At 42.5% G+C, this 72,089-nt stretch overlaps 2 protein-coding genes across 4 annotated transcripts; one reads left to right on the top strand and one right to left on the bottom strand.

Annotated features, from left to right (window-relative positions):
- Positions 1–30,891: 30,891 nt before the first annotated feature.
- On the bottom strand, positions 30,892–51,958 carry si:dkey-288a3.2 (protein phosphatase 1 regulatory subunit 37). Of its 2 annotated transcripts, none has more exons than XM_046309545.1 (9): positions 51,149–51,958; positions 49,957–50,054; positions 43,446–43,491; positions 42,092–42,192; positions 41,794–41,913; positions 40,170–40,317; positions 35,585–35,740; positions 35,023–35,135; positions 30,892–31,288 (listed from the first exon to the last, which is right to left on the bottom strand). In XM_046309545.1, the coding sequence occupies exons 1-9, from the start codon at positions 51,300–51,302 to the stop codon at positions 31,187–31,189; spliced, it is 1,038 nt and encodes a 345-aa protein (XP_046165501.1). In that variant the 5' UTR covers positions 51,303–51,958; the 3' UTR covers positions 30,892–31,186. The 2 variants fall into 2 exon arrangements, with proteins under 2 accessions (XP_046165501.1, XP_046165502.1); XM_046309546.1 differs by having other exon boundaries at positions 43,446–43,488.
- A 45-nt stretch (positions 51,959–52,003) lies between these two features.
- LOC124002200 (serine/threonine-protein kinase VRK1-like) lies at positions 52,004–66,243 on the top strand. Of its 2 annotated transcripts, none has more exons than XM_046309544.1 (13): positions 52,004–52,144; positions 53,915–54,074; positions 54,257–54,312; positions 54,634–54,703; positions 55,322–55,409; positions 56,671–56,779; positions 57,055–57,147; positions 59,398–59,530; positions 59,999–60,119; positions 60,212–60,270; positions 63,742–63,917; positions 65,569–65,662; positions 65,749–66,243. In XM_046309544.1, the coding sequence occupies exons 2-13, from the start codon at positions 53,915–53,917 to the stop codon at positions 65,937–65,939; spliced, it is 1,350 nt and encodes a 449-aa protein (XP_046165500.1). In that variant the 5' UTR covers positions 52,004–52,144; the 3' UTR covers positions 65,940–66,243. The 2 variants fall into 2 exon arrangements, with proteins under 2 accessions (XP_046165500.1, XP_046165497.1); XM_046309541.1 differs by having other exon boundaries at positions 65,566–65,662.
- Positions 66,244–72,089: the final 5,846 nt, after the last annotated feature.

Raw genomic sequence — 72,089 nt, 5'->3', positions numbered from 1 at the left:
CCTGATTAAAGAAGCAATAAATCTGATCATCTTTAGACTAGTTGAGTATCTGGAGCACCGGCATTTGTGGGTTCAATTACAGGCGCAAAATGGCCAGAAACAAAGTAATTTCTTCTGAAACTCGTCAGTCTATTCTTGTTCTGAGAAATGATGGCTATTCCATGCGAGAAATTGCCAAGAAACTGAAGATCTCATATAACGCTGTGTACTACTCCCTTCACAGAACAGCGCAAACTGCCTCTAACCAGAATAGAAAGAGGAGTGGGAGGCCCCGGTGCACAAATGAGCAAGAGGACAAGTACATTAGAGTGTCTAGTTTGAGAAACAGACGCCTCACAAGTCACCTAATGGCAGCTTCATTAAATAGTACCCGCAAAACACCAGTCTTAAACGTCAACACTGAAGAGGCGACTTCGGGATGCTGGCCTTCTTGGAAGAGTTTCCAGCTACAAGTCATTTACAACATTAACAATGTCTACACTGTATTTCTAATTAATTTGATGATATTTTAATGGACCAAAAATGTGCATTTCTTTCAAAAACAAGGGCATTTATAAGTGACACCAAACCTTTGAATGGTAGTGTATATACACACACTAAATCCCCCTCTAACGAAGAGCGGTATGATATAAATTGCAGAGCTTTCTGTGTTTTTGGTCATTCTAAAAACACTGTTTGAATAAATGAACAACGTGTGTTTGAATGCACTTGGGTTAGGACAGTTAAGGCAACTCTATGACTTGTGAGAGTCAAAGCTATATGACACTTTGACAGTTCAGTTTGAAACACAGTACCAGATAAAAGTTTGGACACAGCAACTCACTCAAGGGTTTTTCTTTATTTTTACTATTTTCTACATTGTAGAATAATAGTGAGGACATCAAAATTATGAAATAACACGTATGGAATCATGTAGAACCAAAAAAGTCTTAAACAAATTAAAATATATGTTATATTCTTCAAATTAGCCACCCTTTGCCTTGATACAGCTTTGCACACTCTTGGCATTCTCTCAACCAGCTTCACCTGGAAACCTGCGTCTCACAAAGACATGGTGGTTGGAGCCAAAAATCGCCAATTTGGACTCATCTGACCGAAGTAAAGATTTCCACCGGTCTAATGTCCATTGCTCGTGTTTCTTGGCCCAAGCAAGTCTCTTCTTCATATTGCTGTCTTTTAGTTGTTGTTTTATGCAGCAATTTGACCATGAAGGTCTGATTCAGTTGATGTTGAGATGTGTCTGTTACTTGAACTCTGTGAAACATTTATTTGGGCTGCAATTTCTGAGGCTGGTAACTCTGATGAACCCTCATTAGAGCCAGTTTCATCATAGCGCTTGATGGGTTTTGCGCCTGCACTTGAAGAAACGTTCAAAGTTCTTGAAATTTTCCGGATTGACTGACCTTCATGTCTTAAAGTAATGATGGACTGTCATTTCTCTTTGCTTATTTGAGCTGTTCTTGCCATAATATGAACTTTTACCAAATAGGGCTATCATCTGTATAACACCCCTACCTTGTCACACAACACAACCGATTGGCTCAAACACATTAATTCCACAAATTAACTCTTAACAAGGCATACCTGTTAAATTAAATGAACTCTTAAATTAAATGAACTCTTAAATTAAATGAACTCTTAACTGGGTATACCTGTTAAATGAAATGAACTCTTACATTAAATGAACTCTTAAATTAAATGAACTCTTAACTGGGTATACCTGTTAAATGAAATGCATTCCATCTGACTACCTCATGACGCTGATTGAGAGAATGCCAAGAGTGTGCAAAGCCGTCATCAAGGCAAAGGGTGGCAACTTTAAAGAATATAAAATATATTTGGATTTTTTTGTTACTACATGATTCCATATGTGTTATTTCATAGTTTTGATCTACAAAGTAGAAAATAGTCAAAATAAAGAAAAACCCTTGAATGAGTAGGTGTGTCCAAACTTTTCACTGGTACTGTATGTATTGCATAGCAGCCCCTATGTAAACTCAGAAAACATCCTCTCACTGTCAACTGCGTTTATTTTCAGCAAACTTAATGTGTAAATATTTGTATGAGAGATAAACTGAAAAAGTTACACAGAAATGTGACTAACAGAAATTGAATAATGTGTCCCTGAACAAAGGGGGCTGGTCAAAATCAAAAGTAACAGTCAGTATTTAGTGTGGCCACCAGTACTGCAGTGCATCTCCTCCTCATGGACTGCACCAGATTTTCCAATTCTTGCTGTGAGATGTTACCCCACTCTTCCACCAAGGAACCTGCAAGTTCCTGGACATTTCTGGGGGGAATAGCCCTAGCCCTCACCCTCCGATCCAACAGGTCCCAGACTTGCTCAATGGGATTGAGATCCGGGATCTTCGCTGGCCATGGCACAACACTGACATTCCTGTCTTGCAGGAAATCATGCACAGAAGGAACAGTATGGCTGGTGGCGTTGTCATGCTGGAGGGTCATGTCAGGATGAGCCTGCAGGAAGGGTACCACATGAGAGAGGAGGATATCTTCCCTGTAACGCACAGCGTTGAGATTGTCTGCAATGACAACAAGCGCAGTCCAATGATGCTGTGACACAGCGCCCCAGACCATGAAGGACCTTCCACCTCCAAATCGATCCCGCTCCAGAGTACAGGCCTCAATGTAACGCTTATTCCTTTGACGATAAACAACGAATCCGACCATCACCCCTGATGAGACAAAACCGCAACTCATCAGTGAAGAGCACTTATTGCCAGTCCTGTCTGGTCCAGCGACAGTGGGTTTGTGCCCATAGGTGACGTTGTTGCCGGTGATGTCTGGTGAGGACCTGCCTTTACAACAGGCCTACAAGCCCACAGTCCAGCCTCTCTCAGCCTATTGCGGACAGTATGAACACTGATGGAGGGATTGTGCGTTCCTGGTGTAACTTCGGCAGTTGTTGTTGTCATCCTGTACCTGTCCCGCAGGTGTGATGTTCGGATGTACCGATCCTGTGCAGGTGTTGTTACACGCAGTCTGGCCACTGTGAGGACGATCAGCTGTCCGTCCTGTCTCCCTGTAGCGCTTTCTTCGGCGTCTCACAGTACGGACATTGCAATTTATTGCCCTGGCGACATCTGCAGTCCTCATGCCTCCTTGCAGCATGCCTAAAGCACATTCACGCAGATGAGCAAGGCATGGGCATCTTTCTTTTGGTGTTTTTCAGAGTCAGTAGAAAGGCCTCTTTAGTGTCCTAAGTTTTCATAACTGTGATCTTAATTGCCTACTGTCTGTAAGCTGTGAGTGTCTTAACGACCGTTCCACAGGTGCATGTTCATTAAGTGTTTATGGTTCATTGAACAAGCATGGTAAACAGTGTTTAAACCCTTAACAATGAAGATCTGTGAAGTTATTTGGATTTTTACGAATTATCTTTGAAAGACAGGGTCCTGAAAAAGGGACATTTCTTTTAATGCTGAGTTTATGTAGTTCATGACCTCATAATAACCATACACATATGGTATCATCTGGGGAGGAGGGAGCGGGAAAACATATAAGAGCTAATCAATTAACTAGAACACCCTCATGCCAGCCTTGAAAAGACCAAATGTGCACTTGAGTTTGTTTTCTCATGCATATTGCCACCCTCTTTCCCAACACCTCCTTTCTCCTCTCCATCTCCCTGTCTTCCAAACCAAAAAATAATCTCTCTGTACTTCCTGTGAACGTGTGGGTCACACCTCTGACTGCTGAGAAGTGTTGGAGAGGAGAGGAGGAGCCATTAAAATTATAGCAAGATAGACCAAGTGTGACACATCAAAGGGCCCGGAAAGAGCTCCGAAAACGGCGCAACGCAACCCCTGCTTCATACATACAGCACCCTCCTCCTCCTTCCTCCCGCCCCTAGAGCAGCAGGGGGAACAAAGGGATACGGCACGCAGTACATGGTCAACAGAGACCCCCAGAAGACTACGACTGTGCAGTCTGCCTCTGTTCTGGCCCGTTCCCGGATCCCTCCCACACGGGCCCACTCCCCCCCTTCTCCACCTCCCCCCGGACACAAACATATCGTCCTCCCCCGTGACTACACGTCCGATGATTACACTACCCCCCCCCCCCCCCCCCCCACCCCAAAACACACACACACACGCTCAGAGGGGCTAATTAAGGCTTTAATATGCAAATGAGAGCAGCAGTAAATTACACAGCTGGCAAATATGCCTATTTTTCCCTGAAAATACATCAGGAGTGTGGCGAGCTACGAGTTTGTTGTTGTGTTTGTGTTTGAGAGACACTGGTTCATTTTCTGTTTGAGAGGCTCTATCCTCTGATGCACTACTAGCAGCTCTAATGGTGATGGTTACAGTTGGAGTTCAACAGTAGACGCCTTTGTGATTATAGCAATGTCCGAAAATGTGGTCAGAGTAGTCTTTTGATAGTTCTTGAGTTAGGGTAATATGCAGAAGTCAGAAGTCCTTGTTAAAGCCTCCATGCCTCTCTTATTGCAGCAATGCGGTGAAAAGCAGGGAGGGTCTGAATGGCAGTTCGCTCTCTGTGTGAGGGCTCCATCTCTGAGGCATCATCTCTGTGGTTCTGGGTGGGTCGGGTGGCGTAAGTCTGTGTCCCAAATGGCACCCTTTTCCTTATTTAGTGCACTACTTTTAACCAGGGCCCGTAGGGAATATGCCATGTGGGACGCGACCTCTGCTGTGGTCTCTGGAGCGCTGGGCTGGCTCTGCCTATGATGATGCAGCCCATCACCCCTCTGAGCCTGAACCTGAGTGCTGACTACATGCATGGACAGGTTGTCCCATCCCAGCCGTCAAACAACCAGCCACCGAGACTGACCAAGCCAAAGGAGAGGGGCCCCCAAAAAACATCTTCCCCAATGACTGCCTCCTCCTCCCTTTCTTACTGCACCCCTGTGTGACAAAGAGCCCCCCTAAAACAGCTCCCCAGAGACCCCCTCCACATCCTCCTCCCTTCACACCTGTACCCCTCTACCAACGCCCCAATGCCATCACACAAAGCAACAAAATAACTTTCCAACACACAGCATTCTAAAACAGCTTCCAAAAGGCTGTGTCCTCCACTCTGTATCATTTCCCCACAGAGGCCCAACTCAAGCAACCCTAGACTACAAGTAACCCCTGCTCTCCTAATTATCACTCTTTGTAGGGAACTACACCATCACAATGACAACCTAGTCTAGGTATTCAACTTCCTCACTGTACCCCTCATCTATAGGGCAGAGCCATTCTACATTTACATCATATGCTCTCATCCAGAGCAACTTATTGTAGTGAATGCATACATTTTCGCAGACAGGTCCCCCGTGGGAATCGAACCCAAAACCCTGGTGTTGCAAGCGCCATGCTCTACCAACTGAGCCACACGGGTTATGGACCAACAAACAAAATATCCACACATCAAACTAGCGATTAAGAGGCAGCTGCTAAATGTTGTCGGTGAAGAGGTGTCTGTGTCCAAAATGGCACCCTATTTCTTATATAGCGCACAACATAGGGCAAAGGGTGACAATTTGGTACGCAGCCCATGTAGTTTGTTTATTAGGCAGGTTGATAAGCAGGATAAACAGTCTCTCTTCACCTTGCAGCCTTTCAGGCAGGGAAGCAGCAGCTCCAGATAACTACACGCTCTGAATGTTGCTTTTCATAAGGCTGCTGGCTCAATGAATATTTTAGATGGGTAAATAATTAATAATTAACAGCAAACAGGCCAATGATCAAATGGAGCAGTGTGGCAACAGACATGAAAAATCTGACGCTTGTAAACAAAGATGCAAAGGACCCAGATTTCCTCCCATCCCTCCGAGTCCCAGGCCCCGCCACCTTTTTGTCTTTTAAATATGCGCATCCACAATTGAACCACACACACACATAGCCACACACGCACCACATACGGGCAGACCAACGGCATCACACGACCACTCTTTTACAGACACACATACACTCCCACACACATACCCAGTCATTTTCCTTTAGAAAAATGACATTTTCACATTTCTTTGCGACCCAGGGAATACAGCGGGACTGAGTGAGGAACACTTGATCTGGCCCCCCGCTGCTTTCTGATGGAAAGATTTGCTTTTTAATACAATCGTCACTCTTCCCACCTGGATCAGCACAACCGCCAAGACAAATCCCAGCTGTGTGACTCCAAACCTTACGACGGCACAGCGCAAAAAATATTCCTTATTACCATGCCTTAAACATCCCGGACTGAAACCACAGTAACTCCTGTCTCCACAACAGAAATGTTAATCATAAGGCTGTGTGTCTGATGCTAGGCATGAAATGCTTTTCTCCAACAAGGAATTTATTTCTGTCCCCATTAAAATTGATACAGTACCTGGTCTGGTATAGGTACACATTCACAGTATGCACAGTACGTTAACCTATCATCATTTCAAATAATAGCTTCCCATTTCCCCCCCACATAACCAGGCATATACTGTATATCCAGTTGACTTCTGTAATCGGGGAAGAAATGTAATAGAATTTGAATTAAAGGAGTAAACACCAAAATAAAACTGCAAACACTAAAATAAAACAGGTTTTAGAGCCCCATCCACACGAAGCAATTGGAGTTAATTTTAAAGTAAGAATTCAGTTCCTTGGAGATTTTAATTAATGCTTTAATATGCAAATAAGTTAGCTGAGATAAAATCATGACAAACAGATGGCAAGTGCGGGTAATTATTTTGTGAATCCAGCAGGGGCCTGTATTAAGGTAGTGGCAGAATAGTTCTCCTCAGGCCTTCACAGACACACACAGAGGAGAAAAAGGCAACACTGACATAACACCATGGATTACTTTTTCGTTGTCTTTATCTGACTTCCAATTGTGAACTTTAACATGATCAACCAACGACTGGATTAAAGAACTCATATTTAAGTTGTGGCAGCATCGTTCTCCTCAGCTCTGCGTCTCCTCAAGAGAGGACAAAAAGTCAACAACGCTGAAGACGTATCGCAACACTTAATCGCCATGGATGACTTTTTAGTGTCTGACTCTGGTCCTGGTCAAAAGTAGCGCACTATATAGGGAAAGGTTGCTATGATCAAAAGTACTGCTCTACATAGGGAATTGGGTACAATTTGAGATGCTTGAGACTGATGTACCTGTTCCTGTTTGGGTGTGTGGTCCAGGTCTAGTGAGGTGAGGCTGTGGTTGATTCGTAAGGCCAGAGAGAGGGCCATGAGACCTCCAGCCCTGACCTCGTTCTCACGCACGTCCAGGCGCTGGATCTGACGGCTCTCAGCTAGGAACTCAGCCAAAGCCACAGCACCTACACACACACACACACACGCACACGCACACACACGCACACGCACACACGCACACACACACACACACTTATAGTAACACAGTAGTATGAAGATCTAGCAAACACACAAAATAACATGAGTGACGACTGTGTGAAAGGTGAGTACCTTCACAAGTGAAGTGTGTGTGTTCCAGGCCTAGCTGCAAAAGTGAGTGGTTCATCATCAGAGATTCCCTCAGTGTGTGGATACCTCTGTTCTGCAGGTTATTCTCCCCCAGGTTCAATGTCTCCAGAGTCTTTAGGACAGGCTGGAACACAGCACAAACACAAGGCCACAGACCATACTCTGTGTGCGTCCCGAAGTCTCTATATAGTGCACCGTTTGGCACATAGCCTATATCCTCTACCTGAATATAACATCCAATAAAATAGAACAATTCTGACATTCTTATAGAACAACAACTAGTGAAGCAGGGACAATAAATCTGCACATTCAACTACATTTTTAGATATTTTGCAGCAAGTTGTTTATGGTGTTTATGAATCTGTTACAGGATGTTTAATCTCTTCTTCTCTTCTTCTCTTCTCTTCTTACAGTTCACTATAGTACTTACTATAGAATTATATAGCAAACTATAGTACAGTGTAGAATCCTATACTCCATGTTGTAGTATCCCTCGATTGTGTAGTGCTTACTGTAGAATTTTGCAGTATACTGGAGAATACCATACTACACGTTGTAGTTTCCTTGATCGTATAGTGCTTACTTTAGAATGTTGTAGTATACTGTGTAGAATACTATACATTATACAACGGGTGGGTCTAATCCTGAATGCTGATTGGTTAAAACCGCATTCCAGCCAGTGTCTTTTCCACAAGTTACCACCAGCTAAATCTATGACGTTAAAAATGCCTATTTACTCTGTTCCATCTGGCTGCTCAATCCTCTGTCTCATCAACCCAGCCAGGAAATGTATGAATCTTGATCTTCACTATAAAAATAATCTATACATCATCTCACATTTCTTTTAGACTAACATTTAGTTTTCAACAAAAGAGATTTGTGTAAACCTTGCTGTCTCTCTGACATTTGCAACATTGTTTCAATATTCAAATTCGATCTCCAGCTGTACCATAGTAATGAATGTCTCGGGAGTCTCGATGAGACAGACAGGCAGGAAATGTTTCTCACCCAATCGAAATCATGAATCAGCTGGCATCATTTTTATGGATATACACAAAGAAATGTAAATTGAAGAAAGGTCAAATGAAACAAAGTACAGCTAATCTCTCCAGCTTCAGTTTGAAGTGATTGTGTTAGCTTTGTTGTTGGCTAACTCCGCTGAACAACAGTGTCCTGACGAGTGAGCACATGTTCTATGCCAGGGGAAATCGCGCCTCCTTAGCTCACTGTTATGGATGTATCCAAATAAATGTCATTAGAAAACAGCGTAACCCTTGCTTGGCTAACAACCATGGCTAACAACCACGGCTAGCCAGAATAACAGCAAAGTAGCTTCATTTGCAATTGTTTAAGAACGTTGCCCGCCAGTATGGCAATGTAACATTTAGAACAAACGACTGGGTCATGTCCATAGATACAGAACAAAAAGACTGAATGAGTGGGTCACGTCTTTCGCAACCGAACCGAAAGAAACAACAACCAGCCGGCTTGGGTATCAACCCAAGATTTGTTTTGGGACTATATCTTGTGGAAGGAGGAAATAGTATGAATAAATAAATAAAAATAACATTCATGAAAATACGTCATTATCATTATTTGAAGATGTTGGTAACCCGTTGTATAAAAGTTATAATGCCCTCAGGGCCAGTATTTGTAGGATATATTGCCCTAACACCTGTGTCAATATTTCTTCCAAACACCGGCTTGTCGGGCATTATCAGTTATCTGTAGTACTTAATTGAGAATTTTCAGATTGGACTGCTAGCTAGCTTTAACAATGCCATTTTGATTTGAACAGTATGTCCTTAGGGAGCTCATACCGGGGATTTCCTGAGGTTCCCCCTAGATCGTGGTGTGCCAACTATAGAATTTTGTAGAATACTATACTCCACACTGTAGTATCACTTTATTGATCGTCAAAATATATTTAAAAACACAATACAACCACAAACGTGGATACAATGCATTTAGAGATTTGTCGAGAACAAAGTCAATTAATTCCATTGTGGTCCTAGTTCAAATATTTTAGACATTTACAGCCCCCCCCCCCCCAAAAAAAAATACTAAAGTATACTATGGTCTAAATGTTAATACACTATAGTATTCACTGTAGTGTTTTTGAAGACATGACTGTAGTAACACCTGCTGACTAGGGTGAGCTAAAATTGCAGGACCACCAGACAACGACAGTTACTGTATAATGAGTGGATCACCTTAACCAGAACATAAGACAGGTTGGTGACAAGCCACCTATTGAGTTGGGTCAACATTCTGAGCAATGCAACAAACCAGGCAACAACCTTAGCAAAAATATAAAACATTTATTCCAATTGTAACATCTAAAACATTAGACAGATTCTAGGCCCATTAAAAGGAAAACAGTACAGAACTAGAGATATAGAACAAGCAAAGCTGATTAAAACAGAGGATAGGTTTGTTTTTAAAAAACACATTAACAAGAGAACACCAAAATGATTTATATCTGTTACTTATACTACATAGCTTTCTGAAATACAACAATACTTTCACAGCGATTCAGCTGACCAAGTTTCTTTGGAAATATGTATTACTGGTGGTCTGATAATTGTTGATTTAGATGACCAGTGATAGTGACAAACAATACTGTACTTCAGATTGTAGAAAAGACAGAACAGTTAACCACTGCATTTACATTAGTAATAGATATTTTAGAAATTACCTAATTAGAGGGTGCTGCCAATAAACTGCATCAACCTCAAACCAGAAAAGCCTCTCCAAACAAACCAATTGAAAACAAAAAAGGACATTTCAGTGGCTTTATATAATGAACATTTTGAATGTTGTCACATGAATAAACTCACTGATGGTCAAACTCAACACATACCATTCATAATAGACCACACCAAACATTTTCTTCAAGACCGCAAGGTCACAAAACAGTTGCTCACAGAAATAAAAAGCAATGACGCCACACCGTATCCCCCACCCCACATGTCCTCCCCTAACAAGGGTGCACAGGGAAACACTGACTACAACTTTGGTTCCTGGCCTGTCACACAATATTCTTCTGTTACAATATTGTAACCGATTGAGGTTTAGGTGAGGGTTATGGGGATGCCCACCTACTGTGGGACTCCTGGTAAAGAGCAGGCGGAGGCAGAGATGCAGTTCAGTTTAAGAGTCTTTATAGATTCAGGTACTGGAGATGATACATGGCAGGGAATGATTGACATGAGACTCGTTTTGAATTGAGACTTGGCTGGATTTGTCTGGAGTATGGTTTATATAAAAGGAGATAGAGAAAGGTGTAAATAATAACAGGCAAAACCAGCAATGAACATACATAATTAATCAGCTGTTAATTGCAGCATTTAATGGGTTAAACTATTTAAATATAGCAGCAGTTAACAATGAATGGCCAGAAAGGGTTACAATAGCATGCAGCATGGTAGGCCGAAGCTATAGCAGGCTCATTTATCAATGGCTGTATAGCACGGCAAGCAAATAAACAATATAAGGCTAGCAGAAGGAGAAAGTATAGCCATAAAGCAGGCATAGTTAGCATAACAAAGACCATGCACAAAAAGTGCAACAATTATTAACATGTGGCCATTAACACAAGTATCAAAGAGAAAAGATCAATACACTCAAAATGGCTGTTTGAATGAGCTGTTAGCATTTCGCGGCCAATATCAACTCTACAAAACAAACAATGGCATGGGCGTCCTTGTCTTATCCTTTTTTGTAAGATAAAAGGCTTGTACTCCCATTTCAATTACACATACTGGTGGTTGTTGTTTGTTGTGCTCAACGACTCTGTCTGGGTGAAGGACCCGGATTGAAAGAAGGTGCCCTCGAACCTGCCCATACAGTAAACACCTTGCCATAAAGTTATGTAGAGGTCACACCTGCCACGAGTGCTCGCTGTCCTCACATGACCATACAGATGGGTACACTATCAATAGATGTCTTACCTGTGGATCTAACAATGTAGTGTATCTACAGTACTGCCATGTGGCTTGCAATACACTGGCATTACGCGCAGACAACTACGGTTACGCATAAACGAGCACCGCAGTGCCATCTGAAGAAATTACCTGAAATTACCAGTGGCTAGACATTTTCAGGAGGCTAATCATGCTGCCATTGACCATGTTTCTCAAGCTGCCACAATATGGATGAGCACCAGCAGTCCCCCCAAGCACTCTGAGATGTTTAGCCTACTTGAGTATTTTATATCTATTGCTTCTGATATTGTTTTGTAGCCTCGCCTTTTTCAAATTATATGTGACATTTGAATTGCCCATTTCCTATATTCTTCTACATATTCCTTGTTAATATTTATTGACTCCCTATTCTCCAGTATCTAATCAACTATCCGCTTGCACCTGTTGCGCTTGTTACGCACAGCCGGTGTGTCTCCTTAAGTACTTGTCTTCCTAATTTGTTTGTGCAGCACTGATGAAGACATAAGGCTGAAACATATGCTTCGTTTTTTGTTTTTTCCGCACCTTGAACTTTCACCTTTTGTTTTCTTTTGAGCACGGATAAAATTAAGTGCATTATTTTTTGAATCTCAGCCTCCTAGGGTTATGCCTTTTTCATGGTTTTCAGTGCAAGTAACTTTTGAACTCACAGATATTTTCTTCTCCCACACACCGGTCACCTTCCATTCTAGCCTGAGTGCAAACACTCATACTGGTTTTCTAGAGGGCACACCTGACACGCATGCCCTCCCCCGCATCCACGTCACAGAGCACAGTAACCAGCTTTACCAGTATAAATCATCAACAATCATCAGACAACCAATAATACATACCCAGATAGGGGCTTGCTCTACTCAATCATAAATACTTAGGACTTTAAGTCACATATCATCAAAGAGGATGATTTGAAATACCTACCATATTTATGATTGCCTGAGTGGAGCAAGCCACTATCTGGGTATGTATTACTGGTTGTCTGATAATTGTTGATTTATACTGGTAAACCAAAAAGGAACTGCCAGTTGGTTTTGAATCTTTGTACAGAATTCCTATCCCTTGATCATGACTCTCAGTTCCATTAAATTACACATAAGTCATTGGAGGAAGGCACCTTCTGTACGGGGGAGTTTTGTTAAGAGTCCTTATTCTCAATCTAAACATTAACACGCGTTGCTTGTAGTACGGTTTTGGAAGCATAAGGACCTTATCTTAAATATCATCGAGAAATCTTTTTTTTGTTTATATAACAAAAGGTTAAAATGATACACATCTTATCAGGTTAGTATACCCACACAGCCATATCTCCATGTTACAGTGCTTGTTTTTACAGAAAACAGACAGAAGACGAGGCGACCGCATGTGCTAATTAGCTCAAGCGTGTGACTGGGGAAGTGTAACGGAAGTGTAGTTTCGTTGGAATTGAGGCGCCAATGGCTGTATGGATCTGTGCAAAAATTCTACAGTAAGTTTTCTTTTATATTTGAAGGATTCTTTCTCTCTGATGGAATATCGTGGGTGAAACTAATGGCTTAAAACTCTAGGGAAACAGCAGAATGCCGCTTAGAGTTTGAGAGCTACAATATTGATCTGTTGTCTTCGGTACTTGTAGTGCTAATGGACACGCTAATAATTGTTGCACTTTTTCTGAATTGCCTTTGTTATGCTCATTACACTCACCCCCCAAATATGCTGGGTTAAAAACAACCGAATTTGGGTAAATATTGGACAGAACACACTTTTGATTATTTTGAACCAGCTAGTTGGAGGCATGGCTTTCAGATAGTTATTTTTGGCCACCCATGATGTTATTCCAGTTCATCTGTTTTGTTGTAATTGTCAACACATGTTAAGGTTGAGCACTGACACTTTTGTAGCTTTAATAAGGCTTACACAAGAGTATCAGTTCCTTAAAACCTCTCTGGGCTAGGGGGCAGTATTTTAACGTCCGGATGAAAAGCATGCCCAAAGTAAACGGCTTGCTAAGGCCTAGAAGCAAGGATATGCATATTATTAGTAGATTTGGATAGAAAACACTCTGAAGTTTGAATAATGTCTGTGCGTATAACAGAACTGATTTGGCAGGCGAAACACCGAGCACAATCCATCGAGGGAAAAAAATGTTTGAGCTCAATGTGTTTTCTATTAGGTTTCTATGGGAAGCTCTTTTTAATAGAAATATGCTTTCAGTTGCTATGGCTTCCACTAGATGTCAACAGTCTTTAGACATTGGTTGATGTTTTTCCTTTGAGAAATGAAGAAGTAGCCCTGTTCTTTCCATGTGTCACACAAAGGGACTCTAGTCTTTTGGAGCGCATGACCTGGAACGCGCTTCACTTTGTTTTGTCCGGTATTGAGCACAGTATTTCCCGTCTTAAATTTGATTGATTATTTAAGTTTTTGGATACATACATTTGGATTAGGAACGTTGTTTGAAATGTTTGGACCAAGTTTACAGGTTAATTACCTGTAAACTTGGTCCAAACATTTCAAACAGATACTAGATACTAGATATTAGATATTAGATACTTTGTAGACGAGTTGGAACCGGTGTATTTCTGAATCAAATGCGCCAATTAAATGGACATTTTGGGGATATAATGAAGGAATTTATCGAACAAAAGGACCGTTTGTGATGTTTATGGACATTTTGGAGTGCCAACGGAAGAAGATCTTCAAAGGTAAGGCATGAATTATATCATTATTTCTGATTTTTGTGTAGCACCTGCCTGGTTGAAATCTGATTTTCATGTGTTTGTATTGGGGGTGCTGTCCTCAGATAATCGCATTGTCTGCTTTCGCCGTAAAGCCTTTTTGAAATCTGACACTGTGGCTGGATTAACAAGAGGTTAAGCTGTATTTTGATGTACAACACTTGTATGTTTAATGAAGTCTTATTATGAGTATTTCTGTTTTTGAATTTGGCGCACTGTAATTTCACTGGATGTTGTCAAATCAATCCCGTTAACGGGATCCGAGCGGAAAGGGGGGTGAAGGGATCCCTAAGAGTTAAGTGTCTTTGCACATCCAATGTTGGGATAGTTACAACTTTGTTATAATATTTAAATAATGTTAATTAAAAATGCGTGCGAAAATACTCTCATTGGTTGTGAAAGCCACGCCCCCCTTAAGCCACACCTCCAGTCTTTTCTGACCCGGTGGATCATAGCTCAGCGACCCAATTACGCTTGTTACTTTTGTTTATTTTATATTTTGTTTGCTTGCCATGCTATGCTATGTAGCCATTGATAAATTAGCCCGCTATAGCTTCGGCCTACCATGCGGCATGCTATTGTACCCCCTTTCTAGCAATTCATTTTTAACTGCTGCAATACATTTATGCATAGCTTTACCCATTTATATGCCCATTTCATTTGAACATTGTCATTGATTATTGCCATTAACAGCCGATTAATTATGTATGTTCATTACTGTTTATGCCAGTTATTATCGATGTCTCCTTTTAGATAAACCATATTCAATACAAAGCCAACCAAGTCTCAATTCAAGATGAGTCTCATGTCAACTGTCAATCATTCCCTGTCATGTATAATCTCCTGAATCTATAAAGACTCTTAAACTGAACTGCATCTCTGCCTCCGCCTGCTCTTTAACAGGAGTCCCACAGTAGATGGGCATCACCATAACCCTCACCTAAACCTCAGTTACAATCTTGTAACTGAAGAATATTGTGTGACAGGCCAGGAAGCAAAGTTTTGGTCCAGTGTTTCCCTGTGCACCCTTATTAGGGAAGGACATGTAGGAAATGTATAAAATAACACCTTGGTCGCATTCAGATGAGAGGCCTCCTGAGTGGTGCAGTGGTCAAGACGGAACTGGTTTGATCCCGGGCTGTAGCACAACTGGCCATGATCGGGAGTCCCTTAGGGCGCAGCATAATTGTCCCAGTGTCGCCCGGGTTGGCTGTAATTGTAAATAAGAATTTGTTCTTATCTGACTTGCCTAGTTAAATAAAGGTTTACAAAAAACAAAAACATTACAATATATTGAAGAGGCCGGGAAAAAATTGGGGAGGGCAGAGAGGATGGAAGATGGTGGGGAGGATGAAAACTGAGGTTTTGTTTGAAACTGCCAGTGAATCGAGTGAAGCTAATAGTACAGAAAGTGAAAATGAGTGGGTTACAGTGGCGGAAAGGAGAAGTTAAGCTATGTTGGAAAATAGGAAACCACTAGACTCGTTTTTGGTCAGAGTCAGGGTTTTGGATGAATGCTACTTGGTAAATCCATTTAACATCTCCAGGAAAATCTGGAATGTGTTGGAACAAAGTGTGGAGTTGGTGAGAGTTACAAGAAGTGGTCTTGTTTTACTTTTTGGTCTGCGGAGCAGAAGAAGAGTGTGTTAAAACCCAAAAATATATCGGAGTGGAATGTTTCCTGCATGGATTTTTGTAGCAGGGTGCCAATCAAGGGGGTTATTTCTGGGGTGGCGCAAGAAAGAAAGGCAGAGGACATAACTGAAGACATCGATGGAGTGGATGGTGCACATCGATTGACCTGTATGGTGGACGGAGAAAAGAAGTTCACTTCACTCATGCTACTATTCCTTGATGAAGAGTCTCTCTCTCTTCTCATATAAAGTTAGGATTCATGTGATACCATGTATGAGATTTTGTGTGATAAATGTAAAAGATTTGGTCATGTGTCAAAAGTGTGTGCAGAAGGGAAGAATATCATATAGCAGATGAAGGGAAATGCTGCAACTGTGGAGGTGAACATGCCTCTGAATTCTTGGCGGGCCCTGGAGAAGGAGGTGGCGAGGGTAAGTAGTGTCCATCGTGTTCCCAGAATGATTTTTAAAATTTCTTATTCAATAACTCGTCCAGCTGGTGGCGGTACAGCACCATTGACATTGAATGCCAACTGCCGTTAAACCCCATCGAAGAAGAATAATTCAGGTGAGAGCTGTATACCTGGAAGGTCATTTGTGGTTGTGTAGGTTGTACGGTGGCGGTGCAGTTTGTTTATTTTGTGACCATGCGGTCTTGAAGAAACGTTTGGGGTGTGTTCTAATGTTCTGAACGGTATGTGTTGAGTTTGACCATCAGTGAGTTTATTCATGTGTGACAATATTCAGTTCATTATGAAAATGCCACCATTTTCAGTTGTTTTGTTTGGAGAGGCTTTGCTGGTTTGAGGTCCAGGCAGTTTATTGGCAGCGCCCTCCAATAAGTTGACTTTGTAATGTCAAATCAAATCAAATCCAATTGTATTTGTCACATACACATGGTTAGCAGATGTTAATGCGAGTGTAGCGAAATGCTTGTGCTTCTAGTTCCGACAATGCAGTAATAACCAACAAGTAATCAAACTAACAATTCCAAAACTACTGTCTTATACACAGTGTAAGGGGATAAAGAATATGTACATAAGGATATATGAATGAGTGATGGTACAGAGCAGCATAGGCAAGATACAGTAGGTGGTATCGAGTACAGTATATACATATGAGATGAGTATGTAAACAAAGTGGCATAGTTAAAGTGGCTAGTGATACATGTATTACATAAGGATGCAGTCGATGATAGAGAGTACAGTATATACGTATGCATATGAGATGAATAATGTAGGGTAAGTAACATTATATAAGGTAGCATTGTTTAAAGTGGCTAGTGATATATTTACATCAATTCCCATTATTAAAGTGGCTGAAGTTGAGTCAGTGTCAGTGTCAGTGTGTTGGCAGCAGCCACTCAATGTCCGTGGTGGCTGTTTAACAGTCTGATGGCCTTGAGATAGAAGCTGTTTTCCAGTCTCTCGGTCCCAGCTTTGATGCACCTGTACTGACCTCGCCTTCTGGATGATAGCGGGGTGAACAGGCAGTGGCTCGGGTGGTTGATGTCCTTGATGATCTTTATGGCCTTCCTGTAACATCAGGTGGTGTAGGTGTCCTGGAGGGCAGGTAGTTTGCCCCCAGTGATGCGTTGTGCAGACCTCACTACCCTCTGGAGAGCCTTACGGTTGAGGGCGGAGCAGTTGCCGTACCAGGCGGTGATACAGCCCGCCAGGATGCTCTCGATTGTGCATCTGTAGAAGTTTGTGAGTGCTTTTGGTGACAAGCCAAATTTCTTCAGCCTCCTGAGGTTGAAGAGGCGCTGCTGCGCCTTCTTCACGATGCTGTCTGTGTGAGTAGACCAATTCAGTTTGTCTGTGATGTGTATGCCGAGGAACTTAAAACTTGCTACCCTCTCCACTACTGTTCCATCGATGTGGATAGGGGGGTGTTCCCTCTGCTGTTTCCTGTAGTCCACAATCATCTCCTTAGTTTTGTTGACGTTGAGTGTGAGGTTATTTTCCTGACACCACACTCCGAGGGCCCTCACCTCCTCCCTGTAGGCCGTCTCGTCGTTGTTAGTAATCAAGCCTACCACTGTTGTGTCGTCCGCAAACTTGATGATTGAGTTGGAGGCGTGCGTGGCCACGCAGTCGTGGGTGAACAGGGAGTACAGGAGAGGGCTCAGAACGCACCCTTGTGGGGCCCCAGTGTTGAGGATCAGCGGGGAGGAGATGTTGTTGCCTACCCTCACCACCTGGGGGCGGCCCGTCAGGAAGTCCAGTACCCAGTTGCACAGGGCGGGGTCGAGACCCAGGGTCTCAAGCTTGATGACGAGCTTGGAGGGTACTATGGTGTTGAATGCCGAGCTGTAGTCGATGAACAGCATTCTCACATAGGTATTCCTCTTGTCCAGATGGGTTATTTGTATTTCAAAAATATCTATTGTTTATGTATATGCAGTGGTTAACTGTTCTCTACCTTCAGAAGTACAGTATTGTTTGACACTGCTTTTGGTCATCTTGTTAAGTTGGTCATCTGAATCTCTGAAAGCCAAGCACTGCATTTCAGAAACCTATCCAGTGGAAGTAACAGATCTAAATCATTTTGGTGAACTCTTGTTAATGTGTGTTATCTGTCAAACATGCAAATCTAATTGTCTAAGTCAGTGGTTCCCAAACTTTTTATAGTCCCGTAGCCCTTCAGACATTCAAACCTCCAGCTGCATACCCTCTCTAGCACCTGGGTCAGCGCACTCCCAGATGTTGTTTTTTGCCATCAAGCCTGCCACACACACACTATACGATACAACTATTAAACAAGAATGAGTGTGAGTTTTTGACACAACCCAGCTCGTGGGAAGTTTGTGTTTTAACAGCACAATTTGCCAAGGCAGGATACTCTGAGCGCAGCCCAAACCAGAAATATGGCAGTGACTTAAATTACATTTTCACAGAACCGCATCTTGTAATATTGATGAGGTTCTCTTGTTCAGATATCGGTAAGTGGACTGGAGGCAGGGCATGTAAGGGATAAAGAATCAAGTTGTTTGTGTCATGCGTTTTGGGAAAGTACCTGCGTAATTGCGCACTCAATCCACTCAGGTGCTTCACTATATCAGATTTGACATTGTCCATAAGCTTCGGTTAATTTGCACACGGAAAATCATACAATGGTGGAAAGACCTGTGTGTTGTCCTTGTTAATGCAGACAGAGAAGAGCTCCAACGTATTAATCATAGCCTCAATTTTGTCCCACACATTTAATATAGTTGTGGAGAGTCCCTGTATTCCTAGATTCAGATCATTCAGTCGAGAAAAAACATGACCCAGATAGGCCAGTCCTGTGAGAAACTTGTCATCATTCAAGCGGTCAGACAAGTGCAAATTATGGTCAGTGAAGACAAATGTAAGCCCGTCTCTCAATTAAAAACAACGTGTCAATACTTTGCCCCTTGTAAAAGTGTTACATGGTCGCTGCCCATATCATTGCATAGTGCAGAAAATACATGAGAGTTCAGGGGCCTTGCTTTAACAAAGTTAATCATTGTCCAAAACATTTTTCTGCTGTCAGGCATTCCCTTGGCAGCAAGAGCCTCTCGGTAGATGCTGCAGTATACCCAAGTGGTGTCGGGAGCAACTTCTTGCACGCGCGTTAGCACTCCACTATGTCACCCTGTCATAGATTTTGTGCCATCAGTACAGATACCAACACATCTTGACCACCAAAGTACATTTGATGTCACGAAGCTGTCCAGTACTTAAAAAATATCCTCACCTGTTGTCCTGGTTTACAGTGGTTTGCAGAAGAGGATGTCTTCCTTAATTGACCCCCCATAAACGTAACAGACATATACCAGGAGCTGTGCCAGGCCTGCCACATCTGTTGACTCATCCAGCTGTAACGCATATAATTCACTGGCTTGTATGCAAAGCAGTAATTGTTTCAAAACATTTCCTGCCATTTCACTGATGCGTTGTGAAACAGTGTTGTTTGATGAAGGCATTGTCTGTATATATTTTTTGGCCTTTCCCCCAGCATTGTCCCAGCCATATACGCGGTAGCAGGAATAATTAAGTCCTCCACAATAGTATGGGGCTTGCCTGTCCTAGCCACTCGGTAGCTCACCATATAAGACGCTTCTAGACCCTTCTTATTAATGGTATCTGATGCTTTTATACATGTCTTACTACTCGAAAGTTATCTTAATTCTCGCTCAAAAAATCTCTCATTTTTCAAATTGGCATGTTTTGTTTCTAAATGTCTGCGCAAGAGTGACAGTTTCATCAAGTTGTGAGATAGTACTTTTGCACATATAACACACTGTGGTTGAGGAAAGGCACTACTCCCAATATAAGTGAACCCCAAATCAATGTAGTTCTCATCATATTTGCGCCTCTTCGATGGTCCAACGTCCCTATCTGTTGTTCGGTGCTTTCCCGGGTAAGGGGGCAGTAGCTCTTCGGCTGCATCAGATTCACAACTGTCAGTGTCCATGCTAGCTGGGCTAACAACAAATGTTGAATTACTGATGCTAGCATTGGATGTGCTCGTGGAAGCAGAACAACTTGTGTTGTCGACAGGTGCAGGTGTAGTACAGCTGATAGTACTGCCTTTTTTTGAACCATTTATCAATTTTTGAGCTAACGGAATGAATAGCAACAACGTTTGGCTACATACAGTGGCTTGCAAAAGTATTCACCCCCTTGGCATTTTTCCTTTTTTTTGCCTTACAACCTGTAATTAAAATCGATTTTTAGGGAGGTTGTATCATTTGACTTACACACCATGCCTACCACATTGAAGATGCAAAATATGTTTAATTGTGAAACAAACAAGACAAAAAAACAGACAACTTGCTTGAGCATGCATAACTATTCACCCCCCCCACCCCAAACTCAATACTTTGTAGAGCCGCCTTTTGCAGCAATTACAGCTGCAAGTCTTTTGGGGTGTGTCTCTATAAGCTTGGCACATCTAGCCACTGGGATTTTTGCCCATTCTTCAAGGCAAAACTGCTCCAGCTCCTTTGGAGTTGGATGGGTTCCACTGGTGTACAGGAATCTTTAAGTCATACCACAGATTCTCAATTGGATTGAGGTTTGGGCTTTGACTAGACCATTCCAAGACATTTACATGTTTCCCCTTAAACCACTCGAGTGTTGCTTTAGCAGTAATCTTTGAGTCATTGTCCTGCTGGAAAGTGAACCTCCTTCCCAGTCTCCAATCTCTGTAAGACAAAAGAGGATTCCCTCAGGAATTTCCCTGTATTAAGCCATCATTCCATCATTCCTTTAATTCTGACCAGTTTCCCAAACCCTGCCGATCAGAAACATCCCCACAGCATGATGCTGCCACCACCATGCTTCACTGTGGGATGTTGTTCTCTGGGTGATGAGAGGTGTTGGGTTTGCGCATGACATGTCTGTCTGCCGAATTCTTTCTTTGCTCTTGTTTTCCTTAATAGGATTTGGTGGGCGGAGCCGGGAGGGTCATCAGCGAAATGGGACACACTTGGGCTCGGGTGTGTCCCGGGATAAATACACCTCTTCCCCATATATTGAGGAGACTCTCCATGCAAACACACGGTTAGATTTTGGTTGTGGCATTTTTATGGCCATTTTGTGTTTGCTTTAGCACCTTTCCACACCCCTCATTATCACATTTATGCACACAACCACTCACTTAGATTACTGACTACAGACACTGTTGTTAATTGTATTTCCGTTACTTCAGTTAATAAATATATTTTTGTTATTCCTTATCTCCACGTTGTCTCCCTTTTTGTTACAGACTTTGAGCCGGTTCATGACAAGTGGGGGCTTGTCCGGGATCATAAGGTTGGTTCCTAGACATTTTGGCGTATAGAACTTTGTTGCATTATGAAGGACTAGTATTAGTTTAGTGTTTGGGAGAAAATGTGGAGTTAATGTTTGAGAACTCTGTTTGCAACTTTTGTTACAGCTTTTGAGTTGTAATGTTTGGTAGGCCCCGTGTTGGTTGCCTTTAATTGTTAGTTAAACATGCCACTGCGGTGGATAGTTTGTGTTCTGTGTTGGAGAGAGTACATTGTTTAGTTTCTAGAACCCTGCCCAGGCTGTAAACTCTTGGTCTACTTGCTGTTGGGACATCGGTCCGAGGAGGTGAGTACAATCGGCTCTGTACTTCAGTGGGTGATTTGGGTAGGGTAGTGACACGTGCTACCCAGAGCTATAGCCTTTCTTTTCCCCCTGTTAGGCTTAGCGAAGTGTTTCACTTTGGAATACTTTGGCCATGGTTGTTTTGTTTGTTATTTTTGTGTGGTGTCCGTGGACTGAGCAGTTGTCTCGGGGACACATCCGTGGCTTGGGGAAATCTGCCAGCGTGCTGGGTATTTTTTTCCCTTGCCAGCGGGCTACAGTGTGTAATTATCCACCGCAAATCCTCATGAAGACTAGGGTTGAGTTATTGTAGGTTTTGGGGAAGCTCAATATATATCTCATCTCTCTTCTGTGGTGCACAGGGTGATTGTCATTTAGTGTGATTGTCATTTCTCTTGTGGTCCGGTCTGGTGTCCTCAGCAGAAGGGAAAAGCAAGATAAAAAAAAGAATTATTTACTTGTGACTATGGCGTCTTACGTAGACGAGTTAATTCACTTTCCATCAGAGAAACTGTTAGAATTATGTACTAAAGAACAGCTGTTGCAGGTCACTGAACACTACAAGGTTGAAATTACTGATGAACTAAACATTTATGTTAGTTTGATATTGAAAGCCAATCTGATGGGGAGTGGTATTCTTGAAGTTACAACTTGGGCAGCCTCTGCCGGATTCGCCTTCTCCCTGTTTCGTTACAATGGCCGCCCCATCTGTTAGACCGAGTGGTCTGTCCTTCGAATAACAGAAATAACGGCTTCTGTTCCAACTTAGAGCATGATCATGTAAAGTATGCAAAGGGATTGTAATTTAAACAGGATTTGAAGCATGCTAAAATCAAGCTGCAACAAGAGCGGTTAGAGTTGGTTAGGGAAGGAAAGATCTCGGGCGAGTTTGCTCTGGGAAGTTGACACAGATTTACCTAGGGGTCGCTCCTCTTTCGGTCGTTCCTCAGACACATTTTATATTGTTGGGAACTTACGGTGCTTGCCAAAAATTTAATGAGAAGGACCCTGAGACATTCTTTTCGTTGTTTGATCGTGTTGCTGATTTGGCCTGATTCTGATAGCACTTTAATGTTGCAGTGTGTGTTGTCTGGTAAAGCACAGGAAGCATATTCAGCTCTTAGTGTAGCCGACAATGTCATTTATGATAAGGTTAATATGGCTGTGTTCCAGATTTACGAATTGATTCCTGAGGCTTTACCGCCAACGATTTAGAACTTTTAAAAAAGCGATGATCAACAGACTCATTTTGAGTTTGCGCTTGAGTTATCCTCACAGTTTAATCGATGGTGTTCCGCCTCTGCAGTTATGACATCCCAAGGGCTGTGTGATCTGATTATGCTAGAACAATAAGGACACAATCCCTGATCGTATAGCCACGCACATTAACAAACAAAAAGTAAAGACTGTCGCTAAAGCTGCGGTTTTGGACGAGTATGTTTTGACTCACAAAAGTGTCTTTGCAGAGCCCCATATTCGGAGTGAGTGGGGGAGTTCGGAAAGATTTGGGCCTCGCTCATCGAGATACTCTCGTTCACGGGCAGAGTTTCATTCAACTAGGGTTGAGCCTGACTCCCGTGGTAAAGCTGACTTTGGTCAAGAGTTTTACTACTGTCAAGGTTCAAGTAATTGGAAAAACAAATGTCCGGTTCTCATGGCTAAGGGTAAATTCAATACTTGTGCTTACATTAAATCTAAGCCTATGGCTTTAGCAGTGGCTGTCCCACATCAGTTCACTCCTGACACACTGTCTCATGCCCAGGGGCATGTGAAAATCCATATTAACCCAGACTATTTACCTTTCATTTCAGAGGGTTTTGTGCCTATGTTAGGAAGTAACGACCTAGTGCCAGTGAAGATCCTGAGAGACACAGGTGCCTCTGAGTCGTTTGTGTTGGAGTCTGCGTTACCCTTCTCTGCTGAGACTGATTCGGGGAACAGTGTTCTAATTAGGGGAATAGGTTTGAACACTCTGACAGTTCGCTTGCATAAACTGATGTTGGATTGTGGACTGGTGAAAGGTGAGGTTGTTGTGGGGGTGCGTCCTTCACTGCCTACTGAGGGTATCAACATTATCCTTGGGAATAACTTGGCTGGTGAGCGTGTATGGCCTGTCGTGTTTCCATCTCTAGTGGTTTCCGCTAAGCCGTCATTTGCAGGGATTCCTGATGAGAGTGTGCAGAGTTTCCCCAGAGGTGTTCTCTGCGTGTGCAGTGATGCGTTCCATGAGCAGTGGAGACCTGGTCACTGGGCCGGCTAACGAGAATGGCACAAAGAAATCTGTCACTACTTTCCCTGTTATCCCGTTATCTGTACCCAGCTCAGATCTAATCAAGGAGCAACGGGCTGACCCCACATCAGAAGAGTTGCGTGACCAAATTGTGCTTGTGGAAAAGTTGGGAGATGTCGACCATGGCTATTTTCTCCAAGAGGATGTCCTGATGAGAAAGTGGGTGTCTCATGGTAGTTGTTTTGTGGGGGAGGCGATTAGTCAGGTTGTTGTACCAGCTAAGCTTCATGAGTAGGTGTTTACAACTTCTCACAATGATGTTGCTGGACATATGGGTGTGAGGAAAACCTACAATCGCATACTAAGACATTTCTTTTGGCCTAGATTAAAGAGGTATGTTTCTGAGTTCATCAAATCTTGTCACACCTGTCAATTAACTGATGAACCTAATCAAGCTATTAAGCCAGTTTCCTATTCCTGAACTCAGCCAACCTTTTGAGTATCTGATTATTGACTGTGTTAGTCCTCTGCCTCATTCTAAAAAGGGTAGTTCACTGTGATGTGTCAGACCACTAGGTCTCCTGCTGCCTGTTCTCTCCAGTGTATCACGACTAAGTCTGTGCTAAAAAGCTTTGACTCAGTTTATCTTACTGTTTGGAATCCCTAAGGTCATTCAGAGTGATCAAGGATCTAATTTCCCCTCTAATCTGTTTGGTCAGATTCTCCAACAGCTCCATATTAAACACAATTTGTCTAGTGCCTATCATGCGCAGAGTCAAGGAGCGCTGGAATGTTTCCATCAAACACTTAAGTCTTTGTTGAGAGCTTATTGTACTGAGATGGATAAGGATTGGGAGGAGGGGTTGCCTTGGTTACTGTTAGCCACTAGGGAGGTTTCACAGGAGAGCACGGGTTTCAGTCCAAATTACCTTGTGTTTGGACATAGGGTGCATGGACTTCTATCTGTTCTTGCTCTGCTGCCAATTGTTGGTTCTCCTTTTCAAGCCAAGTTTCAAGGTTCAAATATAGTTGTGCGCCAGTGCACTGACCACAACTATCTAGTTGGCACTCCAGAACGGAGAAAAGCACACAAACTGTGCCATGTAAATCTGTTAAAACTCTATGTATGTTCCTCTGAGGCTGAACAGTGAGAGTCTACAGAGGATGGTAAACCTGTTCTTTTGGCCGATACCGTTATTTCGCAGGGTTCTTGTCATTCTAGGTCCGTGCATGGGGAGGAAGATGTTCCTGGTCTCAACGATTGCATACTGCAGGGTAGATTGAAAAATTCAGAGACACTAGATGTTTTAGACAGCCTTCTCGCTCATCTACCTGTTGATGGGTGGGAAGAGGTGGTCGTTCTGATTCAGAGATTTCCAGGTTTGTTTTCTGATACACCTACACGTACACACTTAATAAAACACGATATTGATGTTAGGGATGCTGACCCCATTCATCAGCGGTTCTATAGAGTTTCTTCAGAGAAACTGCGTTGTCTGGATGCTGAGGTCAGGTACATGCTGGAGAGTGATATAGCAGTGCCTCTTTCTCCAGTTGGGCTTCTCCCTGTATCTTGGTCAGTAAACCGGATGCGACAAACAGATTTTGTACGGACTACCACAAGGTAAACAGTGTCACTAAGCCAGATTAATTTCCTCTTCCCCGGGTGGAGGACTGCGTTTATCAAGTCGGAGCAGCTAAGTTTGTGAGCTAATTTGACCTGTTAAAGGGCTATTGGCAGGTGCCACTGACAAGTAGGGCTCGTGAAATCTCTGCCTTTATTACACCTCTGATCTGTACTTCTATTTGATTACGAGTTTCGGCCTGCGTAATGAACCTGACACTTTTCAGAGACTTATGAACAGGGTTGTCTCCGGTCTGTCCTGGTGCGCTGTTTATCTGGATGATGTAGTGATATATGAAGATACTTGGGAGGAACATCTGTCCCGTATTCAAGCCTTGTTCGACCGCCTAGCTGCGGGTCGCCTCACGATCAATCTGGCAAAGTGCAAGTTTGCTCAGGCGACCGTTACATACCTTGGAAAGGTGGTTGGGCAGAGTGAAGTGTGTCCTGTCCGGGCTAAGGTTGTAGCTATTGATGCTTTTCCCACCACCAACAACTAAAACGGAACTGATGCGTTTCTTGGGATGATTGGTTATTACCATCGTTTTTATAGGAACTTCTCTGCTGTGGTCACTCCCCTTGACAGATTTGCTGAAATCTAAGGCTGTTTATGTATGGTCTTCTCGTTGTCAACAGGTTTTTGAAGATGCAAAGAGGTTGCTTACCTCAACTCTGGTGCTGGCTGCTCCTCGCGTGGATTTGCCATTTACCTTGCAGGTGGATGCTAGTCATGTGGGGGAAGGTGCAGTTTTGCTGCAAGCAGATTTGTCTTGTGTTGAGAGGCCTGGTAGATTATTTTCCAAAAGGTTTAACCATTATCAGTTGAACTACTCGGTCATGGGAAAAAGAAGCGCTAGCACTCATATGGGTGCTACAACACTTCGAGGTGTATGTCGGATCAGGAGTAGTACCTATTATAGTCTACCCCAACCATAATCCTCTCACCTTCTTGAGGGCCATGATGTGTCCTAACCAGAGGATAATGAGATGGTGTTTATTTTTTACAAGCATTCCATCTCGATGTGCGGCACATCAGGGGGACTGATAATGTTGTTGCTGACGCTCTCTCTCGTGCACCCTGTTCCTGAATGTCTATGTGACTGACCATTGTTTAATTTGTTTGGTATTGTCCTGTTCGGTTCTGTCGCTCCTGTCTTTCCCTTCTGGTCTCGTCTTAAAGGTTGCTTCCTGTGCGCAAAGGTTTCTGAGGTCTAAGGGAGGATGAGGTTGGCCGTGGCAAGTGGAGGTGTGAACATGTACCCCAATCAATTTGGGATGCAGGCTGGGTCAATTTGTTTGTGTGATTGATATGGTGTGGAGACTCTCCACACTGTATCTGCATGGAGACTCTCTCCATGCAGACACACTGTTAGATGTGTGGCATTTTTGTGGCCATTTTGTTTTAACTTCGGCACCTTTCAACACCTCTCATTATCACATTTATGCACGCAACCACTCACTTACACTACTGATTACTGACTACACACACTACTGTTAATTGTATTTACGTTACTTCAGTTAATAAATATATTATCTCCACGTTGTCTCCCTTTTTTGTTATGGACTTCGAGCCGGTTCATGACAATGGCCAAAAAGCTACATTTTAGTCTCATCTGACCAGAGTACGTTCTTCCATATGTTTGTGGAGTCTCCTACATGTCTTTTGGCGAACACCAAACTTGTTTGCTTATTTTCTTCTTCAAGCCATGGCTTTTATTCTGGCTACTCTTCCATAAAGCCCAGCTCTGTGGAGGGTACGGATTAAAGTGGTCCTATGGACAGATACTCCAATCTTCGCTGTGGAACTTTGCAGCTCCTTCAGGGTTATCTTTGGTCTCTTTGTTGCCTCTCTGATTAATTCCCTCCTTGCCTGGTCCGTGAGTTTTGGTGGGTGGCCCTCTCTTGGCAGGTTTGTTGCAGTGCCATATTCTTTCCATTTTTTAAATAATGGATTTAACGGTGCTCTGTGGGATGTTCAAAGTTTCGGATATTTTTTTATAACCCAACCCTGGTCTGTACTTCTCCACAACTTTGTCCGTGACCTGTTTGGAGAGCTCCTTGGTCTTCATGGTGTCGCTTGCTTGGTGGTGCCGCTTGTTTGGTGGTGTTGCAGAATCTGGGGCCTTTCAGAACAGGTGTATATATACACTAAGATCAAGTGACACTTAGATTGCACACAGGTGGACTTTATTTAACTAATTATGTGACTTCTGTAGGTAATTGGTTGCACAAGTTCTTATTTAGGGGCTTCGTTGCAAAGGGGTGAATACATATGCATGCACCACTTCTGTTTTAGAAATCTTTTTTGAAACAAGTTCTTAATTTCATTTTACTTCACCAATTTGGACTAATTTGTGTATTTCCATTACATGAAATACAAATAAAAATCAATTTAAATTACAGGTAGTAATGCAACAAAATAGGAAAAACACCAAGGCGGATGAATACCTTTGCAAGGCTCTGTACAGACCGTTAGTGGAATTCCCGCAAGAGAGTAACGGTTAATGTGATTGGATATTAATTATTTGACTAGGCTATCTGTATTTCACATTGTGTTGTTATAGATGGTTTCATTTGGGGGGGGGGGGGCAGTGAAACGAGGCTACTCAGGCGAAGAAAAAAAAACTCACCCAAATGTATAGCCCCATTGGAAAATATAAATGGACTGCTTAAAAAATATAAAAATATTCACATGTTCAAACACGTTCCCCAGTTTGGGAATACATGGTCTGAGTTTTAATAACCTTCTTGTTCTTTGTATCTGCTACTGTACTGTTTCCCTTTGACAACCCTGTTCTAGGCCCATTCAACTCATTCAATGGAGGGCTTGGTGTCTGCAGGTTTTTGTTTTCCTTTCAATTAAGCCCAAGACAATCAGGTGTTGGGAGTGTCTTACTAATTAGTGACGCTAATTCATCAATCAAGTACAAACCCACAGACACTTGACCCTCCGTGGAATGAGTTTGACACCTGTCACCTACAACCTGTGTCTAACGTTTAGATGTTACAATTGTAATAAAAATGTTATATTTTTGCTAAGGTGTTGTCTGGTCCGTTCAATTGCTCAGAATGTTGACTCAACTGAATAGGTGGCCTGTCACCAACCTGTCTTATCTTCTGGTTGAGGTGTAGTCTGGTAGTTACTACAATCATGTCCGCGAACACACTATGGTAAATACTGCAGTATACTAGTCATGTCTGCAAAACCACTACAGTAAATATAGCCTTGTCGTGAACCAGGCTACCGTTAAATGGGAAGCCTGGGGAAGTTCCATGGCAGAAATCAGCTAAAGAGGGGTAGGAACCCGGTGTAAATCAGTAATGACTAGCAAACCTATCACACGGATCAAACGCGTTGCTGGTTTTCACATCAGTTCGAGATGAGCAGCAAGAGGGGAGAAATGGTCTACAATGCTAGCCATATCAAAGATTATACATTTGTACGTTTCCAAAGTAGGACAAAAAGTAGCTGGCTAGCTACAAAAAGGTTTGTTTTGAGAAAAGTAAGCTAACCTTGTAAGCTACCTAGACAAAAATGAACTTATGCGCTAGTTCAGTTTCTCTCTCGATTATAAAGCCAACATAATGTTAACACCATATTATTGACCTAAAATGTTAGTTATCTTAGCCCAATCACTAGCTTATCCAGGGTCAGTGATACTAGTGTAACCATGTAGTCCCTTACGAAAAAATATTGCAGTCAGAGTGCAGTATAACTGCAGTACACTACAAATACTGCATCCAATATATATTTATTTTATTGCAGTACATTTGCAGTATAATTGCATTTCAACTGCTGTTACCAGTCGACTGCAGTTAATGCACTTTTATTACAGTTTCAAATGTCACGCCCTGACCTTAGAGATCCTTATTTATTCTCTATGTTTGGTTAGGTCAGGGTGTGAGAATCTGTTTTCTATTTATTTGTTGTTTTTGCCTAGTGTGGTTCCCAATCAGAGGCAGCTGTCTATCGTTGTCTCTGATTGGGGATCATATATAAGTTGTGATTTTCCGTTTGGGTTTTGTGGGGAGTTATTTCCTGTTTAGCTGTTTTGTTGCCTGACAGAACTGTGCGCTTTCGTTTTTTCTACATTGTTATTTTGTTGCGCTGTTCAGTTTATTCAAAATCATGAACGCCTACCACACCTCCTTGGTCTCCTTCTTCATCCAACGAGAGTCGTTACACCAAAACTGCGATCTTTGTTTAAGGGGTCTATCTATGGGAACAACAGCAATCATTTTGCAAGCAATATTGCTAAAATGAATGAACTAAAATGATACCTGTAATGCTCATCTTCTGTAGCCAAATTGTCATCTCATTATTTTCATACTGTAGCTAAATTTACAATGGTAGGGTTTGCACTAAACAATTGTATTTGTCAGCACAAAAAATCCATGTACAACATCTTGGATATTGTTTGCCTTATATACATGTCTACTGGTATCATTTTAAATTGAGAATGTATCGCTCAAAATGTAAACAAATGTGAGTTTTGCTATTCTCTGCTTCAGATGACAGATGCCCATAAAGCCAGTAATGCCATCTAACTATAGGCCTATGGCTGCATTGGCGATGCCTGTCATATGATAAGCTTCTAAATGGATTCAGATAGCTGATATACTGAGGGTGACAATCAATAAACCAGATTGGAAATCTTTTTCAACTAGACGAAAGGGAAATGCTCATTTGAGAATACAACACAGTAGTGCTGAGAGATTAACGGACATTATGAAAAAAAAAATGTCGGTTCAATTATTTGAATATCACGAAATTGTGGAGAAAAAGGGTGTAAAAATAAAATATATATTTTAATTACATTTCGTTGTGTTTTTTTCTGTGAGCTCAATGCGCATATTGCAAAGTTTCTCTAGAAATGAATCAGATCAAGCCAGAACTGTGCGATGTAGTAGGGAGTTGGTTTCCAACAGACTAATATTCTACATAGTTTAGCGGAGAAAATGTGGTAATTAACTACAATGGCCATAATCCATTGCATGCCTACTTGACCAGTCTGTGTTATATGCCTGCTGCGTAAAAGAGACAGAAGAATGCTCGATCGAGAGGAGCATTTGCTTCGTGCAAGGTATTTCTACCTGAAAATGCGTGAGTAAGTGATTTGATAGTTGGTATTCAGCAGTCATGAAAAAAAAGATTGAAACCAAAATCAAAAACCGTGTTGATTTTGAATTATAGTTTAACAATTAAAACAAATGTAAACACTTTACTTCAAAGAATCAACACTTCATCACTTCAAAATGTACAAATAAGCACATACGTAAAGATCAGAAATCTTAGTCTAAACAACAAAAGATAATTGAGCAATAACAAGTATGCTAATATTACTAAAGCATAATTTTGGGTGAACAAAAAACCCACCTTACAATCTTGCTCCACTGATCCCCGATCTTCTGGGTAGGCAGACATGTATTAGGTTTATACATTATGTGTGATGTTTAACTGTATTTTTGTATGTAACATTTGCTAGCATAGGTAGGCCTACACATATAATCCATGGAATATAGGATATACTCTTAGTCTCTTGGGACACTCATTTGAAGCGCTCTCCATCTGTGAACAGGCTTTCACAGCTTTCCATATCTGCGAACAGAAAAATAAAAATCACAAACAGGTGACAGATATACTCAAATTAGAAAGAACTAAATAATAGGTTACTATTATATCTCTGTCCTCAAAGTTTTGCCCTCTGGGGACTGGAATTAGATACACTTTTCATAATGTCATCCCACAAAGATACCTGCCCTGTCCAGTAGCCTACACTCTATGTTTACTGACAGCTGGAACTGCAATGTCACCCTCTTCCATGGCTGTTATCTACAAATGCATTTGGAGACTGTTTTTAATTTACAATGATTACATCAAGATAGCTAGCTAATGGGAAGTTAGCTAGCTGATGACATTTTAATTCACTTAGCTAAACAGTGTGTCAAGCTAGCTAGCAACTCAGTTGAGTTAGCCTACAAAGTGGCCTACTGTAGCCAGCCAGCTAGCTAATAATACATTAACATTTAAAAACATGTATTTACTTACTTGAATAGGTTTTCCCACTGGCTCAAAAATAAAATTAATAATGGACCATATTCACAATATTTTTGGTCGTAGCAAAGTGCCACCAGCAGCCATGTGGATGAATGGTGGGGAAAAAAACAATTTTGTAAATAAAAGGTTTCCCACTAGAGCGGTATTGACCATGTTGTGACGTTTGACTTTACCAGCGTAATCCACTTTCAATTTCACTAAATATAAATCGCATAACTGTGGGAGACAGTTCTAACTTAAAAACTAGCACTTAAAACTAGCATAGGCAACAACTACCCGGACGGTAAACAGTGGTGCACATAACACACAGCACCACTTCTACGGATGTGTGGGGAGAGGATTCTTGAAATGTCACATCCAATCAAAATTTTGCCGTTGGGACCCAGCGGGCCATTCAAAATGTTTTTGCAAAACAAATTCTCCAGACCTCCAAGAGAGGCGTGACCATGACGTGATTCTGGAGGTATGGCATCGTGAGACTACTGTCGTGTTTCTTCAGATATGTCTGTTCAGTATTTACTGGAAACACTGCAGTATACTACAGTCATGTCAGCAAAAAACACTACAGCATACTACGGTCATATCCGCAATAACAGGAATACTATAGTATACTATAGTCAGAGTGAGGAGCAATACATCAGTGTACCTCATTGCCAACCCCGTTCCACTCCTTTGGTCACCCGGCTGAGGAGGTAATGAATGAACGCGAGGGTGGAAAGATGCTGGCAACAGCAGACCTGAGGAAGTGCGTCTTCACAGTTAATTTGTACAGTGGTGACTACAAACACACTCAAGAGCCCCTCACTGTGTGTGTGTGGCACACTCAAGAGGCCCTTGCTGTGTCTGTGCTAATGCCAGCTCAGAGATGTGCAGAGGGGAGAGGGATACACAGAGGCACGACACGTCGATGGACGACTGAAACCTTTCCCAGAGAGAGGAGACGCTTGAAGGGGAACGCAGGGGATAATAGCGACCAATTAAAGACTTGACTGGTTGTTTGAGGGTTTGAGTCAAGCATGGATGAGGCCTGTCGCATGTAAACCACTGTAGGTTTGGAGAAGAGAGCTTTGGGGAAAACACAATACAGGGCTTCAGTTAAAACCAAACATTCTAAGACAGATTTTGAGGTTTCAGATGACAAAACAAATGGATTAAACAGAGTGAACACCCAGAACTATAAATTGTGAAGATCTAGGTCCAGCCATACTCAACAGGCGGACCGCGGTTCGAATCTGGACCCAGAATGGGGTTGATATGGACCGCAGGTCCCAACTTAAAAACAACTTTTTTTAACAACTCAGTCGGGCTTTCAATTTAATGTTATTGAGAGTTGTACTAGTAGAATGTACAAGGTGCAATTTTTAAATGTTGTAGTGCATGGCAGCTTTCCTCTTATGTCATTAAGACATTACTTTAGAGAGCTATTCATAATCTATGTATAACTAGCCCATGTTAGTTAGGCTAACCAGCTAACTTACCCATCTAAATCTTGTAGTTATCAAGGCCAGCTTTGATTCCCATTGATTTTGTTGAGTCGCTCAGGTATCATATGAACACACATAAGACATGGAAAAATGTGTAGAATTGAAAGAAATTAACTTAAAAACGGAAAAAGAAATCAGTCCGCCAAAAAGAGAGGTGTGAAAAGTTTGGGTTGTGAGGTGATGGTTTGCCGATAAATGACAAAATCCATCAGAACATTTGTCAGATAGGACATTTGTGTGAACGGACCTTCTGAAAAAGTAGTTGAGTATCCTTGACCTAGTCCATTAAGTCGCAAAAAATGACTAAAAAGAGGAACTAAAACCAGAGTACCTATACCAATAACAAATATAAAACTCACAGAAAAAGGGAGTTATACTGAGCGCTAAGAACCTTGGCGTGATCCTGGACAACAAACTGTCGTTCTCAACTAACATCAAGGCGGTGGCCCGTTCCTGTAGGTTCATGCTCTACAACATCCGCAGAGTACGACCCTGCCTCACACAGGAAGCGGCGCAGGTCCTAATCCAGGCACTTGTCATCTCCCGTCTGGATTACTGCAACTCGCTGTTGGCTGGGCTCCCTGCCTGTGCCATTAAACCCCTACAACTCATCCAGAACGCCGCAGCCCGTCTAGTGTTCAACCTTCCCAAGTTCTCTCACGTCACCCCGCTCCTCCGCTCTCTCCACTGGCTTCCAGTTGAAGCTCGCATCCGCTACAAGACCATGGTGCTTGCCTACGGAGCTGTGAGGGGAACGGCACCTCAGTACCTCCAGGCTCTGATCAGGCCCTACACCCAAATAAGGGCACTGCGTTCATCCACCTCTGGCCTGCTCGCCTCCCTACCACTGAGGAAGTACAGTTCCCGCTCAGCTCAGTCAAAACTGTTCGCTGCTCTGGCTCCCCAATGGTGGAACAAACTCCCTCACGACGCCAGGACAGCGGAGTCAATCACCACCTTCCGGAGACACCTGAAACCCCACCTCTTTAAGGAATACCTAGGATAGGATAAAGTAATCCTTCTCACCCCCCTTAAAATATTTAGATGCACTATTGTAAAGTGGTTGTTCCACTGGATGTCATAAGGTGAATGCACCAATTTGTAAGTCGCTCTGGATAAGAGCGTCTGCTAAATGACTTAAATGTAAATGTTATACTGTATAGTGATTTGTCACTACACTAAATGTGTGTTCTGGATAACATTACAACCCAATTACATTCTGTGACACCAAAGTGTTTCCTTGTCCGACCCAAATAACCCGCTCTCACTCTGTTCTCTTTCAACAGAGACAGCCCAGAGGACAAAAGGAAAAGAGAAATACAACAAACGAGAAAGGTTAATAACAGCTTTTCCTGTGTCATATTTGACAAGACCAGCCATTGGCCTAATTATCGTCATTATGGTTTGCCAAGACTTCTACTTCTCCTTCTTAGTGGCTGGCAGCATGATAGCCACTTCTAAACGCATATCTATTATTTAATCAAACTGTTGGTGGTGGCAGAACGGAGAGAGAGAGGGGCACTTTATTTTTGGCCTGGGTGAGTTCTATTTGAATATGCCAGTGGGCCAAGGCTTTTAATGTATACCCTTTTGATTTCCAAGTCGCCACCACTCAAATGACAAAGGTGCAGTTTATGTTGCCAAAGGGAAAGGCTAAATCTGAGTCAAAGGCTAAGGCTGGGGTTGAGCTAAATGGTAATCCGGGATCAACACAGCGAAGAATAAAATCAGGATCAACACAGCTAATTTATGATACAGGATCAACATAAGAAAGTAACATGTGTTCCTCACCAGAACTTTGGCTAGATGGACCAGTCCATTGTTAGTGATCTGGTTGTTCCATAGAATCAGAACCTTCAGTCCATCTGTCTGAACTCTCAGACCTTCACAGATCTCCTCCAGTCCTGCATAAGACCAGAAAAGAGAAATGAAACACTTAAGACTACAGTGCACTAGGCTAGTCATACAGGGCTTACATAAATGACAAGGGGAATTAAACAATTTGTTGCTACCTCAATCTCTGTGAGTGATAACAGAGTGAAAATGGTCCTGTTCTTTGACCAGGACCAGGACCGTCACCTGAGTCTGTTATGGTGTTGTTGCTGAGGTCCAGGATAGTGATGGTACTGTTCACAGGAGCTTGGTTGCACCTTAATTGGGGAGAACGGGCTTGTGGTAATGGCTGGAGTGGAATAAGTGGAATGGTATCAAATACATCAAACACATGGTTTCCATGTGTTTGATGCCATTCCATTCGCTCAGTTCCAGCCATTATTATAAGCTGTCCTCCCTCCAGCAGCCTCCACTGGTACTGTTGTGTCTGTTTCATACAGAATATGTTCTTTAAGTGCACCTGAGTTTGCTATGGTGTTGTTGCTGAGGTCCAGAGTAGTGATTGAGCTGTTGTATCTGAGCAGGTCTCCTAACTGCATAGAGTCCTGTTCGCTGTTCAGATTATTGTTGGACAGGTACAGCTCCCGGAGCGCTCTGTTGCTCTTCAGAGCAGCCACTATGGACAAAGAAACCAAAGCAATATTACTTTTTAAGTAAAGTTTGGTTTGATGGTAAAGAATCATGCTAGTCTAATAAATAACCTACTTTAGCTTAAGAACGTTTGAGACTAAACCATTGTATTTATAGTATGTCTCAAGAGTCAACCAGCGTTTCTCAAAAGCACAAATCTCCCATTATTCGACCAAAAATATTTCAAAGCATAATTTTACTGCACACTATCTCTCAGTGAATTGTACAGTGAAGTGTGTGCGCGTGTGTGCATTGGTGGGTTGTCATGCAGCCCAGCCTTAGCGGATCGATGCAGTAGATTTGATCAGGCCCTTTGGGCTGCATGTGGAATGCCAACATTGTCATCATGCACAGTGGGAACCAAATGGAGGGATCGCTGGATTGATCTGGACGACTCCACGGCGTGCGGCCCGTCGAGCGCCACAATCAGGGCCCCTTCGATCGAAGGCAATGATCCACAGCTGGGCCCCCCGCAGAGAAGGATGGAAAGGAACGGGGGAGGACAGGGGGGTAGGCAGGGGCGACGAGGCTGGATGCACGGCCCAAAAATATCAAAAGGATCCAGGAAGGTTTAAAGAGATAGGGTCTCTGTCTCAGTGGTGAGAAGGAAGAGCATGTACGTGTATGTGCCTGTCTCTTCCTCTGGCTCATTTACAGATTTACAGGTCATTGTCTCCTCCCTGATCACTAGAGTACACCGGCCCAGCCCCCTGCTGCTCACAGAAGAGGAACACCTCCCTCGGTCGTCACGGTTACGTCCCAGAGATGAAACACCAGCCAATCAATGAAGGTCACCGTCCAAGGACAGCAGGACCAAAGCCATCACCATGGAGCCGTAGGGTCTGACATTGGTGAAAGCTTTCATCTTAACCTTAAGCTGTACTTGGCTAAAGGCTCAGTGGTAAAAATGATTTTAAAAAACAAATGAGTAAATTAAAGAAATATTATTGAAGTAAATGTTATAATACCCCTCAATATATATTTAGTTAAGTTAAGGTATTTGTATATCTTGCTCCTGACCAAGGTAATATTATTGTCAGGGAAAGTCCAGTCCTATTGGAAGTCCAATGCTGTGTGCTGGAGGGCAGTGTTACGGACACAGTGTAGCACATGGATGTCAAACATACTGCTCCGGCCTGCGAGCATATTCAATCCAGCCTGTGGCTGCTGTGAGTAAAAAATGTACTGTACTGTGCAAAAGTTTTAAGCGGGTGTGAAAAAATGCTGCAAAGTCAGGGATTTTGTAGGCCTATAGTCAGGTGTATGATTAAACAATTATACCAAACAGCTGCAAATAATCATCAATTCAATATGTAGGTTGAAACACAATCATTAACTGAAACAGAAACAGCTGTGTAGGAATAAAACTCAGCTAACAAGGTGAGGTTGCTGAAGACCGTTCACTGTCAAAAGTCATACACCATGGCAAGACTGAGCACGGCAACAAGACACAATGTAGTTGTACTGCATCTGCAAGGTCTCTCCCATGCAGAAATGTACAGGCAGACAGGGGCTTCCAGATGTGCTCTCCAAACTCTTTTGCAGAAGCAAAGAAACGGGCAACGAAAGACACATCATGCTTCCTTCCCTCCGCAATCAGAAGATGTCCAGCAGTGCCATCAGCTCAGAATTGGCAGAAAACAGTGGGACCTTGGCACAGCCATCTACTGTCCGGAGAAGTCTGGTCAGAAGTGGTTGTCATGGAAGGCTCGCGGCCAAAAAGCCATACCTCTGACGTGGAAACAAGGCCAAGCGACTCAACTATGCATGAAAACACAGGAACTGGGGTGCAGAAAAATGGCTGCAGGTGCTCTGAAGTGATGAGTGAATTGAAATATTTGGCTGTAGCAGAAGGCAGTTTGTTCACCGGGGGGCTGGGGAGCGGTACACGAATGAGTGTCTGCAGGCAACAGTGAAGCACTTCTTGCACGTTTGCGGCTGCATTTCTGCAAATGGAGTTGTGGATTTGGTCAGAATTAATGGTCTCCTTAATGCTGAGAAGTACAGGGAGATAGTTATCCATCATGTAATACCTTCAGGAAGGCATCTGATTGGCGCCAAATATATTCTGCAGCATGACAATGACCCCAAACACACTGCAAAATGTCATTAAGAACTATCTTCAGTGTAAAGAAGAACAAGGAGTCCTGGAAGTGATGGTACGGTCCACACAGAGCCCTGATCTCAACATCATCAAGTCTATTTGGGATTACATTAGGACAGAGAAGCATCTGAGGCTGCCTAAATCCACAGAAGAACTGTGGTTAGTTCTCGAAGATGTTTGGGCCAACCTACATGCCGAGTTCCTTCAAAAAGTGTACATAGAAGAATTGATGCTGTTCTGAAGGCAAAGGGTGGTCACACCAAATATTGATTTGATGTAGATTTTTCTTCTGTTCACTCACCTCTGCATTTTGTTAATTGATAAATATAAACTATTAACATGACTATTTTTGAAAGCATTCTTACTTTACAGCATTTTTTCACACCTGCCTAAAAGGTTTGCACAATACTGTATAATACAGTTGAAGTCGGGAAGTTTACATACGCCAAATAGATTTAAACTCAGTTTTTAACCCTAGTAAAAAGTTCCTGTTTTAGGTCAGTTAGGATCGCCACTTTATTTTAAGAATGTGAAATGTCAGAATAATAGTAGAAATAATTATTTATTTCAGCTTTTATTTTCACTCTGTCATTTAGGTTAGTATTGTGGAGTAACTCCAATATTGTTGATCCATCCTCAGTTTTCGCCTATCACAGCCATTAAACTCTGTTTTAAAGTCACTATTGGCCTTATGGTGAAATCCCTGAGTGTACAAAACATTATAAACTGAGATTTCCATGACATTGACTGACCATGTGAATCCAGGTGAAAGCTGATCCCTTAGCGATGTCACATGTGAAATCCACTTCAATCAGTGTAGATGAAGGGGAGGACACAGGTTAAAGAAAATCATTTTTAAGTATGCGTGCCCTTCAGAGGGTGAATGGGCAAGACAAGTATGGTAGTAGGTGCCAGGTACATTGGTTTGTGTCACGTTCAAAAGTTTCCCATTTGCATCAAGAATGGTCCACCACCCACTACCACTGAGGAAGTACAGTTCCCGCTCAGCCCAGTCAAAACTGTTCGCTGCTCTGGCTCCCCAATGGTGGAACAAACTCCCTCATGACGCCAGGACAGCGGAGTCAATCACCACCTTCCGGAGACACCTGAAACCCCACCTCTTTAAGGAATACCTAGGATAGGATAAAGTAATCCTTTTCACCCCCCCCCTTAAAAGATTTAGATGCACTATTGTAAAGTGGCTGTTCCACTGGATGTCATAAGGTGAATGCACCAATTTGTAAGTCGCTCTGGATAAGAGCGTCTGCTAAATGACTTAAATGTAAATGTAAATGCAAAGGGACATCCAGCCAACTTGACACAACTGTGGGAAGCATTGGAGTCAACATGGGCCAGCATCCCTGTGGAACGTTTCGACACCTTGTAGAGTCCATGCCCTAACAAAATTAGGCTGTTCTAAGGGCAAAAGGTTGGGGTGGAACTCAATATTAGGAAGGTGTTCCTAATGTTTTATACACTATATTTTTGGGGTTATGGGGGTTTTAGAGGGGAAAAAAGCGATGTATAAAGTATTATTTTTTGCACATGTTCTGAGGCCTGGTTACTGGTCCTCGTACTACAGAAAGTCCTAGGTAGAGAGGATAGGGTCTCTGGCCACGGTGACGGTGTGGATCGGTGCGGCGGTGTGTAAAGTGACAGGTTGAAGATTAGGACATCTAATCCCGGGCCAGTACCACTGTGAGGGTCACAGGGCCAAAATCTGCTCCTCCGCTCCTTGTCCTCCGTCATCTGTTCCTGCTGGCCACGGCCAAGCATGGACAACACCGAGTGCACACACATACACACAGGGAATACACACAGACACACACAAACACACATATGCAGTCACACACACACACCCACACCCACAGGAGATACTACTGAGCCCTATCAGGCCATGAGGAAGAACTCAGAAATAACAGATTGTGTGTGTGTGTGTGTGTGTGTGTGTGTGTGTGTGTGTGTGTGTGTGTGTGTGTGTGTGTGTGTGTGTGTGTGTGTGTGTGTGTGTGTGTGTGTGTGTGTGTGTGTGTGTACAAGTGTCGCTACCTTCTACCACAATGTCCTGACAAGGTAGGAAAATAAGAACATTTTGGAAAAGTCCGGACTTCTTTTCCATGTCCTGAATTTGTTCAAATGCTATTTTAGGGTTAGGTTTGGGGTTTGGGTTTAAGAGTTAGGGGTTAAGATTAAAGTTATGGAAAATATAGTTTTGAATGGGAACACATTTCTACTCCCCAAAACGTCCTGATAATTCTCTAAAACAAAACTGTGTGTGTGTGTATGTGTTATGCATACGTGCAGGGCATACCAAGCGTGAAGAGGGGTCTGCCACTGAGGCAGGTGCTTTGGAGGTGCAGCACGGTGAGTCTGCTGCTTCGGAGGGCTCTTGACAGGACCTGGGCTGGATACTGTAGCAGGGCCACGTTACACACATCCAGCCTCAACAGACACACACTCTACAGAGAGACAAACACAAGGATCTCATCAGAGAGAGGGGGAGGGCAGGGGACAGAGGGAGAGAGAGAGAGAGAGAGAGAGAGAGGGGTGGGGAGAGATAGAGAGAGATGGACGGGATAGAGGACAGAGATAAAGGGAGAGAAAGTCAGCAAAACTTTGAGGGGGTGGAAAAACAGAGATGGAGGGAAGGACAGGGTATGACAGGGACAGAGAGTGAGAGAGGCGTGTAAGAGAGAGTGAGGGTCTGAGATGCTGGGTTATGGACTGGCCTCTGTACCTTACTTCTGATCAAACACTTCCAGAACCTGTCAGAAAAAGATGGCAGGGAGGGAGGGAGGAGAGGCTGAAAGGCTAGGCCGTGCCCTAAGTGTGGACTGAACTCCCTATTCTACCTCACCTTCAAACACTAGAGGAAGAGGGGAATGCCAGTAAGGCAAAACAACACTGACTGACAGAAGGAGAGAGTGACAGAGTGAGAGTGTGGCTGAAGGGCTAGGCTGTGTCCCTGGTGGGGACTGGCCTCCATGCATCACCTCTCCTCAGCAACCACTAGCCTGTCTGAAGGAGGAGAGGAGAGGAGGAACATCAAAAAAGGATGGGAAGAAAACAGTCCTGAGTGACGGAGGGAGAGCGGGCAGGTCTGGGGGCCATTGTTAGTCTCCATCAACCCCCCCCCGCCATCTCTCCGTCCGTCTGGTCGGCACATCAAACGTGTCCAGATTTTTTTCTCTCCTGCTGCATCCTCCATCTCTCGCTCTACACCAAGGTGATTTTGATTGATCTTGAGTAATACTGCCTAAGAGCCAGCTTTTGGTCTCACCCTTGAAGTCCATTTCACCACTAGGCAAAGCCTCACCTCTCTTTCATCTAAGAACTATCACTAATTGAACAAACATTGAAATGAATTTACACCATAACCAGCCGATTCCATCCAGCACTCTGAAATTCTAAGGAATGATAGAGGTTGTCATCTGGGCTTATTTTGTCATTGGCAAATTACTTAACGATCCCTCATCTATTTGTCTGTCTGTCTCTCAGACACAGTCAGCTAACGTAAGATGCTTGGGGAGATTTCCCTGGCATACTTTGAGTCCTACCCTGGGCCCTGAGAGGTTTATCACCCCTAAGGACACGACCAGGCTGGCAGACAGGCCTTCAGAAATAGCATTTGGGATCTGCAGGATCATTTCTCCTGGCTCTGCTAGCTAATCAGATGCCCGTGGTAATGAAGTCTGAGGTACTGACTGGGGGTAATGGCGCGTGCGTGCGTGCGCGATTGTGTGCATGCATGCGTGTTAGCTAACAAAGTTAGGCAGCTTCTCTGGGAACTGCCGAACTTGAATATACTTTTTTCCCGTTGCCCTCAATACTCACTCGCCTTACTTCTAGAATACATTCCCTCCTATAGTATGTGCACTCTCTTACCCCTGGCCTAAATCCACACATAGAAACACATTACGCTGAACTACATGTACCTGCTTTATCAAATGAGAGAGGGCCTTCCAACCAGATATCCCCATGCCGGTGTTGTCAGAGATGTCAAGATGGGGGGTAGATTCATAATACAAAATCATATCCAGCAAGGATGATGCTCCCTGGAAGAAGAAAAAAAAAAGAAGAAAAGGGAGCGAGGTTTAAATTCAACAGCAACATAGTAATGGAGTTCCCAGTTCCTTTGATGGAGAGTAAAATCCGATACACAGGGACAGCTGAATACAAAACCCAATTGGAAAGTAAAAATGAAAAAATAAAGTTTTTGCTCATAAAACTCACATTTTCCTCCAGCTCGGCCGCTTTCAGATTGATGAAATCAAAGCTCAGTGATTTCAGTATGACTTCCAGAGCCTCGCAGGAAAGGTGGTCTAATCGCTCACCTGAGTAGGGAAAGCAATCAAATAGAAGATAATTGGGACTGTTTGCTAACAGTCAGATTGCCATGTTCCCAGTCAGGAGTCAGTGTTATTTTGTGATTGGAATTTTAGGAAACTCAGGGAGGCTAGAGCACACAAAACAACCTTCTCCTCCTACCCCTCCTTTAGAAAACATAAATCATCTCTTTATCTGTGCAATTGTTTACTTTCTGAATTAAAGTTGTACAGTAAGCTCCGAGAGAAGAAAAGCATCTCCACAGATTATGTGACTGGTAGTTAGTGCACAGTGTGATGCGGCGACTCAAGAGTTAAAAGGCGAAAGACGTTCTCTCTCTAACAAGATCCCATCCACTGTCCTCCCTCCCTCCCTCCCATTCATGAATCAAAGGGTGTCTGATTATTCAACACCAGATGACTTTTGAACAAAGAGAGCGACTTTGATGGCCGCAGCGTCAGTCCGCCTCTCTCAGAGGCCCTAGCTCCTCCCTTCCTTCCCCTCATAAACTCTTATCTCCATAACCACGGAGGGAGGGAGCAAACAGCACATCGCCGTCTCACAGCTCACACACATCCTCCTCCTTTTCATCATTAGCATAATCATTTGTAAAAAAAGAATGTTTTTAAATGTTTAAACAATAATCACTTAACTGTACCGTAGGAACAGGGGGAACCACAAGGAAGGGGAGGAACTGAAAGCCCTTCTATCTAATCCCCTCTGTGTTGGGGAAGATAATAACTAATGCAGGGTGTCATCACCCCAGTGTGATGTCATCAGTGCGTGACAACTGAGAGGGGGGGGGGGGGGGACAAGATGACCCCATGTTGGAATCACACATCCCCACTGGGGTGGCAGCTCTCCTGTTACACTCATCAAAAGGGGGCAGGGGTTAACCCCAAACTGAAGCTTCACAGCATCAGAGGAGTGATTCAATTATACTGGTACTGTAAATGTATGTTACAGTAAACCGATGGCTATTTAGCAATAATCTGTATAATGTACTGGAATGTGATGTCTTTCAGGCTACTAACTTTCTAGTATTGTAATATTCCAATCTTACACTGTTATAACCGTTATAATAGTCATTCATTTTACACTCAACAAGCACCATACTACTCACTGTATAAAATATCGTATTACATTTACATTTACATTTAAGTCATTTAGCAGACGCTCTTATCCAGAGCGACTTACAAATTGGATTAATCATACCCTATGTCGTAAATAAAGTTAGAACAAACATTTCACATTAGCTTACCTTTCAAATCCAGACATGGGGCCCTGCCATTTAAACTGGTAACCTGCTGATGGAGAGAGAAAATGTAGCATTTCTCATTAACATAAACAATACAGTTAAATGTACCCCTCTAACAAGAGGCCTCTGCATCCCTCCATGGCTCTCTGACTTGTTTGTTCAGAGTTAGAAGCTCTAGCTTCCACTGCCACCACCACAACAGCAACACGAGAGCATGAATTATGGATTTCACACAGTTTACTATTGATGGCAACACCATGTCCTAATTAACCAGTGTATATTAATTAGCAACAGCTGGTCATCTGTTGAGGCGTTCATTTGCCAAGCCACTGTTCCACATACATCTAATTTGACTACATCAATCTCCAAAGGTGACATAATTGCGTGTATCGTGGAAATTGTCATCTTTTATTCTCCTGACAACCAGAACACAACAGCAAAGGAGCGAAAGAGAATCCCTCCTTACATGCAGATGAAAAAAGAATGTGATAGCATGTTCCCTCGTCTCCCCCCCCCCTCTCTCTCTCTGGAAAGGAAGGAATGCCATCATTTCAACTGTTTCTCCCTCACATCAAGTGGAGGAACCGAACGCACGCCGTCTTCGTTTTGCCAAATCCCACTGTGTGAAGATGCCACCGGCTTATTCTCATATACTGCCTGTTTTATTTCATCCTTAAATATGATTCATTGTTGAAGGGACACGAGAGTACAAAATACCTTGAAGGAATGATTTCCTATATATTTTCTGTCTAGGAGCAGGGAAGAGAGACAATAGACCCCTTAAAAATGTTCTCAGCCAGAACCAAACTACATTAATCAAGATAACATAAATAAATTACACTTTGTAAATAGAGGCGTATTATTGGTTATAATTACACATTTCCTTTGAAATTATCAGTGTGCAGAAACACACCAAAACAATACAAGGAATAACACAAGACACATGAGTGATGTGTCACATTCGCCTAAAAAGAACGTGCAACACATATTGTGCCAAAGACAATGTTGGCGGCAGAAAAGGCTACACACACACACACCCACACACACACACACACAAACACACACTAATATGTTAGAGCCTGGAATGAACAGCATCATGTAGGCCTGCTATGCCCTGAAACAGTACTCCCTCTCTGTCTGTCTCTGAAATGTGTATCCCTCTGAGAAATATCCATATTTTATTTACAGAGGAACCACCGCCACAAAACAGAGCATGCATATCAATTTATTAAACCCCCTAATATAACATTATAGCAGTATGAGTTATGATATTGTTCTACTTTATGATAGCATCTCTTCTGAGTACTTAGCAGAATAACCCAAAGAGAGGATTTTATTGATGAGCAGGAGACATGAACGTGTTATACACTGTGGTCGGTCAATATACTGTATATATTCTGTTTGGGATATAGAGTACAGAGATGTGACAAATGTCTGTAAAATCATTTGAGGCTGTGCAACCACCGGCCCACGCCACCGATCACACAAACAACCACACAAGTGCAAGTGCGCACACACACACACACCCACACACACAGAGTAGTTGCTTTTTTTTCATCTTAATTCATTTCTGAACTTATGAGCCCCCTTCCTTTTCCCTGTTGCTCTGCTGCTGAGATGTGCTGCCTAGCGTGGAGGAGAAAAAACGAAGGGACCGAGTGCCAAACCTATTGATGTATCAGGAGGGAGAGGGACAAAATGAAGGGACCGAGTGCCAAACCTATTGATGTATCAGGAGGGAGAGGGACAAAATGAAGTGATACAAAGAAAGGAAAGACAAGCTTTCCCTCTCCCAGGCAGAGAGGGATATGGTTTATAAACTTGACTTCTAGCGAAGTCATCTCTGGTGCATTTGCCATTCATCACTCCGTCGTCGGTCCAGGAATCCCAGTCCCGCGCTCTGCCTTTGAATTAACAAATGTTTCACTGCAGCTTTTTATTTTATTTTTTTAACTCATTTAATTAGTTGGGGGAAAAAAGTTTTTTTTTTCTGAGCACTTTTCTACAGTTAAAGCTCTTAGGGGTTAAAATCACCAACACATTTTCCATTCAGCATCTTTTCTGCAATAAAGGATAAATTATTTAAAATAACACGACCTTTTATCTCAAACCCTTTGAAGGCAGCAAATAAAAAATGTAAATTGGGAGCTAATTAATATGCAAATGTATTCATTCCCAGTTAACAATTAGCAATTAAACCTGCAGTGTCTAGAAAGAGAAGAGACAAAATTAGTAACTTCATTTATCATTAAAAAAAAATGTAACGTACAGTACACAAAATTCTAATTGACTTTGAAAATATTTCCCACTGTCTTTCTTTGTTCATCTGTAATGATTTTGAAATGTGTGACAGTACATTTGGTAACATTATTAATGAGTCTTCATGTAAAGTATCTGTGTATTGTATCCCTAAATGCTAGATGTAAAATATAATGTTTATATTCACCACCTGCCTCTGCATGCTTCCGCTCCTCCATGTTTGAGTGCTTCTCTCTCTCTCTGTGTGTGTGTGTGTGTGTGTGTGTGTGTGTGTGTGTGTGTGTGTGTGTGTGTGTGTGTGTGTGTGTGTGTGTGTGTGTGTGTGTGTGTGTGTGTGTGTGTGTGTGTGTGTGTGTGTGTGTGTGTGTGTGTGTGTGTGTGTGTGTGTGTGTGTGATTTTGTGGTGTGTAGCAGAGCTAAAAATATCATCACAAATATCATCTCCATACTACAGAAAGCACAGCATCAGCCAGGTCCAGAGGGGGGGGGGGGGGTCTTTGTGTGTGTGGTGTGTGTATCAGTAAAGTCCAGAGGGTCAAGTTTAAAAAAAAGTCTGCATGGGAAGTTATTTAGACTGGATGGTGTTTAGATGTTTGTGAGTTTGTATCGTATCGCTGGGCAGACAGAGGGTTATTGCATATCACAGACGCTGTGCTTTTCTGATGGATGCTGAGGTACAGGGCTCCGAGAGAGAGGGAGATAGACAGAGAGCACAGGAGGGAGAGGGAGAGATGGGTACACACAGACGACAGGATTGACTCAAATGGGAACCGTTCGGTTTGAAATGTAAGCTATTTACAAAACCTATGCCTGATCTCTGGATATGTCAGATCTTATCAAGATGATGCTGCTGCAACAGCAATATTACAACTGCAAATGAATTCAATAATCACTAATACTGCTGTTATTCTAAAATAGGAGTAATACTACTTATATAACATTTTTGGTTACTTATAAAATCACAATCTATTTTCCAAAACTTTCAAAGCTATTTTGTCCACTGTTGAATGTATTTTAATTTAACCAAAATGAACCATATTAAAATGAATATTGAGAGGAGTCACAGATCCTTTCACTTCTAAAAAAGGATGTTTTAGTGAAGGTTTGTCTGAGCGTTACCAAATTACAATCTTGAGTGTGAGCCTGTGTAGGTTCCCAATGGTCTCCAGCCAAGCTAAGGAAAGGAAGCACTCTTCTCTTCAGGCTCTCACACTCCTGCGTTCAGATAGCTGTGGTTAGGGCATTGCCCCAGTAAGCGTCACCTCTTATCGCTGTCTGTGTTGTAATGAGCGAGGAGACATATGTCCGGTTCCCATGTTTTTTGTTGTTGTTGATAAGCCTGCATTCAGTCGGAAACATTCAAATCCCTTTCACATCCCTCAGCTTTTATTTGCATCTGAAAGGACTAACAACAGCCTTGGAAATAGTGTAACTCTTACTTAATGACATTTACTTCTCATCTGCCTATTCTCTACACCTGGGGAGACACAATAAAAATCATTTAATGCATTTCATTGTTTTAATGTGTTTCTCTTTAGAATTACACGAGGTGAGAAAGAGAGAGAGAGAGAGAGATCTCTGTTCGCTGTGAGAGGCACACTGGCTGGCAGCAGCCAAGGATCATGTTGTAACACCACCGTACCGTACAGTAGGTAGGCCGCTACAGCAGAACAATATTAACGCTAGTCAAGAGAATGAGAAACCAGCAAGGTTTGCATCTAATGCACAAATATTTTTTCTTGTCTTTAAATTCCTTGGAGGAGGGGGGGGGGGTTTGGCCACACACACAACAAAAACTGCATTTCTGTGAATTAAACCTTGTGAATTTAACAGCAATAGAATATCACGTTGGCAGCTTTGCACCGGGAGGGATAATTCATCCTTCAATAAATAGGGAATTTATGACGGGGTAATTGATTTCTCCTCAGTCCACTCAACTGAAAAATCTGCAAGAGAAATAACCGATATCTATTCATTAAATGATTCAACAACAAGCAACTAATTCCTAGCTTAGGCTACTCCACCTGGTGCCAACAACCCAGAGAGAATACTAAATCCTATTTAGGTCATTGTGATTTGAGTCTTATAGTATTTTGGAATCATATCATCACACCCTTGTACTGTAGGTAAGAGCTCCAAATGAATACAGGACACTAATAAAATTGGAGGTGCTTTTGAAATGAATGAACATAAAAGTAAACAAATCCTACTTTAAAGGCCAAGTGCAGTCAACATTCGGTTGTTCCTGTGTTTTGATTCATATTGTAAAAGTGAGAAGAAATGTCTTCAGTGTTAGTTTCTGGTTGAAAATATAATCTACACAGGACCTTCTAATCATCAGATTTGCGTGGGCGGGAGTTTCAGCATCAATGATGACATCACCATGCGATAAATTGGTTAATCGACCAATTACAAAGAGCGTTCCACACCTCTCAGCCAATAACTTTGAGTTTCAAGTTTCCCCTCCCCACTCAGACCACTCCCAGACAGTCCTATCAAAATTTCTTGCTTGAGAAATTGTTTTTTGCTAAATTTGAATGGAAATCTATTAGAGAAAGGTACTTTATTGATGCAAACATGGCTGCCATTGGGCCATTCAAACAAAAAATTACAACAGTCCTTCATGTCAAAGTCAAGTGTCTCATTTTGAATCTGAATGATTGCAGAATTTTGAAAAGTTAACCTTTCTCCCCCATGCCTAAATAGGGCTTAACTATGTTGATAGGACTTATCAGAATTATGTAAATAATCACAGGATCTAACCCAGAAAATAAAGCTTCATGAAATTCCAGACTTCAGAGGGAAAATGAAATGAAAGAGTAAGAGAGTCTGTGTTTAACTAAGGCAGCCCTGGGCCCTGAGCTGAAACCCATTATTGTTTATGAAGATGTAACCAAAAGCAATACTGTTTTATCCACTTAAAACATTTCAAAGAAACAGCGAAAGCCCACGGGTACAATAAAAGCTTTAAATAGTCTTCAACGGCCAACCTCAGGGGGATTACCCTGCTGAAAATACCTAATTTAATAAATATGCTCTTTAAGCTCACACTCTCATTTTGCATACTCTTATTATGAATTCACTCTCAGCCCTCTCTCTCTCGGCTAAATATTTCTCCTCTTAGCTACTCCTTAACCATACATATTTTACTCTTTTAGGAGGACCACCTACATTCATTTCGAACGCAATTGGGTTCATTAGTGCGTCCAACATAATACAGTGTGGGAATGTGTGAGTGTGTGTGCTTAATATAAGCACTGCTAAGTCTCTAATTTCCAACAAAGAATTCTCTTTGATCTAATCTTACATTTATGCAGGAGGGAAACTGATGTTCTTAACATTGCTGGTCCAAGTATAATAAGTAAGTACATAAAATAAATTATACATGTCGGAGTTTTTGTGTGTGTGTGTGTGTGTGTGTGTGTGTGTGTGTGTGTGTGTGTGTGTGTGTGTGTGTGTGTGTGTGTGTGTGTGTGTGTGTGTGTGTGTGTGTGTGTGTGTGTGTGTGTGTGTGTGTGTGTGTGTGTGTGTGTGTGTGTGTGTGTGTGTGTGTGTGTGTGTGTGTGCGTGTGTGTGTGCGTGTACACCCGCACTAGCCCATGTTTATTTGTTTTTGTTTACAGCTGTGCTATTATTTACAAAGCCACTAACTTAAATCCAATGTAGTAGTTAACCTGCTCTTAGCCTCTTCTTTGCACAAGAGATGCAGTTCTAATTTTTTGTGCAATAAGCCTGATTGAAGCTGATTGAACGAACTGATCCAAATTACCCTTGGAATTTTAATATGTGCAGTCACACTGTGTGTCTACTACTGTGAGTGTCTGCTACAAAGCCAAGGGACCACAGTATCTCTGCCTATCTGTGGTAAAATCTTGTCTTACTTTACAAAAAATGTATCCTGTCACCACAAATCAGTATACCGGTAGTCAGAGATTATTCATATCACTGGGTTTTATACCGATATGAACTGATCAGAATTGTCTTTCTTTTTCACTACTAATGTACCATAGTGCAACATGTACTGTATACTGTAAAAAAAGAAAAAAAGGTTCTACTGGGATTATTTTGGGAAGGTTAAAAAGACCCCATATCAGGTTTCAATTACTGGCCAAAATGGGTTGAAATAAAAGATTTTAGGGACAATATATATGAAATATGACTTTGAAGCAGTCTTGGTTCTAGAAGCATATTTTCTACGGATGTACCATAGAATTACATTAAACTAATCTTTTAATAGGATCTCTGTGGAATGTACCTCAAGTTGTTCCAGAATCTTGGGTTTAGGTTCCACCTGGTGCCTGTCGCAGCTCCTCTTGTAGGCCTCAATTACCTCTGCCAAGGTGAGGCTGTCAACTAAAATAGAAGAATACACTCATTACGCACCTTAATGTCTCTCTGTCCCAATGAACTGGGAGCTCCCACTCCAAAGTGCTTAGGCCATATGGATGGTACACAGTCCCACATCCTAAATGGCACCCTATTCCCTATTTAGTGTGCTACTTTTGACCAGGGCCTATATGGCTCTGGTAAAAAGTAATGCACTTATAGGTAATAGGGTGCCATTTTGGATGGAACCTGTACACTTCTGATTGACTGACTGTGGGGAAGGGAGAAGATGTCAGTCATTTGGAAGTGGGAAGGGCAGAGAGGATGAGTATCTGCCTTATAAATCAACCAATCAAGCGATCAAATTCATCCCAGGTGCCTTATGGAGTGAGCCTAACAGGTGTAGCTAGGCCTATAGGACTTGCAGATGGAAACACTTGACTCACTGACGGTCTCAAACTTGATACATCATTTGTGTCACACTAAAGTTAACGCTCACAAACAATGTATTTCACACCACTCATCACTAAAACCGTAACATGATAATGGCCTCCATAGTCATTCCAATGGTTCTGTAAACATCATGTAAGTATATCCAGAGAATGACAGCTCCCTCTAAACCAATGAAAACACTTATCTTGAATCTGATTATAAAAGTGTGTGTGTGTGTGCGCGCCTCAGGATGCTTAAATCCTTGCCATTAATTAAAACATATCTACAGTAATTAATTAATTTACTTCAAAACATTTAGGTCACTAGGAGATACTGCTGTGATTCTGTGTTGGTTACCATGTTTATGCAAATCACTAATAAATATAGGAGGGTGGGGAATCAGGGAGGGAAAGAGGGGAGGACCAGAATACAAATCAGGAGACTTGATCTTGAGACCATGTAAAATGTCAAAATGTCCAATGAGTAGAGTATGAAACTGATTAGTGCTAGGTCTACCTTACATCAATCAGCCCTCCACACTACACAGAACAACATTAGCCTATGCCAACTGGCCTATACCATACCTACGTGCAGATTCTAAGTGGGCCTATATCAATCACTAAAAGTTATCCCTCCCTTATTCCCTCAGAGCCATCAAGGGAGAGAAGAGGTAGAGGACATCAGCTCACCATTGATCGTGTCCTTGCGCTCAGCGAAGCCTGACACTATCTCCTCATCCGGAGGGAAAGACACATGCTTTTCACCTTTACATTTCTTTGGGCGCCAGGACGGAGACCGGGATGAAGTCTCTCCGTCATTATCGCTGTCACTGCGTCTAGTCATCGTTCGTTCCGCTTCCAAACGTCCAGTGTGAATCTCCCGGTTGGGGAGGATATTTTTTGGATAGGGGCGCAATTGGATTCGAGTCACCAGAGCGCTCCGAGTTTTATCCGTTTATCGTTGGACATCTCAAGGGCCATTCTTGTTTTATACAGTCGTAGCTCACAGGTCATCAAGCTACACGTTTTGTTATAAAAGCGATGGCATTGAATAAACTCCTCGTCTAGTGGCAACAGGATTCAAACTCTCCCAAAGTTTAGGTTTCCAGTGCAACACTTCCAGGGAGATGCGCAGGCTAGAAACAAGATAGGGCTACTCATGTTTCCATATGTTATTCATGAGCCATGCCATGTGATGCAAGTGAAACCCAATATTTTCTAAAACTATCAAATGGCCAGCAACAAGTACAATAATAATTCAGTTAAACTTGTATAAAATAGGTTACAATATAATTGGTAACTACACAATATATAATACATATCATACACATTTTTGACTTCTCATTTTGATATTCCCACTGACTGCAATCTCTACTAACTTTGCTAAACCTATCAAATGTTTATACTTTTGCATGTAGATAGGGGTATACGCTGCTGCTGCTCCTCCTCTTCTCCTTTATCCTCCTTCATCTCCTCCTCAAGCATGAGCACCTGCATCAACGTCACATTCGATTTAGAACGTAATTTCCCAGCACCCCTGTAAATATGCAAATGTCGGAAAGTGTTTCTGACCAATAGGCTTGAGCAGTTTTGCAGAATGCGCCAATCGATTTCCGGTTGGACTGCAATGCGGGAATTTTTGAGAAGCATCGAGTATAGCTTGGAATTAACAACAAAGTCAACGAGGTTTGTTAAAGGTTTATGTTATAAACCTGTGAAATCCAATGCCTTTGTTTAGATATATTGATATACCGTGTTTAAGAACACGATTATCATGGAAACGCTGGGTTTTGCGATCTAATCATCCAAAGGCAAGGTTTTTGCTAATGTCAGATAGCTAATGTATCTACGACGTTAGCAAAATAGTTAAGCTAACGAGCTATATGTTCTGACAATCTTTCAAACGTATGCACGCGTGTTTACCCGATATTGGCGTTTAAGTTCGCAAAATTTTGCTACCAACTAGTAGTTGACGTTAGCTAAATAGGAAAAACCCTCTCGCCCCATTTGGTGAGTGAAACTGGCTAGATTGACGATAATAAGCTACACAACATGACCAAAAGTATATGGACACCTGCTCGTCTAACATCTCATTCCAAAATCATAGACATGAATATGGAGTTGGAGCCCCTTTGCTGCTATAACAGCCTCCATCCACTCTTCTGGGAAGGTTTTCCACTAGATGTTGGAACATTGCTGCAGGGACTTGCTTCCATTCAGCCACGAGCATCAGTGAGGTCTGGCACTGATGTTGGAAGATTAGGTCTGACTAGCAGTCGGTGTTCCCATTAATCCCGATGGGGTTGAGGTCAGGGCTCTGAGCAGGCCAGTCAAGTTATTACACACTGATCTCGACAAACCATTTCTGTATGGACCTCGCTTTGTGCATGTTGCGCTGAAACAGGAAAGGGCCTTCCCAAATTGTTGCACAGAATCGTATAGAATGTCATTGTATGCTGTAGTGTTAAGATTTCACTTCACTGGAACTAAGGGGCCTAGCCCAAACCATTATTCATCCACCAAACTTTACAGTTGGGACAATGCATTCAGGAAGGTAGCGTTCTCCTGGCATCTGCCAAACCCAAATGTGTCTGGACTGCCAGATGGTTAAGTGTGTTTCATCACTCCAGAGAAGGCATTCCCTCTGCTCCAGAGTGCAATGGCGGCGAGCTTTATGCCACTCCAGCTGACACCTGGCATTATGCATGGTGATCTTAGGTTTGTGTCCGGCTGCTAACGTCGCTTCTTGAGGCAGTTTGGAACTCTAGTAAGTTTTGCAACCCAGGACATACGATTTTTACACGCTTCAGCACTCGGCTGTCCCATTATGTGAAATTTTGCGGCCTTCCATTTCGCAGCTTAGCCATTGTTGCTGCTAGACGTTTCCACTTTACAATGTTGACCAGGGCAGAAATTAGTCAAACTGACTTGTTGGAAATGTGGCATCCTATGAGGTTGCCATGTGGAAAGTCACTGAGCTCTTCAGTAAGGCCATTCTACTGCCAATGTATGACTATGGAGATTGCATGGCTGTGTGCTCGATTTTAGACACCAGTCAGCATCAGATGTGGCTGAAATAGCGGAGTCCACTATTTTGAAGGGGTGTCCACATACTTTTGTATATATAATGTATCTTAGCTAGGTAGTTCGATGAGCCAGAAGTAATCGATGTGCTAGCTACCTTATTGGTTACCTTCATTCAGTCGCTTGCCACTCAAGTGAAGTATCATGTGATATGCTGTTTACACATCATATTCAAACCTCACCAAGACATTCAAGAAATGTTGGTGAAGGTCAAATTAAGGCATTGCTAGCTTTATAACAAGCTATATGTTTTGGGAGGAGCCAGGCTCCCTTACTGGCTGGCAGTGGCAAGATAGTTTTGTTGAAGGAAGCACTGTTACATCTGCTAGATGTATCACTAGATTGCATAGATTCTCTATCCTGTCCCTCCAGATGCCCCCTAAAGCCAAGGCAGCAGGGAAGGGCAGAGGACCAGAAAAGAGAAAGCTTGCTGAAGAGTTCCCCCCTGGAGAAGTACTTACAGATACTGGCAAGAAGTCCTGGAAACTGGGAGCCCCCATTGGACAGGGCGGCTTCGGACTGCTCTATCTGGGTAAGAGAGGCATGGCAACATGGGTTATAAAACACATCTAGGCTAGTTCATTGATTATTGATCGGGGAATTCCTCATCTGCTGACCTCAGAAGATCAGGAATACTACATGTCTTGCATATGTATTTCCAGCCCATTCCCTTTTAAACTCTAGGCTAGTCTGAGGTCTGTTATTGTTTTACAGCCGATAAGAATTCATCTAAAACGGTTGGTGCTGGTGCCCCATATGTCATCAAAGTGGTAAGACAACTCTGGCTTGGTAATCCAAGCCTTTTTGTATATGATTGCCTGATTGGCCTCAGTTCTATCTCATGCCTGTACATGTAAGACAAAGGAAACATCTAGCATCCTTACTGTATGCCTGTACAGTTGATGACAATATACTCTGACTACCCTGCATGACTCCAGGCTTACCTATGCTGCATGTTCTGTATAGTGTTTCCAGGATGAGCTTAACTGATCTTATGCTCCTGATGCTGTCATAAACTGACACAAATGGGATGAATAAAGCTGTACTGTTTGGTCAACTGTCCTGGTTTCCCCCCCCCCCCCTTCATCTAGGAGCCCAGTGACAACGGACCACTGTTCTCAGAGCTCAAGTTCTACATGCGAGCTGCCAAGCCGGATCAAAGTATGCATACCACTCCCTCACTCGTGATTGCACACCCACGCGGTCCCTCAACACTGGAACAAACAAACACAACTAGAGAAATGAACAACTTTCTTAATTAAATAAGTGAAGTAGTAGGGCCATGTAGTGAGGTCTTCACTTTCCAACATGGTGCCTTTGGCTCCTGCGTTCGCCCCAAGGCCACAACTTTGCATTTTATATCATAACAATCCAAATGTCAATCTCCCCTGACAATTAACTGTTATATTACTAAGGAACGAAGGCTCATATTTTATTCATGGAATATGGTGGTGTCTGTTGGTAAATATTTGTCCCAGTAGCAGATTAGCTTGCGACCGCCTCTGGCTCACCTCCCATGGAATTATCCTTCTCATTACTTTGAGCACCACCACCAAGTTTTAGGAAGTGTGTTTGGAAGCATTTGTATGACCGGCGAAATAATACTATCTTGATTGGCCTCACTGTTACTTTTCACTTGCAGTCATATGGTTTAACCCTTAACAAGTGACTCTCTTTTAGCATGTTGTGATGTTGTTTTAGCTGAGTATTTATGCTGTTTTTCATATGTATTATTATTTTTTTTTTACAACTGTTCTCCATTTTTTTTTTGTATTGTAGTTCAGAGTTGGATGAAGTCTCACAAGACAAAGTATTTGGGAGTGCCAAAGTACTGGGGGTCTGGACTGCATGAGAAAGGAGGGAACAGGTATTGACTAGTGCCTTTTTAAAACCTGGTTCTTTCCGTATCTTTGATGGCAGTCTCATTTAAATACCTTTGAACTAGGTGTTACACAATATCCCGAAACCTTAGTACTTTTTTCGATAGTGTAACATGAAAAACGGTTTGGCACTAGAATTTCTGTTACTTTCGGTACTTTTGTCAAATGTTTCTCAAGTCATCTACTGATCGAGAGAGGATCAAGTCGATCAACGCAGACGATGTCCCCCTCATAGCGCTAGGGCTCCGTGCCTGCTCCGTTTACTCATTGCTAGCTCTACCCTGTCCGCAGAATATTGCTGATTTTCAAAGCTGATTGTCACCAAAAACTTTATTTATTCACTTAATCTCCCCAGCCTCACGTCTCTCCCAGTCAAAATCATCTTTGCTTGAGCCTGGAACTGTGTGTGTGAATGCCATCATGGGTCTTAAAGAGACAGCACACACTTTTATAAAAGAAGATATTGAAAATAAGTCCCAAATTGAATGGAAATATTGTTTTTCATCTGTAGGCCCATGAAAAGGGCTTGTAAGTAAGCATTTCACGGTAGGGTTGTATTTGGCGCATGTGACAAATAACATTTTGATTTGAAATCAGCCAAAACAAGCTCAATAACTCAATGCCTGCACACACTCTTATTTAATATGCATCCACCTGCATTGTGAAAAGGCCTAGGCTACATCTTGAGATACCCAGTTTATCAATAGACTATGTTATATTGTTATATACTTTGTTTATTTTTTACCCAATGTTAAATTAGTTGTATACTTGATTCATTAATGCATACATTCATGTAGTGATATTGAACTAAAAAAAATGTGTGTAGATCAAGTGCCATTCCATGACTTTGGCAAATACACTTTCTTGTTTCGCCGTGGTGTCATTTTGGTATCGAGTATCGTGGTAGTATCGACTATTGTGATACTAAACCTGGTCTCAAAGTCAAAATTCTGGTATCGTGACAACACTGCTTTGAACCAACATAGCAATTGTTTACTTTACGGACACCCGTAAAGTTATGCATTCATGAATGTCCAACCAACCCGCCACTTCTCCAGCTGCAAAGAAAGGGATGTTGATTGATTAACATATGCGATTGGGTGCTCCCCAATTGGCACCCTATTGCCTTTATAGTGCACTACTGTTGACCAGGGCCCATAGGGTGCCATATAAGTAGTGCACTATAGGAATTGGGTGCCATTTGGGATGCGTCCTGAATCTGTTTTCCTCTGGTTCCTCCCTTCCCAGGTACAGGTTCATGGTGATGGACCGGTTTGGGACAGACCTGCAGAAGAAGTTTGAGGAGAGTGGGAGGAGGTTCCCCCGAAAACTGGTCCTGCAGCTTGGACTGAGACTTGTGAGTTTTAGTCATCTTAACTGCCGATTTGTAGATAATCGAGCCACGGGGGGGGGGACTAAAACTACAGCTATCTAAAGCATTGATTTATTCCATTCACGCTATTAAAAAATAATTTTAAAAAATGTTGGCTGTTTATCTCATTTACTGTGTCTTGAGTGTTGTTAACATTTTTTTAAATTCTCGCTCATTTTGTTTGCCTATGCACTACTATCTCAGGAAATAATGTGTTTGCTATTTTTTGTTGACTTCTCTTCCCCCGCTCACTTGTGTAGCTTGACATTCTGGAGTACATCCATGAGCATGAGTATGTCCACGCTGACATCAAAGCATCCAACCTCCTCCTCAGCCACAACAACCCCAATCAGGTCAGCGGCTGTCCCACCTGTCTGCTATTCACTCTGCATTGATTGGCACCTTTTTTTTGTTGTTGATCTGGCCCTGTGCTAACGCACCTGACTTTGAGCTCATTATTAAGCCCAGGGCTTGATGTTAAGTTTTTAGTTCAATCAGGTGTGATAGTACCGCGGGAGTGGTATGGCTCGCATACTTGGTCACTATATTATCAGGGCTATGTAGCCTAGCTAGCTATGTGCTTTGTGTGTAGTGGATTACGGTTTCAGGGGGGAGGCCTATTTCTCAGTCTGGGTACAATTTCAAATGATTGTCTCTACCTCTTCAAGGGAAGTAATTCCTTTGACCCGATATGTAGCTAAGTTGAAAAAAAAAAACAAGGGATATGTTTATTTATTTGATTATGCTCCTGCCACTGGTTCATTAGATTCAATTAAACAAATGAGAGAGAGGAGAGGGTGATGGGAGGTGTTCATCATTCCTCTAAACAGGGGAGAGATTAGATGACTGGTAAGAGATCTTTCAAGCAAACAAGGTGGGGGCAGGGGCAAATATTTAATTTAGAGATTAATAATGTATCCATGGTGTGTTATTAAAGTGCTATTTTTAAATGACAATTTAGAAAGCAGACCCTTGGGAGTCTCAGTGTTAGCTCTCTCTCAATCTGCCTACTCTCTCCCTCCCTGCAGTTGTTGGAAACATTTGTTTAACTTTCTGTACTGTAGCCATGACTAGTATTATATGCTTTGTACGGATGTCACGATTCGCCGATGCGCATCGGTCCGTGGAAACCAAACCTATCCAAATGTAGCACGCGTCTGTCCAGAAAACCGCTAGGAATTGCTGCTGTTGCTCATATTGCGTTCTTTCTACCTTCCCGAAAATGCTGCTCAGTGTCGAACTGCTTGTAACTGTGTCGACTGTCATCGATCTACAAGTCATTTTGCGTGCGTGCCAAACATCCCCAGGCAATGTCCATGCCCTTGTGAAACTGCGCACCCTGCCCAGTTTCGCGTGCTTACTAACGCCAGGTTGGAGACCCGTTCCTGATCTTCCACGTCTGCGTGGCACCTTTAGCGTTCAAGTGCTAAACTTACTTCCGTGATGTTGGGCTTTTATTAGTCGAGTGACAACCGATGTCATTTGCTAGGTTATTGTTATCTTATGTGCCGATGAACAGTGTGTTTTACCGGAATAAAAGTAAGCTATACCGGAAACAACTGTAATCTGGCTATAGCTGCTGAACAGGGTTTATTTTTATTTTGATCAGGTTCATCGTCAACAGCAGCGTTGGTAATTTTGCTTTAAACAGTCGGTGTGTATGGTGATTTTTAGATGTATAATGAGCTATCATTATTGCAAAGTGCACTGCATGGCTGAAGCAAGAGGAGAACTTCCAAACTGTCGGTCGAAACCCTTCGATTTTGAGATTGGGGGGGGGTGAAATCCAAAATTGTGCTATATACTCATTGGCTATGTCATAACTGATTTGTAAACAGCAATGTATCAATATTTATTATCTTAAACACTTAATCTGCCAAAATGACAAGTTAATTAGGTGATTTCAGAACCAAATTGGGGGGGACAAAAAAACAGGCTACACTGTCCCCCACACACACACACTCTTATAGTGGGGTGGTATATGCCAAGTCTCCCTTATGGCTCAGCTCAACGTAGTACATAGACCATACATCACACACACACAGAAGTCAGCTCAAGACAGATCTAGCTCAGAGAGGCCCAGCTCATGAGCTCCATCAGCATCAGATGTTTAATTTAGAATAGGAAATGAATGTGTTTGTGCAACAAATGTTAGTGCATCAAACCAAATTGCATCGATTTGTTCTCTAATCAAACCGAATCATATTGAATAATTTCAATCTACTATATAACGCATCGTTCCTGTATCGGAGCCCATGTATCTTAATGCTTATTGAATCATTTCAATCTACTGTATAACGCATCGTTCCTGTATCGGAGCCCATGTATCTTTATGCTTATCAAATCTTATTGAATCATTTCAATCTACTGTATAACGCATCGTTCCTGTATCGGAGCCCATGTATCTTTATGCTTATCGAATCTTATCGAAAGGGATTTTATTCTATTTTATTCTTGTAGTCCAGGTGATTCTCCCCACACACACACACACATGTACAGCTTATTAGTAATATACTAGGCCCATCTCATGTATATTCCTTAGGTTGGATATGTGTCCGTGTGTGCATGCATGAATTTGTCTGTTTTTGTTTGCAACCCTATAGGTTTATTTAGTAGATTATGGGCTGGCCTATAGGTACTCTCCTGAAGGCATACTGAAGGAGTACAAGGAGGACCCTAAGAGGTGCCACGACGGGACCATCGAGTTCACCAGCATCGACGCACACAAAGGAGTCTGTAAGTACACCTCGCCTTTAGCCAAGCCAGGGGCACGTTCATTTGGGAGCAAATGTTGGCGGGGGAAATGGTTTGAAACAGATTTTTTATTTTATTTTTATTGTTGATTTACTTGTATCAACACCACCTAGCTACCAGCGGTTAAGGTGCATATAACCTGCCGTTTACACCTAGCTACCAGCGACCAGTCGTTTTCGATGGGAGGAGGAAACACAAGGACACACAGACACTTAATGGTTGGCGACTCAAGCTTGCGAGCTGTGTTGAAATATCCCCGCGTTTATGCCCATTTCTGCTATGCAACGTTGTGACAGCCAAATACGCTTTGAAATTGGATAACAACAACAACAACTGCTGTAATGCACACCTACGTGGGCAGATTTCAACAGCTCCATCGCTGATTATGTTGGCAAATATAAGTCCAGAGTTTCGTGTCTATCGGTCAACTCAACCGTTGTATGTCTCCAGCACCTTGTAGAAGGAGTGATCTGGAGATCCTGGGGTACTGTATGATCCAGTGGCTCTGTAGTAAATTGCCCTGGGAAGACAAGCTGAAAGACTCCCTCTACGTCAGAGACTCAAAACTACGGTAAGATGTCACACACGTACCTGCATGTGCAAAACACGCACAAGTGCTTGTGCGTACATCCCTCTTAAGTTTTTTTTTTCTCCCCCTCACAGATGCAGAGATAACATCACAGACTTCATGTCTCAATGTTTCTCCTCACAAGACAAGCCAGGTGAGGTCTTTTCATTCACCTTTTATTTATTTTGGACTCGTCCCTGCTATCAGTTTCATTTTTGTGTCGAAGCCCATATTGCTGTGGGGACTTGCCAGTTACGTCGTCATTACTAGCTGAACTGACTGACTCTCTGTGGTCCTTGAGAACACCTGTGTTGGGAGTTCAGCCCTCCACATTACACCCTGTGCCTCTGTTCCATTCACAGCCCCAACCAGCCCTAATTGAACTGAAGCACTTCTTCATCACACACACACACAGAGGAGAGGAGAGTGGCTGTTCACTCCATAATAATGGGACCTGCCGATTCCCTCATAATGAATGCTAATTCATTAGCACCACCGCTAATTCTCCGACCGCAACAAAACTTTCCACTTTAACTTTGTTGTGATGCCGTGAACTTACATATGTGTTGAGTGCATCAGTGTGAAGCATAGGTGAGAGTCAGTATGGGGCACGGCTAGAGTGTTCACTGAGGTTTTCTAGCCATTTGGAGTGAAAACGCTTCAAATATGTTGTAGATTTTATTTTTGAATGATTTGTGGGCCATTCGTACGGTATTGAGGCCTGTATATTTAATTTGGCTCTACATATCATTCACCTTTAGAATATGGACATGGGGGCCATAGTCGACAAGACAATTCTATCTGAAGTAGGAGCACGTCCAATGCAGCTGTTTTTATCTCGACATCAAATCATTTTTAGTTAACATTGAAGTACCTTTACTGTGATTTTCTTTTTTTTCAATTGTGGTCAAAAATAAACAAAAATAGCTTCTTAGCAAAGAGCAATTTCTCAAGCAAGACTTTTGCTACGACTGTCTGGGAGTGGGTTGGGGGGAAACTGAAAACTAGCTGTTACTGGCAGAGAGGTATGGAACACTCTTTCTCATTGGTCTATTAACTCATTTCTGGTGATGTCACTAGGCAGTCCAAAACCCCATCCCACCAAAACAGGCTGAAATTTCAGGCCGTCTTTTCGAACAGCTCTTACACTAAAGGGCATTTTCATAATTTTCACAATATTACAGTATCATTCCGACTTCATAGTGTGGAAATGTTTCGGGTGAAATCATGTTTTTTGACTGCGCTGGGCCTTAAAACAAACTTTGACTTGGGGAGTTTAACTGTCCCTTTAATCCTGAAGCCAGGGCCTTGCCTCCCTCCTCCTCTCCGCCTACTGTTGTCGGCCTCCTCTCCTCTGATCCCTATGTGGCAGCGCCCGCTCTGTGCGCTTTGTGGCAGCAGTGTGACAGAAGGAGAGATTTCTCCGCGGGCTGTTGTCTTGTGCGTACAGCAACACGCAACGCATCACAACGGCCCAGAGAGAGAGGTGACTGCAGTGGAGCCATCATGGTTCTGTTGTCCGCCATCATCACTAATTCTGTTTGGTGTGACTTATTTTAGCTTTCACCCAGGCGGTAAACAACAGTTTGGGAGCAACGGAGCAGAAGGAAGAGGGGCTGACGCACCGTGCCACTTCCTCTCCTCATCCCTCTATCCTCTCCTCCTCACTCTCTCTTGACTTAGCCCCAAGGTCAAAGTGCCAGTGCTGGCTTTATTAGGAGAGGGGAAAGGAATGCGGGTAGAGGAGTGTAACTGGAAGGAAGTGCGCTAGCTAACACCTTTTTTATTTTTTTTTATTCTGTTTTAATTTCATTTCACCTTTATTTAACCAGGTAGGCCAGTTGAGAACAAGTTCTCATATACAACTGCGACCTGGCCAAGGTAAAGCAAAGCAGTGCGACAAAAACAACAACACAGAGTTACACATGGAATAAACCAATGTGCAGTCAATAACACAATAGAAAAAAAAATCTATATTCAGTGTGTGCAAATGGAGTACAGAGGTAGGGCAATAAATAAGCCAAAAGTAGCGAAGTAATCACAATTTTAGCAGATTAACACGAGTGATAGATTTGCAGATGATGATGTGCAAGTAGAAATACTGATGTGCAAAAAAGTAAATAAAAACAATATGGGGATGAGGTAGGTAGTTGGATGGGCTGTGTACAGCTGCAGCGATTGGTAAGCTGCTCAGATAGCTGATGTTTAAAGTTAGTGAGGGAGATATGTCCAACTTCAGCATTTAAAAAAAAAAATTTGCAAATCGTCATTGGCAGCAGAGAACTGGAAGGAAAGGCGGCATATTTCGGTGTTGGCTTTGGGGATGACCAGTGAAATGAAATATACCTGCTGGGGCGTGTGCTACGGGTGGGTGTTGCTATGGTGACCAGTGAACTGAGAAGGCGGAGCTTTACTTAGCAAAGACTTATAGATGACCAGGAGCAAGTGGGTTTGGCGACGAATATGTAGCGATGGCCAGCTGACAAGAGCATACAGGTCACAGTGGTGTGTGGTATATGGGGCTTTGGTGCCAAAACGGATGGCACTGTGATAGACTGTATCCAGTTTGCTGAGTGGAGTGTTGGAGGCTTTTGTAAATTACATCGCTGAAGTTGAGGATCGGTAGGACAGTCAGATTTACGAGGGTATGTTTGGCAGCGAGAGTGAAGGTGGCTTTGTTGCGCAATAGGAAGCCAATTCTAGATTTAATTTTGGATTGGAGATGCTTAATGTGAGTCTGGAAGGAGAGTTTACAGTCTAGCCAGGCACCTAGGTATTTGTAGTTGTCCACACATTCTAACCGTCCAGAGTAGTGATGCTTGGCGGGTGCGAGCCGCGATCGGTTGAAGAGCATGCATTTAGTTTTACTAGCAGATGGATGCCACGGAAGGAGTGTTTGGCATTGAAGCTCGTTTGGAGGTTTGTTAACACAGTGTCCAAAGAAAGGCCAGATGTATACTGGACGGTGTCGTCTGCGTCAAGGTGGATCAACACCTAGATAACAAGCGTTCAGAGCATCAGTTTATCGTCAGTTGTGAATCGTTGATTTGACTTAGTTTGTCTGTTTTTGGTTCAATATGGTACATTGTTTCTTCTCTGTGTTGGATGACTGTATTTTTATCACAAGGTTGTTGGAGCAGCTTGGGAATCAGGTAGAAATTCATTGCCTCGTACTATTTTCTACTGTGTGCTTCATTGAACAGTAGAAATGAAACCACTGCAGCTAGCTACCTTTAATTGTGGATAGGACGCACCTAAAATGTGTTCTTAAATCTGTGTGACCCTCTCAGTAGAGATTACCATAAATAGAACATCTAAATCAACTCTTTTTTTTTTTGTATACTGGAGATGGTGCTGCTTTGGACAGCATCCCTTGAGGAAGGAAGCAGCTGAAACACCGGGGCTTAACTATTGAGTTAAGCTGTTATTAATATCAAACTTGTATTTTCATGGTGTGCACAATGTCTCTAATGTTATGATCTTCAGTCATTCTTTTTGGGGTAAGCAGCGCAGCTCATATACAACTTTATCTTCAATCTTTGCTTCGTGCGGGGACTCCTGACCTAAAACGTAAGGCTCAAATCTAAACCCCCCCCAATATCTATTGTTTCCTCTCCTTTTTTAGACGAACTTCAGAAGTTTATGGAGGAGGTGAAGACTCTAAGCTACACAGACAAGCCGGCCTATCAGAAGCTCCGGTCCATTCTGGAGGCGGGGCTTAAGTCGATCGGCGCCAAAGATGACGACAAGCTGGAGTTCTCCTCATCGGTCAACGGAGTCGGGCCATTGTCCTCTGTCGAGGTCGGTCCACAAAGAGCCCAACACAGAAAGACGTGTTGCTGTGCGGTCATGGTAGCCTCTGCGTTTAAAACCTGGCACGCTCCAGACCTTTTTGAAGCCCGGCCTTTCAAACGGAGCCCATTTCAACCACCCCTAATGTGTTTACCTGTTAAAAGCCATTTGAAATGTAAAAATGCCTGAGCACGATCCCAGACTAATTGTGCACGTTAGTGTGAATGGCTGCCAAGTGCATTGATTTTCAAATCCAATTAAGGTGTGATGCTTTTAACAGATGTACCTTGACCGCTGCTTATTGGTGTTTTTACACCCAAACCACACACACACAGAGCCTTCATTTTGCTGTTCAAAGCCATTTCTACATTACTCTGGCTTCCACACTGGGATTCCTCCAACCAGCTCAAAAGCCTTTTTCCATTTCTCTCCTCCCCGCTCACTCGATTCTCACAATTCCTTCCCTTTTCTGCCCTCCCTTCTCCATCTTACCAATCTCCCTCCTCCTCTCCCCTTCTCTTCATTATCTTCCCCTCTTCCTTTCTCTCTACCTCTCCCCCCTCCCTCCATCCCTCTTATCCGACAGGTCTGAGTACCTGTGTTTATCCCTCGCTAATGTATCACAAATTTGCTGACACGGTAACCTTGGTGTCGGCGCGGCCCCGCAATCAGCGCACCGCTCTCACGGCAGAGGGAGGGATCTCCTCCCTCTTCCCCTCTCCCTCCCCCCTCCTCGCACTACCCACAATGCCGTTTGCATATGGAAGGTGCCACCGGGGAGCTGGCCCATGCCAGTTGAGGGTTACCTGCCCACTGCCGTTATTGTATGTAATTATCCAGCCAATCTGTTCAGCTCAGCAGGGTCTGCTGGTAATCATGAGGTAGCAATTGGCAAAATGGAAGTCAGCAGAGAGGAGAGAGGGAAGAGAAGAGAAGAGGGGGGGGGGTTGGGTGAGTGATAGTTCAAGTCCGAGAGAGGGGCGAGCTTTCATTATACAGTCTGAGAGATGGAGGAAAGGTGGAAGGGAGGAGGGAAGGAAGGAGAGATGGAGGATTTGATTGCTGTCGTTAAGTGCATCTTTCTCGTCGCCTCCTCCTCGGCTGGTATGATTTCATGGACAAAGTTATTATCTCGTTTTAGTCTTTAATCTGTACAAGGGGGAAAAAATTAAGTCATAGTTTATGAAAATGGTACCAAAGGGATCACTTCACTAAGTACGGATACAGCTCTGCTTTGTCAGTTACTAAACCATCAAATCTCAACTTTGACCCCAAAGAAAGTTCCAGATGCCTTAAATGATGACCCGAGAAACAGAATTAGCGCTGACCATTGTTGTTATTTAGATAAATTATGGTTCCATGACTAATTTGTACTTTGAATGGATTATTCCCGTAGAAGGTTTTCTTACTCTGCGAGATGGCAGTGATAATTGCATTTGCTCAGATGTCACACAAGGCTCTAGGCAGATGTAAACGTTCGGTCGTCGTGTACCCAAGCAGAGTTTCTCATTTCATGTTTGATTTCGGCCTTCTCCAAGGATTCTGCAAGCGGACTGGGAGATTTGACCACTGCGCTCGCTCTCTCTCACTGTTTCTCTTGCTGTTGCTCTCTCTCTGCACTTGTTCTCATCCCTCTTATCTTTCCCTCTCCTTACAGAAGACTCCCAAAAGAAAGAGAGTGGTAGATTATAAAGGAGAGGCTAATGACGAGACCGACGGCACTCCCGCCAAGAAAAGAAAAGCTGAAAAGAAAGGTAAGAATCTCCTTTTTTCCTTCTCTCCCCGCCTCTCTCTTCAGGCTAAATCTCACTTTTTTGAAATTGTAATCTTCTCCCTACAGAGGTGAATGGAGTGAAAAGGGTAGTCATCCCCAAGAAGAAAGCGACCCTTAAAAAGAATGCTGCTAGCCCGAAGAAGAAGGCTGCTAGCCCCAAGAAGATACTGGTGGAGATGGCTACACAGACCACTCCTGGCCTGAAGAGAGGCAGAGGTAGACCCAAGAAAAAGGCAGACCCATTAGAATCAGAATGAGTTGAGTTGTACTTCTCATTCTATGTTCCTGCCACCCTTTAATTTGAACTACTTTGCAGATATGAAACAAACAATCATAATATCAGACAAAAAAAAGTCAAATTCCCAGTTTACGCTACAAAATAAACTTTATCGGTTTTAAAATAGCTTCTATTTGATGAAACAGTCCATGATGTAGACTAAGGCATTGTTGGCAGAATAGATGGATGCAGTTCAATGCATGATTCAGGCAGGGTAGCCTAGTGGTTAGAGCGTTGGACTAGTAACCGGAAGGTTGCAAGTTCAAACCCCCGAGCTGACAAGGTACAAATCTGTCGTTCTGCCCCTGAACAGGCAGTTAACCCACTGTTCCTAGGCCGTCATTGAAAATAAGAATTTGTTCTTAACTGATCTTGCCTAGTTAAATAAAGGTAAAATAAAAAAATAAATTTAATTCACCAATACATTTCTTGGTAGTCCCAAAAATATTAGGCTATCAGGTTGTAAATCACAGCTGTTTTAGCCAAATGCATTTAAACTCAGTTTTTCACGATTCCTGACATTTAATCCTAGTAAAAATTCCCTGTCTTTGGTCAGTTAGGATCACCACTTTATTTTAAGAATGTGAAATGTCAAAATAATAGCAGTATTTCTAGGACATTTCTCTAAAAAGTACGATCTTTGTCCCCATGTGCAGCTGCAAACCGTAGTCTGGCATTTTTATGGCGCTTTTGGAGCAGTGGCTTCTTCCTTGCTGAGCAGCCTTTCAGGTTATGTCGATATAGGACTTGTTTTTCTGTGGATATAGATACTTCTGTACCTGTTTCCTCCAGCATCTTCACAAGGTCCTTTGCTGTTCTGGGATTGATTTGCACTTTCCGCACTAAAGTACGTTCATCTCTAGGAGACGGAACGCGTCTCCTTTCTGAGCGGTATGACGGCTGCGTGGTCCCATAGTGTTTATACTTGCGTACTATTGTTTGTGCAGATGAACATGGTAGCTTCAGGCGTTTGGAACTTGCTCCCAAGGATGAATCAGACTTGTGGAGGTTTTACACATTTTTTTTTGAGGTCTTGTCTGATTTCTTTTGATTTTCCCATGATGTCAAGCAAAGAGTTTGAAGGTAGACCTTGAAATACATCCATAGGTACACCCCAATTGACTCAAATGATGTCAATTAGCCTATCAGAAGCTTCTAAAGCCATGACATCATTTTCTGGAATTTTCCAAGCTGTTTAAAAGGCACAGTCAACTTAGTATATGTAAACTTCTGACCACCTGGAATTGTGATACAGTGAATTATAAGTGAAATAATCTGTCTGTAAACAATTGTTGGAAAAATGAGTAGATGTCCTAACCGACTTGCCAAAACTATAGTTTGTTAACAAGAAATTTGTGGAGTGGTTGAAAAACGAGTTTAATGACTCCAACCTAAGTATATGTAAACTTCCGACTTCAACTGTATCTATTGTCCCTTTTGTTAGGTTTTAGCTCATCTTGCTCAGCCTAGCATTAGTTGTTCTTGTTGATTTGCATAACTGAGGGAGAGAGAGCCCACCTCTCAATGATTGTAAAGTTCCCAAATGTAAGAGGACTCTGTGGTGTTTACTTATTTGCAGAATTCCATTCAGGTATATTTTTGTTGCATTTATCGAATGTGCTCAAATGATCTAAAAGTTGCGCTGTTGTAGCTGCCTGTAAACACACAGTCCAGTTCAAAGTGAATGCTGGCAGGCCTGTCTGCCAAATGGTTTGTTTGTATAAAGCCCTACTGTAGCTCCGATTGCCTACAGCACACCAGTCTGTGTAGACTTGGACAAGACAGATGTTTTTATTAGGTTTTATTTACTGCGGTGTCTATTACTTGTCCAAACTCACTGCCAATTTCCCACTCTATATTGCGTTAGAAATTTCACAACCACTTTAGTATATGTAAATCCCAAACATTCTCAGAATTTATGAAAAAAATGTTGAAACAACATTATCTAAGTGCTTGTCAGAATTTTTCTAAGTGTCATTCTTCCTGGGGGTGTATATGAACAGATTTTAATACGATTTCATATTTCTAAAATGCTGTCAGTTCCACTTTAAGAGAGACTCCTTTTTTTAAAAGTTTGTACAGTATCGTTTGTATCTGTTCTGCACTGCATTTTTTTTTTTACATTTCGTTTTGTTAACACGCATGGTCTTCTGTAAGTTGGATAATAAAATAATAATGATGTGAGTTTGACGTGTGTCATGTAGAATGTCCACCCACTCTTAGGTGATGAAATTCCACATCCTTATATGTTTGAGAGAACATTTTACCTAAGACAAATATGATTATTCATGTTCTTGAAATGTTAAGTGGGGTTGTTTTATCAAGCATATCTTTAACATTTATTGAATATCCCCAAAAAGTTGGGACTTCCTAACCGAGTACATCCGATTAATAAGAACAGAGATGTGGTGCAGGTTTCTCGTAACAACTGTTGAGGATTTTACATTTTGGGGTTGTCGTCAAAGTTGTTAGCATGACAGTGAATGAAATGTAAAAATGTGTTTTTCATCGGGCACCCTATATCATGTTTGTGTGTCATGTATATATTGAATCCAATAGGTGAAAAATATATGGGAAAGCTAAAATGCCTCCATGCTACTGTCATCCCACACATACAATACACTTGGTTTCCTTACCTGTTTGTCCTGCATAGTTTTCATTTACTACAACAGATGACCAGTTTCTACCTAACATTATCTTCTTCTCGTGACCCCCTAATAGATAAGTATCTCCCTCTATTGTGAACTGCTGATGGGAATGTGAAGCGCCAGTTTGGTGCTCTAGTGTGTCTGACATGATTGGGTACCAGGGCTGAGGGCTCATATCCCTTCCCTCTCTTCTCCCCCTTCCATCTCCTCACTCCATTCTTCCCTCTCCGCTTCTAGCTTCTCCCATGGCCTGTCCTCCACCGGTGGGTTGGCCACAGCTTCAGTGCAGTAATTAGGCCTGATGTGCAGGACTTCAAATTAAGTGACAGGATTTACTAAAACTGTCGCAAATTAGACCGATTGTGTCTAACTTCTGGAACTGAAAACGCCTGACTGGGGCCGAGCGTAGTATTTAGGGTCAAGGGACTAATGTGAGGAGATTAGAGATTATTTAACGGTCATTCGGTTCACATTTGGCGAAAAGAGATGGTCAGACATAGATTAGTGTCTCTGTAGCCCATATTACTGATAAAGTTCACTATTTTACCATCGTTTGTGGGCAGAGAAGTGGTTCTTTTGAACATCAATTTATTTGAAAGACAGGTCAATGTGGAATAGTGCCTCTATTACTGATTAAAATAATAACCCTGTTCATTTTTTTTCCTATAGTCACATTGTTATGTTGCATATGATTTAAGCTTTCAAAAGACGTCCACCTTTTCCTCACCTGATAGTTGGTGATAGTTCAGTATATTACCAGATATATAAAAAGGAAACCTCTGCTTGTTTCCAAAAACATAAATCCTTTTGTCACCTGAGCTGCATTTTGTCATACAAGCTGTCCACCTTACCACCACTGTCCCCATTATGCACTTCTTCAGCCCATACAGACCTCTCAGCACCAGGTGTTTCTGTTGAAGGCAAACTACAGACCACCTATCTATCCCCCATTAACTCTGGTTAGATCCCTGCCTTTCTCCCTCTGTCCCTCACACTGTAAGGCACACGCTGCCCTGGATATAAGTGACACACCACACACAGAGGAAGATGTCTTTGTAAATGTTTGTGTTTTGTGAGCCTGCAGGGTCTCATGGCTGCATGGTGGTGGCATCGATCCCCTCAGCCCAGCCCGGACGCATGGAGGGAGGTAGTAAGTGCACCCCTGCCTGCCTGTTCCCTTCCCAGAACCTGGGTTGTGCCCCAATAATCTCTCCTCCTTCCTGAATAGTGCACTCGTTCACTACTCCTCACAAATGTGAAAGCATTGTATTGGTGTAGGCTAGAGGGAGTTTTCATACACCAGTCATTTCCTTTCAAATCCATGGAGGGAAGTGAACAAATGCACACTTTGGGAGAAAGGAAGGATAGATGATTGGGACACAGCCGTGACCTTGGGGGCGCACAGCCATCGCTCCTCAGTAGGGGGCAGTAGCACATAATGATGGCACAGAGAGGGGGGCTGGAGAACAAGGGGAGGGGTGAAGGAGATGACACTTAAACATAACAATACCACCTGTTCCTTCACTAACGCTCACGGCCAGGCACAGTCACAGACTATATCCCAAATGGCACATAATGGTAGCACTATGGGCCCTGGTCAAAGGTAGTGCACAATGTAGGGAATAGGATACCATTTGTAACAGTTACTCTAGTGGTAGGGGGTGACAGTGTTTTGCGGTGCCCGACTGCGGACATTGATTGACCTGTGTTTTTATCCAGTGCCTGACTGCAGGTGGGTGTCTACATGCTCCCCGGGGCCGGGATGTGGCTGAGGGACACACACCCACTGTCCGAAACACCTACACCATCCGTAGCACACACACTGGATGGACACATGCTGAATCGTGACAACCTTCCCAGCAGTAGTATAACCACCTCTTGTCCCTCCTGAAGCACCAGGCCATGATATGGATCTCAGACCGATATGGACAGACCAGCCTCATAATACTCAATAACACTTTAACTCACTAGTGTCACTATTTTAAGTGTTGTAACTTTTGAGGCAATGTCAGTTCGCATTTATTGAGGCGCACTCAAGAGTTCAAAGTTAATAAAATAAAAACTCTTAAGAGGAGAAGACGAGGGAGAGTTAGTGTTTTGAGTATTTCTGTTTGTGTTAACCATTGACTGTACTGTATAGATGTTCGCTGACAGCAAATGACATCTACCAGATGAAATGAAACACAGGACATTCCTGCAGTCAACATGAAATTGCATGCTCCCTCAGAACTTGAGACATCTCTGGTATTGGGTTGTGTGACAGCTAGACATTCTTAGTGGCCTTTTATTGTCCCCAGCACAAGGTGCACCTGTGTAATGATCATGCTGTTCAATAAGCTTCTTGATATGCCACATCTGTCAGGTGGATGAATCATCTTGGCAAAGGAAAAATGCTAACTAACAGGAATGTAAACAAGAGAGAAATGCACTTTTTGTGCATACGGAAAATGTCTGGGATCTTTTATTTTAGCTCATGAAACATGGGACAAACACTTTACATGTTGCGTTTATATATGTGTTCACTGTACATTGATTGATTGATCTTATGCTGCTGAAATATAAATGGCAAACATAAATTGTAAATTAATCCAGTATGTTAAACTCTTCAGGAACGATTTTGTTTTGTTCCTGAAGGGATACAAACACTTGGCACTAGTGGTATCCTGTCAGGTCATCCTTTGTACTTTTAAGTCGCTCTGGATAAGAGCGTCTGCTAAATGACTTAAATGTAAATGTAAATGTTTTAGAAGTGCATGCCTGTCCTCCAGTTCAGGACACAGGCTACATCAGAGCTGCAAAATTCCAGTGACTGTTCAAAAAGCACAGATTTCCCATCTGCAAGTCACATCATGCTATCTAGCAAAGTGATGTGTAATTCCTATGGGACTCCAACCAGAATTAGGATATCCCAACAGTTAGAATTTTTATTCACCTGCATTCAACATTCAGAATGCATGCCAGGGTTTGTCATATTGTGAGGAGACTACCTAAACTATTTAAACTTTAAACGCACATTTCAGTAACGGGTGCAAAATATCGAACTAACAATCAGGATTAGTTTTGAAATATGAAGGCTATTTATCTTTGTGTAGTATAAGATTGATGAATAAATCAATGAACATGCACAAACATTGATTTTGAAACAAACTATTCTAAAAATCAACCTGCAATAGAGCATGCTGGGAAATATGATAATGATTTTCTTGGTTTTGGTTCAAAGTGATGTGCATGAGTTTCATGCCCCTTTATTATCATAAAACTAGGCTCTCAAAAATACTTTAAATACTTACAAAACAAATTCTAACTGAGTGTTTTAAATCAACGTTCAGTGTTTGTTCAGTGTTGATTTAACACGGCCAGTGTGGATTTGTTTTTTGTTTTTTACACTGGAGAATTTACTGTGTGCGTTCGGGTAAAAGCTATGTGAATGTATGTTGTGTGTGTATATATAACAACTTATATGATTATGCGTTTTGTGTGTG

This window comes from Oncorhynchus gorbuscha, linkage group LG17 (genome assembly GCF_021184085.1).
Source record: "Oncorhynchus gorbuscha isolate QuinsamMale2020 ecotype Even-year linkage group LG17, OgorEven_v1.0, whole genome shotgun sequence".
NCBI classification, from domain to species: Eukaryota; Metazoa; Chordata; class Actinopteri; order Salmoniformes; family Salmonidae; genus Oncorhynchus; species Oncorhynchus gorbuscha.
The sequence above is the reverse complement of the archived record's forward strand: the minus strand, read 5'-3'. Positions and strand labels throughout refer to the sequence as shown.

Coding starts and splice junctions, on each gene's coding strand:
- si:dkey-288a3.2 (XM_046309545.1), bottom strand. CDS start 51,302: ATGACTAGACGCAGTGACAGCGATAATGACGGAGAGACTTCATCCCGG. Junction 42,193..43,445: donor CCCATGTCTGGATTTGAAAG/GTAAGCTAATGT, acceptor TTCCCTACTCAG/GTGAGCGATTAGACCACCTT. Junction 31,289..35,022: donor TCCATCTAGCCAAAGTTCTG/GTGAGGAACACA, acceptor TTCTGTTCGCAG/ATATGGAAAGCTGTGAAAGC.
- LOC124002200 (XM_046309541.1), top strand. CDS start 53,915: ATGCCCCCTAAAGCCAAGGCAGCAGGGAAGGGCAGAGGACCAGAAAAG. Junction 54,704..55,321: donor AGCTGCCAAGCCGGATCAAA/GTATGCATACCA, acceptor TTTGTATTGTAG/TTCAGAGTTGGATGAAGTCT. Junction 55,410..56,670: donor CATGAGAAAGGAGGGAACAG/GTATTGACTAGT, acceptor CTCCCTTCCCAG/GTACAGGTTCATGGTGATGG.